Here is a 72,089-nt window from a genome sequence, read left to right as displayed (position 1 = left end):
GTTCCACGCGAATAAACAACGATGATCGACTCTCGACTAAAAGTATCGTACCTTGGGTCAAATAGTGATAATAAAAGTGAACAGAAAAGCACGAGAAAAAGAATTCTTTGTATAGAAATAGAATTGAGAAACTTTATTTTGATATCGTTAAATAAATGACGATTTTTGCTTCGAAAGGAAATAATTAAATATTAATTCGTGTAATGAAGATTCTGTTGCATGACTGTCTTTTTATAAAAATTCAATAATTATGCCTAATAATTTGTAAGCTAAAAAAAGTATAGAATTGAAATAGAATTGAGAAACTTTATTTTGATATCGTTAAATAAATGGAAATTTTTGCTTTGTATCGTAAATCCAAAGAAAATAATTAGATATTAATTCGTATAATGAAGATTCTGTTGCATGACTGTCTCTTTATGAAAATTCAATAATCATGCCTAATAATTTGTAAGCTAAAAAAAGTATTCGTTCAATAAAAGTCTCTAAACTTTCAATGCTAAATTAATATCGTATTAAAAGTATTCGTCAGTATATCTCTATATGAGAATTAGTAAACTGAGAAATCGATCATGGCTGTTTCAAGTCTCGCAAATTAATACTTTCTTCGCTGACCTTTAAATGTTTACTGATAACTTTAGATTGTAAAGAGTATCATTGGTACGATTTCAATGGCGAACCGATTGAAACAATTTGGGAACATGTAGAAACGAGATCAACGAATACAAATTTCGATTCTAAGGTAGCATCAGTGTCAATGCCCAACGATGGTAAGCATAACAAATTTATCATTATATCTCGCGGATTGAATGCTGTTAATTAAGGGTTGAATGGTGGTAAACGAACAATTTCACTTCAGATCTGTTCACGAAAAATGGAGAATTTTCATTTGTCACGATACTTCTCTTTGTAAATGTCTCATTTTTAATGTTAACATTCTCAGTTTCTTATTGTGAACACTTAAAAAAATTTGTTCTATAAACGTGAATATTATTACAGAAAAATTTTAATGTTTCTGAAAAAGAAGCAGAATCTTTTTATTTTTGAAGTGATGGTTCTTATAAATTTATTAAATTTAAAAGGATGAGCTTCCTTCAGTTGATCGAATGGACTTTAACAATACTAAGCGCAGTAGATGTAGTAAAAAAAAGAAACAAATAGGATTAGATATTAAATTTACAGTATATTTCCTACTATCTTCAATTTTTTCTATTTATTAATCTGATCAAGGAAAAATACTTTACCAAATTATCTTTCGAAATATCCATTGGATATAGAAATAGATGAACAAAAATGACAGTGAAGATCAGGATAACAATAAAATTTGTACTGAAAGTATAGTTCAAGATTTTTAAGGTTTACGCCATCTGATGACCAGAAAAAGCAAAATATGTCCAATCAACGTAGTGTCTGTAATTAATCCTTCGACGAAAAATTAAGTTTCGAACAGAAAAAGCATATCGCATGACACGAAATTCAAGAAGAAGATTTGAAGACACGTGGCGATCTGTGATACGTAGACGCGGGTTTCCGGTTACAATGGTAGAGAAACATATCGAATATTTACTTTAACGAAAAAGCTATTCACTTCGTTCGCGTCTATGTAATAATCTTTGATATTATCTAATAATAATTGTTTTACTTTGTTCGTACTCAACGAAGAGACTAATTTGCGATATCGAATGTCTGTAAACGACGAGGATTAATTGTACGTCGAAAGGGTTGGTTGCAGAAACCTTGTTGATTGAACAAAAAAACTTATTTATTTCACTTTGCGACTACTAAATGCTCTTAAACACTCAAACTCTTTACTTTAACACTTTGTACTAACTCTGACTGTTTTAATTCTTACTTTCGCCTTCTTTCTTAATTCTTACTGTCATTACTCGTGCCAAACTTTCATTTCTGCTGAGGAATTTTTCAAAATACTGTGCTGCCAGAATGAAAGAAAGAGAGAGAGAGAAGTATAAAAAGTAGTTTTCCACCTGAAAATGTTCCACAAACAATTGTTAAACGTAGCTAGAAAGAGGGAGACGAAGAAAACTGGACGCACAATTTACTGTCATCCGTTCCTCCGACACTTTCTCGAAATTCTCGATATAACTTAATGGAACTGAACTATACAGTTGATTTCCATGTATCCTCGAGGATATATACTAACGGATAAGATGTTACGAATGTTCACATTGCTCTCTTATAATCGTGTTTTTCACAAGCATCGTTTATTATATAATACATTATATAGGGTAACGGTTCAGTTAGACGATCAACTATCACATTAGCTACTGTAATCGTAACTGCGGGTGTATTCTGTAATTATTGACGATTTCGAGTTCTTTATATCAAAAATCGTGCAATCGATGGAACTCGAGCAATTAGATGCGGGTGTATCCTGTAATTATTGACGAGTTCGAGTTCTTTATATCGAAGATCGTGGAACGGATGGAACTCGATTAATTAGATGCGCGTATTTATCGACTGACGAGAAATATACATTATTAACACGTTGACGCAAATGACGTCCATAGTCGTCCATTATTTGGCGATACGCAGGCAAATGACGGCTATAGCCGTCAGATTCTTGGCGAAATATAGGCAAATGACGTCTATAGCCGTCAGATCCTTGGCAATACGTAGGCAAATGACGTCTATAGCCGTCAGATCCTTGGCAATACGTAGACAAATGACGTCTACAGCCGTCAGATTCTTGGCGATTTGTAGGCAAATGACGTCTATAGTCGTCCAATTCTTGGCCATATGGTGGCAAATGACGGCTATAGCCGTCGTGCATATTTTAATTAATAAAAAATAAACAGCGTTAGTACGAAGTGTACTAACATATACACTTGTTAATTATTGAGTAACAGATCTAGAAAAAAAGTGATAGCATGCCAGACAGCATTTGTTTCTTTTTTTTTTTTTGAGCAAATAACAAGACGAAATGCTTTAAATTTTCCTGGCAGTGAATGGGTTAATACAATCAAAGATTCCTCAATTACTTTACTTTCCCTTTAGAGGATAAGAAACTTAAAAAAATTTCTTCTTTTTTGAGCAGATGACGATTATAGCCGTCGTAAGTTTTTTGGGAAAATCTGTGGCCAAATGTGATAATTTTCACTTTCAAACATACAAATTGCACCTGATTTTTTATCTGGCAGTTATAAACAATCGCAAAAAAAGTGTTTCTGAGGGCGATCGTAAAGTCAAAAATGTGCGTCAACGTGTTAATAAGACATGCAGGATCACCAGCGATAAATAATAACAGTACGATGTATGCGCAAAATTATTTTGAGAACTACACAAGCACGCTTGGATAATCGAGTTTTATTTGTTGGTTTCTTTGTAGTCGTTCAAATTTTCTATTTGAAATTGGTAATTTTTTTTATCCAAGAACAGGTTGAATTTGAAAAACTTTCTCTTGAAAACTAAAAAATTGTCTATTCGCAAGATATTTCAGTCTAAATGGTTTCAAAAGTACGAAAACAAATTTTTAGTAACAAAATACTACAGAAGTAATGTTCTTATTCGAAGAAACGTTGTTAAATGAATATTTGTTCAACTCTGAGACTTCATTAAAAATATTTATTTGACTCGAAGTAGAATCGAGATATTTTGCAAATATTTATTTATTTATTTCAACGAATTCTGATGCATACTAGTGTAGCACGTATGTACAGTAACAAATGAATATTTTTAAATTGTTTCTTCCGCTTTTTTATTGTTTAATGAATTAGAATATTAATTATTAAGAAAATATTACATACTTCTGTGAATGATCTACACAAAATTGCAATAGTTTTACAGCAAACATTCGCATAAGCGTTAATTAATTTCCCAGATAACAACAGAAGTGATGTCATCTCCTTAGTCTCATCTCATTTCAAAGTACTGTAGCCAGAAATTATTATTTTTCAGTAAAACAATTACATATATCTCGCGTTAAGAACATTTACCATTTTTATTTTTTTTATTAGCATTGCAATTTTAGCAAATTTTTTGACGAACTGTATAAAAAACATTAAATTTCACTTTTTACTTAGAAACTTTCATTCGATCAGTTCTGTAAATAACACGCTGAGAAAAATATATTTACTCGAACCGAAGAAGTTCAAGTAAATGTTTTCATTCAATAATGCTCTCACGAATACTAAATATTTAATATTAAATAAACCAGATAATTTCATGATGATAATACACTTTTGTTCACGTTAATTTTACCAAATGGAACTAATTTGCATCGAGTGTGTCGAATTAAGATTTAAATTCAAATAAATAGACATTAAAATATCGTTTGAATTAATACAATGACGCTTGGTTTCGCTGCAAACCTGTCGCCTGTAAATGAATAATATCGTTGTTTTGTTCCATTTGGTAATTATTTGTAGAAAATATGAACAGTTGCGAAACGATGCTAAAAGAAATCAAGAGAACGCGTGTTCATGAAACGATTCTTTGGTAATACTTTGATTAATGTGTTCTGAAATAGAAACGTCTGAGCTGAAACTGCATAGTATCAAGTTACAAAGAAAAATGGAGGCATCTCGCCTGTTACGAGGCGATTTGTTTTTTATTCTAAACTGTTTGACCTCCAAAGTGTTGTAAACGTGCAGTAAATGATCCTAGTTCCCAGTCAGATTGAAAATCAGTGTTATTTTTCAAAATTATTTTGAAAACAATTATTTGTGCAGTGTTAATCAAATAATTACCTTAAAAATCGATCTCGACAGAAGAACAAAACGCGAAGGCACTGTTAAATTTTACGATGCGATAATATTAACACGAATTGTTCGCAAATGCACAAAAAAAGAACGCTGAAATATGAAAAAAACGATCGAAACTAAGAAAGCAGAATTTTATTTAAAAAACTAACATTTGCAGCGAGTAAGACGAAAATATTGTTCGCAAATACACCAAAAAAGAACGCTGAAATATTAAAAAAACGATCGAAAGCAATAAAGCAGAATTTTACTTAAAAAAATAACATTTGCAGGGAGTAAGACAAAAATATTGTTCGCAAATACACAAAAAAAGAACGCTGCAATATTAAAAAAACAATAGAAAGTAATGAATCACAAATTTCACTTTAAAAAATAGCATTTTCAGCGAGTAAGACAAAAATAAATTTAAATATTAAGCTACACAAAAAATGAGAGAGTTTCTAATGAAAAAAACATTGAAAAAATATACGAACACGTGTTATTTAATTCATTTTAAACGAACTTCTTCGGTTACATCGTTTTATCACACAAGTTTAAGTTCGTTTCTTCTCTCAAGCTCGCACGCGCCATTCTGCAGCACTTTGGAAACGATTTTTCTCCCAGAGCATCTCGAATACCTCGAAACTAAGTTCAAAATGTAAAGAAAACCGCTATCGACAGCCACGTTCGCTGACATTTCTCAACTTCGATCGTTAACCGTACAAAGGGTCTCAATGTAACAATTAAAACGCGTACAACGTAAGAATTCTGACCAAACTACTTTAGAGTATACTTCTGAACGATAACAATAAGATTACTATTATACCAGGGTCTCGATCTGACTGTGTTACACGACCCGTAGAGAACGAACGTAGAGAGTGACCTATAATTATCGTCAAAGAATTATGTATCGTTGAAACGTGGATTAAAAGTCTATTAAATAGGTGACGAACGCGAACGTTGAACTTCGTAGAAGTATACAAGCCTCTTAGTTATTCCAGTAATTAACACTTTGACGTGAATGACGTCTATAGCCGTCAGATTCTTGACGATTTGCAGGCAAATGACGTCTATGGCCGTCCATTCTTTGGCTATATGTAAGCAAATGACAGCTATAGCCGTCAGATTCTTGAAACGTAGGCAAATGACGTTTATAACCGTCAGACTGTTGGCGATTTGTGGGCAAATGACGTCTATAGCCGTCAGATTCTTGGCGATTTGTAGGCAAATGACGTCTATAGCCGTCAGATCCTTGACAATATGTAGGCAAATGACGGTTATAGCCGTCGTGCATATTTTAATTAATAAAAAAAGAACAGCATCAGTACGAAGTGTACTAACGCGTACACTTGTTAAATTATTGAGTAATACATCTAGAAAAAAAGTTATAGCATGCCAGACAGCGTATTAGTTGTTTTTTTTTCGCTTTGGAACATTTGAGTATCTTGAGACAAATGACTGCTATAACAGTCGTACCAAAAGTTTAGTCGATTTCAGTTGACGCAGTCGAAAGATGATTCTGTGAAGACGAACCATTTATTCTGTGAGTATTTTTTCATGAATTAAGTAAATACAATGAATTAGTGAAGCAAATGTCGTATAGTCGTGTCACGACGGTTGTAGCCGTCATTTGCTTTGGAAATAGAAAAATGACACGCTGAGCAAATGACGATTATAACCGTCGTAAGTTTTTTGAGAAAAACTGTGGCAAAATGTGATAATTTTCACTTCCAAAAATTTTATTACAACCTGCACTCGATTTTATCTGGCAGTCATAAACAATCGAAAAAAAAACATGTGTTTCTGAGAGCGATCGCATGGCCAGAAATGTGCGTCAAAGTGTTAAACACCTTTCTTATATACACGTCTGCTTACGTTTAGCTCTTTTAACCAGTTAACTGTGGAATTTAGTTTAAAAAGATCAGCACAGACTGCGGAATTAAAAACAAGCAGCGACGAATATACACGTCGAACGGAGGGAAAATGGTACTATTATACATTTTAAGAAAAACGAGGAAGGATTGCGTTTTTATTCGTCACAGAGAGTAACAATTCGTTTCTGAATACGTTATTTTTGCTGAAAGCTTGAAAATTGTCAAAAAATATTAAAATACATGAACAAGAAAAATTTAAGATGGCAAGAATAAACAAAAAAAATAAGAAAATAATTTACAAAATTGAAAAATAGTGGTCGTATTGGTAATATAAAGGTAACATACCAACAAAATAATATTCTTATTACATTTTATTGGGATTTCGAGTTTTTATAGTGAATGGCAATTTTTTATTTTACTACTATTATACATCTGACGAAAAACGAGGAAGAATTACGTTTTTATTCATCACAAAGACTAACAATTCGTTCCTGAATACGTTATTCTTGCTAGAAACTTGAAAATGTCAAAGTACTAAAATACCTAAACAAGAAAAATTGAAGATGGCAAGAATAAACAAGAAAAATAAGAAAATAATTTACAAAATTGAAAAATAGTGATCGTATTTGTAATATAAAGGTAACATACCACCAAAATAATATTCTTATTACATTTTGTTGACATTTCGAGTTTTTATAGTAAATGGCAATTTTTTATTTTACTACTATCATACATTTGACGAAAAACGAGGAAGAATTACGTTTTTATTCGCCACAAAGACTAACAATTCGTTCCTGAATACGTTATTCTTGCTAGAAACTTGAAAATTGTCAAAAAATACTAAAATACATACACAAGAAAAATTGAAGATGGCAAGAATAAACAAGAAAAATAATAAAATTTAAAAACAACAGTTATATTGGTAATATAAAGGTAACATACAGCCAAAATAATATTCTTATTACATTTTATTGAGATTTCGAGTTTTTATAGTGGATGGTAGTTTTTTATTTTACACGACGAGTATACACGTCAAACGCACTTAACTGGTTAAATAATTAGATTTGAAATAATAAAAGATATAAGTTTCCTTTCTAGAACACTTAACTCTATGTCTCGCAACTTGCCTTTCGACGACGATGGCCACAGAATAACTGCGAGGTTGGTCACGCATCGAAGCCATTCACGTTCTGTTTGTATTTGACACGGTCGATCTGCTACGTCTTTGTTGCGACTTATTTATGCTCGTCACTATAAACATACCACGTTCTCTGATACGACATTGTAAGCTGAGGAGTTAACCTATTCAGTGCCAGTTACGAGATATCTCGCAGTTTGTTCTGTAAGTTTCGATTAATTAGTTAGGGAATAAATTTATGGACGTTTGGATTTGGAATTATTGGAAAAGGTGGTCTGTGAATGTAATTTCAGTGTAAATTTCACGTTAAGTTAATGTTAATCGATTTTTTAAAATTACAATATAATTTATCTATTTATAATTAATGGATTTTGTGAAATTTCGTGTTTTCTTTAAAGTAAAACCTTAATAGATATTTAAGAATTATGATATAATTAATCTATTTAAATAGATTTTGTGAAATTTTATATTTTCTTTAAAGTAAAACCTTAATAGATATTTAAAAATTATGATATAATCAATCTATTTAAATAGATTTTGTGAAATTTTATATTTTCTTTAAAGTAAAACCTTAATAGATTTTTATAAAATTATGATATCTATTATAATCTATTTACAATTAATAGATTTTGTGAAATTTTGTGTTTTCTTTAAAGTAAAACCAGAATAGATTTTTAAAAATTATAATATAATTAATCTATTTATAATTAATAGATTTTGTGAAATTTCACATTATCTTTAAAGTAAAGCCTTAATAAATTTTTAAAAATTATAATATAATTAATCCGTTTATAATTAATAGATTTTAAGAAATTTTATATCTTTTTTAAAGTAAAGCCTTGTCACTCAAAACGAGATACTTTAAATTTGCCTGGCAGTGAATGGGTTAATACAATCAAACACTCTCCAATTACTTTACTTTCCCTTTAGAAGATAAGAAACAACAAAAAATTTCTTAGCAAAAAGTCAAATGTATCGCCAATAAATTTTTATTGGACCCAGAAAATATTCATCATATTCCTTATTACAGAATAGAACGAGTTTCCTAAAAAACTACCCTCGAAACATAAACATGCGTTGTGTGTGTGAGAGTATGCCAGTACATTTTACGAGTTACGTAACGCAAAGGTAATAAACGGCTAGAAATATTCCAAGGGAAGAGAGCAAAGTGGTTTAAACCTGGAGAGGATAACAAGGAGGCTTGTACTATAAAGGTGCATTCACACCAGCATTCGCAAACTGTCACAAATCGTTACGAATCGAGATTGAATTTTCCATCAAGAATCGTCAAATCATACAACATTTAATTAAAAATCAAGTCAATCGATTGTAAAAAGTTTGTGAATCCACGAACATTGTCGTTAATTTGCTGGTGTGAAGGTGCATTCACACCAGCATTCGCAAACTGTCACAAATTGTTACGAATCGAGATTGAATTTTCCGTCAAGAATCGTCAAATCGTACAACATTTAATTAAAAATCAAGTCAATCGATTGTAAAAAGTTTGTGAATCCACGAACATTGTCGTTAATTTGCTGGTGTAAAGGTGCACTCACACCAGCATTCGCAAACTGTCACGAATTGTTACGAATCGAGATTGAATTTTCCATCAAGAATCGTCAGATCGTACAACATTTAATTAAAAATCAAGTCAATCGATTGTAAAAAGTTTGTGAATCCACGAACATTGTCGTTAATTTGCTGGTGTAAACGCAGTTTAATCTGACGAAGTTCTAATGTCGTTCACGCGTGTATTCTGTACACGTGCGACATTTAAATATATTATAACAAGGAGGCTTGTATTCTAAAGGTGCATTCACACCAGCATTCGCAAACTGTCACAAATCGTTACGAATCGAGATTGAATTTTTCATCAACGATCGTCAGTTCGCGTAACATTTAATTAAGAATCGATTGGCGATCGTGAAAAGTTTGTGAATCCTCGAACACTGTTCGTTAATTTGCTGGTGTAAATGCAGTTTAATCTGACGAAGTTCTAATGTCACACGCGACATTTAGATATTTTTTACGCAGGGTCGCGAGTGGTCTCGTCGTAGACGCGACAGATTTTAGAGATTTTACGGATGTTACACACGACCTGATCGCGACGAAGGCCGCTTACTGAGAATGACTCGTGTTTCTATTGAAAGTAGTCGCTGTTTTATGTAAAGGAAGCGATTCGTTGTATTAAAAACGTCTATTGCAGAGACCAACTTAGGTAGATCGCTCCGTGTATTACGACACGCTATTTCTTCTGGTGCATTTGTAACAAATAAACGGTTAAACGAATATATTGAAACAGTGTCATTCTTACTTTAACTAATTCCTATGTCGTACGAAACGAAAAGCATTAATTAATGTGAAAAAATTGTTTCATATGGATATGACTTGATATCTACAAATTTCTATTACCTGAATTTCCTTAAGTTTGTCGTGTTTAATTATTTTTCTGTCATACTGGTTTTCTTGCACTAAAAGAATTTTGTAAATGTTTTCTTAGAAACTGACGCAACAACTTTTCATTTATTACAAATAAAACTTGTTTTTGTAAATTTGTCTCTTAATTTGCGCACATTGTTATTAATGGCTGACTGTGCCTAAAATCAACGAGAGTGATGTTCTAAAAAATTGTCAGCCTTTGTTTGAAAATTGCGAAAAAATTGTGAACAAAAGAAACAGCCATACACGAAAGAAACTATTTTTTTCGTAGACGTTTAGATTTTTAAGCACAACGCGCACAAACTTGAAGCAAAAACCAGCTTTCAAAGCATGGATCGACAGATCGACACTGTGGTAGCGACAGTGCTCTTTCTGCTCTTTCGTAGCGTCGCGTGCAGCTTCCTGTGCGAATGCGCGCAACAGTGAAACTCTACGTTGTTTGCACAGATTTTTCTATTTTTTTGATACACTGGGCAATAGTTTTTCAGACTGAACGCAAGTTGTGTTAAATGTTAATTAACAGAAGGTGCTGCGGTTATACAGTGCCTAGACACGAGTTATATATTTATGTATGTACATATTTAGTTCAACGTGCTCGTCACACGTATGCGAATAACATGGCATGCAGTGTGTTAAAATGTATGCAACATTTTAAAGATTCATGTTACATTATTGACAGTATTTAAAATATACCCAACAACACGAAAAATTCCGTAATACAAAAGGGTATCACCAGGATATTACACGTATCGAAATGCGCCAGAGAACAACACACGTTACAGTTCCAGTGCTGATACCGCCTGCCAATGCCGTTCATTCAGGAATTTCGTATATTTCAATAGGGGGATGTATATTTCAGAATAGTTCTATTTTAATTTATTGTATATTTTAGTAGTTTTAGTGTCATTTATTGTAATCTCTTGTATGTTTCACTAGTTTTATTGCAATTTACATTTCCTTTAGTTTTTTTGTAGTTTTCCTTAGTTTTATCGTAATTTATTGTATTTTAGCACTTTTATTGTAATCTCTTGTATATTTCACTAGTTTTATTGCAATTTACATTTCCTTTAGTTTTTTTGTAGTTTTCCTTAGTTTTATCGTAATTTATTGTATTTTAGCACTTTTATTGTAATCTCTTGTATATTTCACTAGTTTTATTGCAATTTACATTTCCTTTAGTTTTTTTTTGTAGTTTTCCTTAGTTTTATTGTAATTTATTGTATTTCAGCAGTTTTATTGTAATCTCTTGTATGTTTCACTAGTTTTATTGCAATTTACATTTCCTTCAGTTTTTTTGTAGTTTTCCTTAGTTTTAACCGTAATTTATTGTATTTCAGCAGTTTTATTGTAATTTATTGTATCTCATCACTTTTATTGCAATTTCTTGTATATTTCACTAGTTTTATTGCAATTTACATTTCCTTCAGTTTTTTTGTAGTTTTCCTTAGTTTTATCGTAATTTATTGTATTTCAGCAGTTTTACTGTAATTTATTGTATTTCAGCACTTTTATTGTAATTTCTTGTATATTTCACTAGTTTTATTGCAATTTACATTTCCTTCAGTTTTTTTGTAGTTTTCCTTAGTTTTAACCGTAATTTATTGTATTTCAGCAGTTTTATTGTAATTTCTTGTATATTTCAGTACTTTTATTTAAATTTCTTGTATGTTTCATTAGTTTTATTGCAATTTACATTTCCTTTAGTTTTTTTTTTAGTTTTCCTTAGTTTTATCGTAATTTATTGTATTTCAGCAGTTTTATTGTAATTTCTTGTATATTTCAGTACTTTTATTTAAATTTCTAGTATATGTCCCGTTTTAGTGGTAAGAGAGAGAAAGATGCTATGAAAAAGAGAGAGAGAGAGAGAGAGAGAGAGACAGATGATGAGGACCCTATTGTAGAACCCATGGCGCCATCTCTGTGAAAACTGCTCAAACTGATCGCACACAATTATCGACAGCGAAGTGAACTACTCAAGAACTACTGTCGCCATCTCTTGGAGAAACACTAAAACTAATGCTCGATTAGTTTCAGTGCTTTCCACAGAGATGGCGCTAGTAGTTCTTCAGTTGTAGCGGTCCTTGCTACTATAATTTCTTCTGATTAACTTTCACGTTGCTTGCTTTCATGTAACAATTTTTATTTAACAAATAACAGGTCTTTAACAAATTAGATAAACTGAAGTAGAAGCTTAGAAATATAAATCTAGATTTTATAAAGAAAAAATTATGATGCGTTGTCTTTGATGGCGCAGAAATAAGTAAATAATAAATTTGAAAAATGTAGCGAACGAGAGTCTCTGTTTTATAGATAAGTATTAATTTTGAAACAATTTCCTATCGAAAATGTACCTTCCAAGGAGTGGAAGTGGATGGTAGTAAATAAGTTTGCTGAAATGCTGAAGTCGATAACTCCACAACTCAAGAACTACTGGCGCCATCTCTTGGAGAAACGCTGAAACTAGTCGAGCATTAGTTTCAGAACTTTCCACAGAGATGGCGCTAGTAGTTCTTGAGTAGTTCACTTCGCTGTCGATAATTGTGTGCGACCAGTTTGAGCACTTTTCACAGAGATGGCGCCACGGGTTCCAAAATAGAGCCATCATCATCTATCTCACTCTTTCTTATAGCTTTCTTATATATCTTTCTCTCTCTCTCTCTCTCTCACAGTGCTTTTACTGTGACATTTTTTGTTTTAGGGGTAAATAAATGCAGCAAATTGCGTTAAAAAAAGTTATCATGAGTTTTTGACTACTGAGACTTTGACAACTGAGGTTTTGGCAACTGAGACTTTGACAACTGAGACTTTGACAACTGAAATTTTGACAACTGAAATTTTGACAACTGAGACTTTGACAACTGAAATTTTGGCAACTGAAATTTTGACAACTGAAATTTTGACAACTGAGACTTTGACAACTGAAATTTTGGCAACTGAGACTTTGACAATTGCGGTTTTGACAACTGAGATTTTGACAACTGAGGTTTTGACAACTGAGGTTTTGGCAACTGAGGTTTTGATTACTAATTAATTTATTTGAGGACTAATTATAATAATTGGCGCCAAGATTGAAAACCAGCAGCGTTCATTTAAGTATTTTATAAATTAGTTCTGATACGTACTGCTGCTCATTTCTATCAGTTACGTCCCTTAATTAAAACGCAGGAAATTGAAAATAAAATTGCTAACTTAAAAGAAAAAAATTAGCATATTAATAAGTTCGAAAAATATTGAAATATATATGTACAATAATGAATAGCGATCAAGTATAGTATACTTTTTTCTTTTTATATATTTAAAACCACCATTTTAAGATGGAAATAAACGGATCCAAGGGAACACAGTGTACAAACAGTGAGAATTTTCATACTTTTATTCTTCCAACTTTCCTAACATTCGTCTGAGCTAGAGTATCTTGTCGACGCTATGAAATATAAAAAATGAAAACACTGCGAAATATATGTACATGTATATATACAAGGTGCAGCACGCAGAACGGAACGTGTGATGCCCACTTCAGAAGCTGATTATACGTATAACTAATTATGCAGCTGAAAACGATGAGAAAAGGAATTATTCTTCACAGAAAAAGAGTCATTATCTCAATCATTATTGATCAGTATCAGAGTCTCAATCATTATGTAAATCTTCTTAAACTCTAAAAGGTTTCTAACTTTCTCAGAATAATTTCTAGCAAGCTTATTCTCGACTCTGACTCTTAACATTTCAACATTTTCAATTGGTCTTGCGTCTGCGATAGATTTTTAATTGTTCCCACTAATAAAAATCCAACTTTCGTATTCGATCCATTCATTTGGAGATTATTGATTTTCAGCAGGTATTTATAGCTACGCAACTATAATACGATGGAACTTCTTTATACACATGTGCCACGGATGAAGTTTAATATCATCTAAACCTTTGTCTAATATTTTGTGTAAATTCGCATTTAAGAAATTAACGTAGTTACTGAGAAAAAGAGAGAAGAAATTTGGTCTGTTTACAAAATTCATAATATCTAATAAACCAAGACAGATAGAGCAGACGTATGTAAAGACATTTTCCACTGTTTCAGACGGTACAATCATCGAAGTGGGTCCCCACATGTGGTGTTGCACCCTGCACACGTGTATGTGTGTATACAAATATACATGTCGCTCGTTGAATGCGTCTGATCGCGAAATTAGAAAGAAGAGAAGAAATTTAATAGTAATCACGATAATACTAAATAAGTGTACTTATAGATCTGTACATTTATTTCTGCATGCCATAATTGCGAGATGATAACTCTAAGTAGGTGGTGTTGATCGTAATAATAGATATATATATATCGATGATATGATTATATCCAAACGACAATTTATAATCTCCTATCTAATAATATTGTTAATACAGCTTTTAATGGTCTGTAGAAAACAACGTTGGGCACGTAGCGACTCGTAACGTATGTGTTCGAATTTTACAACAGGAACTCTTCGCGGGACTGGGAGAAAACAGGAGAAACGAGTCGCCTGATCGACTGTCTCTGGCATTCTTCTTCCCATCCACCCGCAATTCTCGCCTAATCCCATCATATACAGTCGCGAAATACAATTAAAAAAATCGAACAGCCTCACGTTCGCTCGCGTATCGAATACTTAGATGCTAAGCGTTTCGAATGCACAACCAACACGGTGCGATACACAAAGTTCCTGTCCAACGCGTCGTTTTCTCGCGCGAGAGAATTTTAACGGCAGAAAAAAAGAAGGAAAAACGTGAGAACTCGCATCGAAGACAGCAATTCGTTCGTTAAATTAATATATACGCGTGTCCTTCGTAGACGACACTGTATCGTTGCTTGTTGCAGGCTAATCTGATGTGCAACGCCAAATGTAATTAGGAAGACTACCGTATACGTTGCAGCTGGAATATCGTGCGAACTAAACGACGTAACTGATCAAGAATTTCATTCATCTGTCGCAGGCACGTCTACGAAATTCAGGCGCCAAAGAAACTCGCTACTCGCTGAGGAAACTTGAGAAGAATCTGCGAATTACAACGACCAGGAAGACTGCAAAAATGAACAGAACAGTTTCCCATTTATGAGTGAATATTGTTTCCTCTTTTCTGTTTCCTTCCTTCCTTTTCGTGAGCTCACATACGTTACACACTAATCTCTTAGTTCGTGAAGAACATTTATGCATGCAAGCATTCGTAACAACGAACACACATACGCGAACCGCCATACACATACGCACGCACACGTAAAAGCATTTACTCCGTTACGAGAAAAATAAATTGTTCTTGTGATGTCTCGCCGTGTGATGATAATTTAAAAAAAGGAACACGCGAAGAAAGTATCCACGAATACTGTACACTATGGGACGAGAGAACGATTTCTGTGCGCTACAACTCTACGAGGGATTATTATAGGACTCTGAACTAGAGGGACGATCGATTTGCAACGAGGAGGATACAATTAAAATGTAAATCTAAAATGTCATGCGGCTTTTAACGATAAGTAAAAGCGGACGAACTGTCGCTCGATTTCTCTGTATGTACACGCACGATCTTCATTGACAAAGCGAAGCGACCCTTCAACGTGGAACCACGTTCATTTTCAGAACGACAAATGAAACTCGACGACTTCGAATAATACTTGAAATAAGTACACCGTACGAGTTTGCGAACCTACGAGATAAACGCTGCTCGACCAGCTGGCGATTTGGTCGTTCGCCAAGTTCGAGTAGTCGTTGCGAGAAGTGAGTTTTGTTTAAAAAACGAAACTGACCGCGAAGGAGATGATGATCGACGATTTTCTACAGTCGCGTGTAGAAAATCACCTGCGTTTCGATCGCGTTCACTCATACCTTGACCTGTACGTAATCGTTCCCGCATACAACGACGATTATGTTACACAAGACTCCTCTGTCGGTTATATAAATGTTCGATTATACAATACTATAACGCCTCGCGAATCTGGAATACTCGTTTCGAAGCAAAGTTTGAATTGACCAACGAGATATCACCGAGCGAGCAAGAAATTCTTATGCATATATTAATAATTTTACATACACCAGACACAGTGTCGTTTAAATGGACACAGGTCCTTCGTTTTTCTTTTTAGTACTAAAAGGCCGACATCCTCCTTTCCGTTTAAGGGGAACAGAGAAAAATACGCGTTCGGAAATCTGAAGTAAGTTTCTTAATCTTTCGGATCTTGCCTCGTCGGAGCCACGCGAGATATTTCAATACCGACATGATTTTTTTCACCTATTGCACTTGTTACGAATCTCTTCTCATCACGAAGCGTACATTCTGTTGATCTCCTGCTGGTAACGTTCTTGCACCGCTTTCCTCTTCAGCTTGAACGCGGCTGTCACTAATCCCATATCCGGTGACCATTGCTCCGCCACCAATTTCACGGCACCAGGTATCTCGAACTTTTGAAGATTGGCTAAATTTTAAACAGAAATAGACTGTTCGATAAATGCGATAATAACTGCGTATACTGTGGAATGTACAGGAAGTTATAACTGCTGAGTCTTTTAGGTATACACTTTGAACATTTTGAAACAAGTGTTTAGTTAAACTGCTTTTCAGGACACCACTTTTTTAAATTCTAATCTATATTCTAATCTATATTTCTCGATAGAACTCTCTAAATAGGGACAAAAATATAACAGTTAACAATTAATTAAACTGCATTTCAGAACACCACTTTCTTACACTCTGCCCTTTTGGAACAAGTGTTTTGTTGAATTGCATTTCTGAACACCACTTTCTTACACTCTGCCCTTTTGGAACAAGTGTTTTGTTGAATTACCTTTCAGAACACCATTTTCTTAAACCCTAATCTATATTTTTCGATAGCACTCTCTAAATAGGGTCAAAAAATATAACAGTTAACAGTTTAGTTAAACTGCATTTCAGGACACCATTTTTTTACACTCTGCTCTTTTGGAACAAATGTTTTGTTGAGCAACATTTCAAGACACCACTTTCTTAAATTCTAATCTATATTTCTCGATAGTACCATCTAAATAGAAACACAAATATAACAGTTTGGAATCTATTAATATATTCATTAAAAAGTTACTGGTTCTTAAAGTTTGATATTCTCTTGGCACACTCCATACTTCATACAATAACGTAATACCTATTTGAATTGCAAATTTGATTATGTATTTAAATGCATATCGCTTTCATTAAAAATGTTATGAAATCGACATTACTTTAATAACAGATTATATTTAATTTTTATCTTCATAAAGTACTATCAGACAATATAAAACAAATTTATTAAAATGTGGTATTCCAAAATTAAGTTTAACCAATTGCTTTCACAATCTTTGCAAGTAGTTTCATTGAAGAGTGAATAATACATTAATACACAATGGTTTATCTCACGATGACTCATTAGCATTGATAAGTCCGTTTGTATTTAAATTCATGCTTGAAAATCAAAAAACTTGCTTCCGTTCTGGTTCATTGCTAATCATCATTACCATGAATACTAAGCAATGAATCTAAACATGTGATTAGTAGGAAGCAATTAAAATTCATTATAATGACAATTAATGAATATTAATTGCTTACTATGCAAAATGGTTTCATAACAACCTTTAGTAATATCGAGTCACCGCAAGATACACGTCGCTATCAACATGGCATTGAATTCTTAATCATTTAATGCTACAGTTACCATAAACGAGCGATACATCGTGAACTGCGATGTTCGCAAAACGTAATTGTTGGGATAATACTTTCAATAAACAGCAGCTCGCATTAAAAAAAAAGACTCAACAGTGATAACTACGATAACGAACTGTGAATGAATTTGAAATCTGCCATTAAAAAGTTCGATTTGAAGAAAATGCTTACATTTCGCGGCTTGTTCAACGAGCTCCTGCAATACTAATCTCTCAATTTGTTTATTGTTGCAAAGCTCCTCTAAGCTCTTCCCTGCGATACCCGCATTCTTTGCGATCTCTTCCAAATAATATTGATTTGGGACTACCAATGCTACCGTGTAAGCCTTATGCGCGTCACCATAAACGCAAATGTTCTCCACGACTGGGCAGGTTTTCAGTTCAGACTCGACTTTACCCAACGAAACGTATTCGCCAAGTTGTAACTTAACTAAATCCTTCTTGCGATCTGTAAAAATAAGTATTGATGCAATAAAATAGATTGTTGCAATATCTATTAAGAAGAAAAATGGACAACGATCAATCGATAATAGATAAATTGGATCCATCTTATAAAAAAAGTTAAGTTTAAGTTTTATTGCCAATGATAAATTATCGTCTGATTTTTCGTAACCAGTTATTTTTAATACGACACTTCTATATTTTTCTTTCAGCGACTCTAGTAAATTAAGACATTAATCTCACGACTGTTCTCAGATGTTTTGCATCACAGTCGTTGACTGATGACCCGCAATATGTACGGAATGTATAAATATTAATGCTAATTCCTTATGACAGCACTCTGGCCACAAGTTTCTAATTATAAAACTCGATTGATAGCATACTTATCGAACTTGAAGCAATTTCTGTACATAACGTTGCATAGTAATAATTTAGTATACATTTTTGCGTAACCAAGCAATGTTACGTCAACATAATTACATAGAGATAACTGCATATTCAATACAGAATGAAAGTTAGCAGAAGATAAGCTTATTTTTCAATTCACCTTCTAAATATCAGACTTAAATCATTACCTATAATTTTAATACAACCATCAGCATGGAACTCCCCAATATCGCCAGTCCTGAACCATCGTTTACCATCCTCCTCGAAGAAGTCTTCTTTCGTTTTGTCTGGCAATTTGTAGTAACCAGCTGAGACCACATCACTGCCAATTACAATTTCTCCTCTGGGATACGGAGTATCCGTGACCCTGTAACCAGCTTCCTCCCAATTTTCCAAACGTATGTCGCAAACGGTCGTTGGCGCCCCTACTCTTCCTGTACTCCTGTCGTTTTCTAAAGGAAAGGGAGTCAATCAGATTAATGAAATCGTGGTAGATGAAATAGAAGTGTCGCAGCAAGAAAAAGAGAGGAACAGAACGTACTATCCATAACAGTAGCGCAAGAGGTTGTCTCTGTCAGACCATATCCTTGGATCACAGTAACGCAGAGGCATATCTTCACTTGGGTATGCGTCTCTGGGGTGAGAGGTGCTCCTCCGCAAAGTATGATTCGAACTCTTCCACCAAGGACTTGTCTGGCGGCTCCAAAAATGTACTTGTTCAGGAAAGGCGTGTCGTAACCGCGCTTGTACCACTTCAGTTTGTAGTTGTAGGCGAGATTGAAGATCGCGTGCTTGAAGGCACCTGATCTTTTCACCTTCTCGTTGATACCTTTCGAGATACGGTCCAAAATCAGCTGCAAGGGGCAAAGGAGGAATTAAATTATTACATGGATGGAATTTGAAGCATTTAGAGTCGAGTAACGTTCTAATGCATTGGAATGTTGCTTGATATTTCTTCGTTACTATACAATAGTACTATCAGAGAGTATATACAAGTATTATACAATATAGAGTATTATACAGAATATTATAAATAGAGTGGAAACTGGAATTTGAACAATGTTTTTTTATACGTCTAACTGTTAAACTCGCTTCGTTTCTTAAGAATGCATTGGATCGTTGCTCGATATTTCTTCACTATTATACAATAGTACTATCAGAGAGTATATACAAGTATTATACAATATAGAGTATTATACAGAATATTATACAATAGAGTGGAAACTGGAATTTGAACAATGTTTTCTTGTACGTCTAACTGTTAAAATCGCTTCGTTTTTTAAGATATTTATAAAAAATTTTATCTTTTTATATTTTCTTAATAGATCGTTACGATTTTAACTCTCGCATTTTAACATGGACAGGATATTTATAATTGAACCAACGAAATGAGGCAGTAAACATAAATCAAATGTTCCTTACTCGTCCCCATTAAATAGACTATAAAATAAATTATTAAAAATTCAATTATCCTGCAATTTAATTAATCAGAATTTAATAAAGATCGATACAACTCGATTTCGTTTTCTATAATGATAAACTTTATAAATTTGTAGATATTCTGTTCAGAATAAAAACTTGAGGAGTAGACGTGTATTGTATCTCCATCACATAACTAATTAATATTTATAAACTAAGAGAGACAAGTGTACGTCAATTAATGGACATCGAATAATTAACCACGTCAATTTAATTCCAATACATACAAGAACGATACCATTGTAAATGAATCGTAAATGCGAGACAACGCAAATGCTGGTTTAACTCTTTGCATTCTGCATTCTGAATTATTTTTCAATTTTGTCACCAACAACCCTGTTTCATTTAAAACTTGCTTTAAATAACAGATTTTCTACTGTTACTGGTAAACAATTTTCTTCACTAATTACATTAACACGTTGACGCACATTTTTGACTTTACGATCGCTCTCAGAAATATATTTTTTTCAATTGTTTATGACTGTCAGATGAAATCTTTTATCCAGATGGAAATTATCACATTTGACCTCAGTTTTTCCCAAAAAACTTTTTTTATAATCGTCATTTGCTCAAAAAAACAACTAATATGCGATAGCATGCCAGATATGGCATGCTATCACTTTTTTTCTAGATGTGTTACTCAATAATTAACAAGTGTATGTTAATATAATATAATTAATTAACTTCGTACTAACGCAGTTCTTTTTTTTATTGATTAAAATATTCACGACGGCTATAGCCGTTATTTGCCTGCATATCGCCAAGGATCAGACGGCTGTAGACGTCATTTGCGTCAACGTGTTAAATACAGCTCTCAAACTTTGTTCCTTTCTTCCATTTACTTTGTTGAATCACACTCCAATACAGCTCTCAAACTTTGTTCCTTTTTTCCATTTACTTTGTTGAATCACCCTCGACAAAGAAGTGCAAAGAGTCGAGCGTGCATCGTCGTTACTTACTGGCACAGCGGTTAGACAAGTCGGATGCAGAACGGATGCGTCTCCTTTGGATCCCCTCTGAATCTTGCTACTCGAGTCGATCATGGTGAGAGGTGAACTGTAACCGATTGGCACGCCGGTCAAAAGGCAGACGCTCTCTGCGAGGAGTTCGTAGACGTGGGCCAAGGGCAGAAACCCAAGGAAAACGTCGTCAGATCTGATCTCGACGGTGTCGCAGTACGCCTTCAACGCTGTCACTATGTTATAATGGGACAACAGCACACCTTTTGGCACTCCCGTCGAGCCAGACGTGTACATTATGATCGCAGTGTCGTCGCCTTTCGGATGTTCCATGGGCGCGGTGGATGTGTTGCCCTTCTTGATCAGATCGGAGAACGGGATGAACTTAACGCCTTCCTAAAATAGAGGACGAAGCAATGAAAGATTGTTGAAGTGTTAGTTTTAATCACGAAGTTATAGTTTTCAATAATTAATTAAAACTTTAATATTGAAACGATAGTTTCATGAAAGTAACTACTCTAAACGTACGCCAACTGCTATCACTGTAAATGTGATAGGTAAAATCGAACGTTATTGTTTAACGTCTTCCTAAAATAGAAGACAAAGCAATGAAAGATTGTTGAAGTGTTAGTTTTAGTCACGAAGTTATAGTTTACAATAGTTAATTAAAACTTTAATGCTGAAACGATAGTTTTATGAAAATAACTACTCTAAACGTACGCCAACTGCTATCACTGTAAATGCGATAGATAAAATCGAACGTTATTGTTTAACGTCTTTCTAAAATAGAAGACAAAGCAATGAAAGATTGTTGAAGTGTTAGTTTTAGTCACGAAGTTATAGTTTACAATAGTTAATTAAAACTTTAATGCTGAAACGATAGTTTTATGAAAGTAACTACTCTAAACGCACGCCAACTGTTATCACTGTAAATGCGATAGATAAAATCGAACGTTATTGTTTGACGCAATAGAGATACACAAATTGCACTGCAGTAGATCGCAATGCACATGTTTTCTAATCTAAAGCATTTCGTTATTTCAGCATAATATTTACAGCTAACACGTTAATCCGTAACCTTAAGTATACAGTATTGGCGAATTAAATTCGCCCTTTAGCAACTCAAATTCATCTCTATGCGAACATCAACAAGAAAACACAAATGCATCGATCATTTGAAATTGAATTCTAATTGTCCCTCACTCTTTGAGTCACCAAACAATTGCTACAGAAAATTGTATTATAATAAATACTATTAATTGTATATTAACATATACGTCAATCATATACTGTACATATATAATATTATTAACATATACATCAATCATTTGAAGAATCTAATTGTCCCTCACTCTTTGAGTCATCAAGCAATTGCTACAGCAAATTGTATTATAATAAATTCTATTAATTGTATAATTATGAATTACATGATCTACATCAACCAAAATCTTATTCCAGGAGAATGAAAATATTGATCATCCGTATTGAGATCGAATTAATTTCCCTTTCCAATTTTTTGCTGCCATGATATGTAAAACTACAAGCAATAAGATTGATGTAATATTTAACTGCAGCGACAATACTTGCAAGACTTACGCAATCGAAAAAAAATTGTTATCGTCTATTGTACAAATGATTTGCAAGTTGTCATAATGCGTTTATAAAAAAAAGTAGACTCTGATCTCGATCACGCAATGCTGACACATATACCACACGTAACAAGTATAAACAAAATTCAATATGGTAGAGGCAACTAAAAGTTGGTCAGAATCACGTTCTTAAGCAAGCTATATAAAACTGAACAAACTCAAGTCCAACTTTCGTATACTAAATAATTATAGAAAATCCAATCCTCCTTTGTTTAAATCAGGTCATTTTCACGCGAAGTTGTTACAACAACCTTGAGTTCAACCCTTATCCTTATCTCTGCTGTGCGACTTGACGAAGAAAGCTTTGCAAAGCACGTGTTACGAGTGAAATACAATGGAACATGAATAAAGCGCCGTTCGTTTGATTAATATTTCTTTAACGTAGCGTACTATTGTATTTTTATCAACGATTAAAAAGCACTTGCTAAGTACTCGTAAAAAAATAATTAACATACATTCAGCATACGTCTACGTATCTGCAACGAGTGCTAGAACAAATAAAGTGTAGATGTTGCTGTATTAGCGAGATACACACCTTGTAGCCTGTGGTGTCGGTGGGCTGCAGCTGATCTTCCATGTAAATGATCGTTTTAACATTCTGCACCGTGTCCAAAAGCCGTTTGAACTTTGGCAACAACGCGTGGCTGGTGATCACAGTGTCAACTTCCGTTTCGTTGATGCCGTGAGCGATAGCTTCGTCGCCCAGGGTCGCGTAAATGGTGACGATAATTAGGTTCTGCTTGAAACAGCCATAGGCCGCGATCATCCACTCCGCCCTTGTCTCTGCGAAGATCACTATATTCTTGCGCGCTGTAAGACCATACTCTCTGAGGCCACGACTAAACGAAGTCGTGAGTCGATCGACGTCCGTGTACGATTTCCATTTGTACTCTCCCATTTTATACTGCAACAGACGGAATCAGCGTTTAATTCTCTGCTACCATTCAACATAATTATTAGTACACTGTTAGAAATGGGTTTTATAAATAATGAATGTTACTTTCTACTGTACTCTTTACTTCTATGCACTGGAAGTGACCCAAAGTCAACGTTCAATTTTGTGTCACTATTCAACATAATTATTAGTACACTGTTAGAAATGGGTTTTATAAATAATGAATGTTATTTTCTACTGTACTCTTTACTTTCATGCACTGGAAGTGACCCAAAGTCAGCGTTCAATTTTCTGCCAAGATTCAATAATTATTGGATCACATTGTTAGAAATGGGTTTTACAAATAACGAATAATAGTACAATTTTACTTTTTACTGTACTTTCTACTTGCACGCATTGAACTTTTTGTCTTGCACTTCTCTCTGGAGAATTGAACTAATTTGAAACATATAGAATAGATTTACTTAAAGCATTGGTTACTAATTATGCTTATAAGGCTCTATCGCTTTTTATACAAACAAAGATCTTAGAAATATATATATGAAAAGAAACGCCATCTCTTCTCACTTGAGGACAAAAGATTAATTTTTGTATTTGGTTTCTTAGAAATATATATATTAAAAGGCATGCCATCTCTTTTTACTCAAGGATAAGAGATTAAATTTTGTATTTGGTTTCTTAAAAATATATATATGAAAAGACATGTCATCTCTTCTCATTCGAGGATAAGAGTTCAATTTTTGTATTTGGTTTCTTAGAAATATATATATTAAAAGGCATGCCATAGTTTCTTGAAAATATATATATGAAAAAACTCTCTAAAAGTAAATAAATATATATACGAAGGTCTCTTCTCACTCGAGAATAAGAAATTAATTTTTGTATTTGGTTTCTTAAAAATATATAAATGAAAAGGCATGCCATCTCTTCTCACTCAAGAATAAGAAATTAATTTTTGTATTTTGTTTCTTAGAAATATATATATGAAAAGTCATGCCATCTCTTCTCACTCGAGGACAAGAGATTAATATTTGTATTTGGTTTCTTAGAAATATATACATGAAAAGACATGTCATCTCTTCTCACTTAAGGATAAGAAATTAATTTTTGTACTTGGTTTTCAATGAAAAGCAATATACATTCATTCAAATACGACTCATGGCGGAACGTTTAATCGTTTCCTTGTTGTTGGATGTTGATTGATCGCAAGTGTATTTCCATCGTATCAAGTAAAACCATGAATTATGGAGTTTGCTATAAATAAAGTAACAATATTGTTGACGGAAAATGTAAATTAGTAATTTTTTCTAACATTTGACGGCGTTACCGTGATTCTCGAGATAATCTCGTCGCATGATCGCACGAGAACGTGTCCGATTACTATAGACGCTATGCAGTTGATTTAATATTCACCACTCGTTATGACTGTAACCGGAGTTAAATCTTGTCGAATGATATGCAAAAGACCGTTCAGCTAGTCTGCGGTTCCAGAAGTTGATGGATTCTTGAAATCAGCGTCACAAAAGTCTCTGACTAATTTATTCACCAAGCGATGTACAAATTGCAAATCCGTCAATTTTTTTGTGCTATTTTTCTTACAATTCTTGTTGTGCAATATGTAAGAATTTATGGCTGATATTGCGAGGGTCTAAAAAAATAATTTTTGCTATCATTTTTGAACTTACGTATAAAACAATATGTAGCTGTATACTAACTTTGTTGTGCTTTATCGACTTTGGCTAAAAAGTAGACTCGAGAACGTCTTCTTTCTTGAATAACTCCAAGAGTTATCTTAGAATATCTTAGAACTGAAGAAGAACTTTAGATTCTGATCGAGAGAGCTAATAAACGTCTGCGAAAACATGATAGTTAAAATGTAAAAATGTAAAATAGTATACTTGAAAATATCCTAAATATTATTATATTTTATAGATTAAGTTTCGTGTAGATCATTTTTAACCAAGTTTCGCAAGGCGATCACCAACCATTGTTGTTGGAATCGTTCTTACCTCGAACAATTGCCTTACGCTAAAATGGAAAAACGTTATTCGTCAAATTTTAGCCGTTAAATTTCGAATTGTCAAATACAATATTGTTCTTCTACAAAGTGAAACTATTTTAGCGAAATAGAAAATGATTCTGATGTGAACGATTCATCGCAAAACGATCCTCCACCTGAAATGTAATTTGAGACTCAGAAAGAAGATGGAGCAGCGGTCTCTTTAATCCAGACAGATATTTTAAACCATTCACTGCCAAGGGCGAGTATACTCGTCTTTGGCAGGGTGTTAGGCGTTGCCAAGACGAGTATACTCGTCCTACTTTCAATATATTATAATACACTGGTTTTTGAATTAAAAAATATTTTGTGCCCACAAACATAAATATAGAAATGTAAAAAACTGCATTTTTATTATTTCATTAATCTGCGCGATTTACGTACGCAAATACGAAAAAGGATGTCGAGTTCTGTTGCTTTCCCATTGCCAAGGACGAGTATGCTCGTCTTTGATTTTATGCATGCAAATGATTATGTATGGTGATATATGTACTTTTACCAAGAAATGACAAAACATTGGTGAACAATACCACTCCAAATATAAATGGCAATCGAAATAGCTTCATACAATCTGGGCTTGGCAGCAAATGGGTTAACTGGTATCAGATTCAAGTTTCGATGACTAAATTGCCTGAGAATTGCGTGTCTGTATTTTTCAGCTTCTCGTGCAATTCAGTGATTTTATTTTTAATACTGCGCTTCTTTAGTGATGGATATACTCTGTTTAGCATTTCAATTGAGTCAGGTGTATCCCCTACACAATCTTCAGTAATTTCAACTGGGTATTTAGCATCGAAACTATTTTCAAGACAACTTCTCAAGTTTTTTCTCTTCAATTCAACTTACTTCTTGCTGTTTACAATTATATAAGAGTGTGAGTCTCTTTAGAGTCTTCAATTGGTGTTTTCAACTGGTTCGAGAATATCTATTTATGGGTGTAGGACTTGAAGACTGTAATTGAGACTGTTTTACTCTTCTTTTTTTTTAAGATTGATGTATTCTTAAATTTAGTAATTATGGGCTTTTTTAGTGTTCTAAATGAAACGTACTTCCTGCTGTTTATAGTCGAGGGTGTGATTCTCTTTGAAGTCATCAATTGTGTTTTCAACTGGTTCAAGAATATCTCTTTACAAGTGTAGGACTTGAAGACTGTAATTGAGACTGTTTTAGTCTCCTTTTTTTTAAGATTGGTGTATTCTTAGATTTAGTAATTATGGGCTTTTGTAGTTTTCTAAATGAAACGTAGTTTGTGTCTATTGGGTCTGATGCAATTTCTGATGTTGTTTGCAACATTGGTCGTTTGCTATTTGTATTACATCTTCTGTTACTTGCATTGTGTTGAAAATCTGTTTTAACAATTTATTGACATTTTCATAATTAGAAATGGTGTACGAGATGTTAGAGTTAGGATCTATCACAGTGATCATAAAAACCACTGTGTTGTTCTGATTGTATAGATCATTTTTTTGTTACATGTTCTTATTTACACATGAAACAGTTTAATTTGTCTGTGATCGTATAAAACGAAGCGAATCTACTTTAAAAAATATTTTCTCTTAATTGTTATAATATAAAAAGAAAATGACTTTTTTAACCAACTTAATATATTAATTTGTACAAGCTTTTTATTATTTTTTAAAGTTATTTGATTTATTAAGTCAGTTGCATAAAATACTTGTTTAAGAAAAATAGTAAAAAGATTTGCAAGTTATTTCGAACTAAAAAACGCTAGAAACTGAATCAGGGATTAAATCAACGCCACTTTATTGGAAAACCAATTAAAAACAGCAATACATTCTTATACAGTGCAATACGGTATACTAGAGAGAAGTATTTAAACAAAAACATTTCATATCGTCGACGCATCGACAAAAGCATTAAACTGATACTTAAACATTGTTCTTGCAATCTCTGAGAAAATTGAAATAATGTTTTTCTTCTTATCCGTAATGGAAACAGAGATAGAAAAACTATTTGACATAATACAAATTCTTTTTATCTCTTACGTTATCACTGCTAACTACACAGTATTTAAAAGCGTTAACTATTAATATGTAATAGTATATTTGCATTAAATATTCACCTTTTTTTTCTTTCTTTTTTTATGGCAAACAAAAAATCGAGGTATTTACTTTGCGATACAATGTTTATGCAATTTGTGCCGTAATTATAATGTAAAAGAATAAAAATCCCTAATTTACATGCTGTTAAACGTGCATATATGTATAATATACATAAATATGAAGCAAATGGAAGTGAACTTCAGTCTGTACTAATTTATCGACTATAATTTCTTCCACTAATTTTTTTTTACAAATGAAAGTATGCTCTTTATAATAAAAACAATCTCAATTTTCTATAATAGTTTCACTGTTTGGCTGTTTTAAATTAGTTTCACTTTGTATAAGAAGAATGTTGTCTTTGACAATTCGAAATTTAAAGGCTAAAATTTGACGAATAACGTTTTACCTTTTAGTTTAAGGCAATTGTTCGAGGTAAGAACGATTCTAACAACAATGGTTGGTGATCGCCTTGCGAAAGTTGGTTAAAAATGATCCACACAAAACTTAATCTATAAAATACAATATTTTATTATTAAATTATTAATATTAAATTATTAATTTACTAATATTATTATTAAATTTATATCTAGGATATTTTTAAGTATGCCTTAATCGATTCTATTTTAACTACTATTGTGTTTTATTTTACACTGTATTGATTACACAGAAAGCGACATTACAGTAATAAAATGTTTTTTTAAATAATCTTGGATCTTAACTTTTGACCTGCCAAAAACCTTTGCTGCAAACATTGGTTTTACATGAGATAAATCTAGTTCAGAATTTTAGCGAAATCGAAGCATAAAAGTATTTGAAACTTACCAAAATGGCAAATGGTAATTATTTTTTACAAACGTTTGGCGTTATCGTTTCACTGGTCGAAAAATTGCCTTGCAATCGTTGTGTTTATGTAAAACGAAATTGTTTGCAAACTTTTAGCCCGATTGAGCATGAGATGTCTCATAAATGCAGTCTTACCTATTTCATAACACTTGTTACAGTCGTGCATTGTTGCGACGTATGTTTCGTAAGTCAACCTCTTTTTACTAGAGTATGTCATATATTACGTTGGCTGTTAAACGCAGAAGAGTATTCAATTTGCATACTTGTACATTATGAACATAGCTGCAGCAATGTTATTTATTGAAGACTTTGAAGACGTTCAAATTGCTTTTTTCCATTTTAAAACATTTCTTTCTATCTATTGAATTTTGATTTGAAATTTTTTATCTATTGAAAATTTGAAGACGTTCAAATCGACTTTTTCCATCTTAAACATTTCCTCATTTTAATCATTTTATCCTCTGAAAGGACAGAACACTTTGAAATATGTTCAAAACAATTCGAGCACTCAGATTCGATACGGAATTTGAAGATCGAATATTCGAATTTTGAACTGTTTGAATATTCGAACATAACTGAACCTAACTTAATTAAAAAATTTTGTGAAATTATATTATATCAAGTGTCAATTTCTTAAATGTAAATTATATTAAATGTCATTTCAATTTATTATTTCGAAACGAAGACATAGAAAATGGCATCCCTTTTTTATCGATAGATCGAAATTTTAAATAAATGTTTCACTTGAAATAACGAAATATTTCTATTTCTCATATTTTAGTCTTCTGTTCATTAATGATCTATTACTTAAATCCCTTTTCTTCGATACTTAAAATACCAGCTATAATTTATAAATATTTTTTGATAATAACCTTTTATTGAACAATGAGAGACAGTTAAAACCTTTTTTGAAATTACTTAGCAGAATATCCTTAGCAATATTAAGGTGATTAGTGGATGATTATTCTCTGCTCTGAATGTCAGTTTTACTCATTTCGCACGTTAAATAATTTCAGACATTATCAAAGATATAAGAAGACTTGAGAATGCCAAGCATAGATCAATATGGCATATTCAAGTGGCACAAACTTTTGTGCCATACCTCATTAAAAATTCTTAGTTTTAATCCTGTCGATTTGTTTCTAACGAATCCAACACGACACGTGTTAACAAAATTCAATAAATGTGTAAGTATTTATCAAGATTGCAATAAACACTTCTCGAATAAAGTTCCAAGAGGCTCTATTCTACTACTCTATCGAATTTTGTATCAATAGGGGCGATTTGAACCTCTTAAAACTATAGTTTAATTTTTTTTATAGTCCTATTAAGTTGATGTAAAAGGAATGTCGGTTTTTATATGGTTCAACTTTGTCTTTAAAATTTTAATAAATTTTCAAATAAATATTGTCAATATATACGTCATTTTAAAGTTTAGAATCTGCTCTTTATTTTGATCACAAATATTATATGATTGATCTTAATTATAGCTATATTTTGATCACTTTATCAATGCTGGACAAAAAGCAATTAAGAGCAAGGACAACGCTCGAGCACATGTTGCAATGATGACGCGACAAAGTTGCAGAAGTTGGACTATGGAACTCTGGACCATCCAACATACTCACTCGACCTCTTGTCCACTGACTATCACTTTTTCAAACATCTCGACAACTTCTCACGCGAGAAATGCTTTAAAAACTAAGACGATGCCAAAAACCGCCTTAAACGGTTTTGTCGCCTTCAGAACCCCGGAATTTTACGCTAGCGGCATAAATAAACTTGTATCTCGTTGGCAACGTTCTACAGATTCTAATGGCTTTCATTTTGGTTAATACAATTTATTAGAAAAAAAATTATGATCGTTTAAATGTGAAAGTTAAAAACTGACATTTCTTTTGCGTCAATCTATATATATACTGGGTGATCGATAACTGATGGTACAACCGAAAGGAAAGTGATTCTACATGAAAAAATAAGTCGCAAATATAAAATAACAATTTTTCATTTGAGACTTTGTTTTCAAGAAAATCGATTTTGAATTGTCGATTCAAACCCTCACTGTAAATCATTGTCTCGATGGGACATGCAAATTACAAAAAGATAATGAAATAGAATGTTTGAATCAAAGTTTAAAATTTGCAACAAATTTTATTCTTAAAGAAATTGCTGAAAATATTGGTTATCCTGTAGAAAACATAATTCTGCTCTTCTAATTAAATTTCTATAAACACTTTCTAAGATATTCAGTTGTTTTAATGTACAAAAGGCTACAATAATCTTTTCTTTTAATTGCTCGCAACTTTTAATTTCTTCAGAATAAACAATTGATTTAATATAACTCCATAAGTAAAAGTCAAGCAAGATTAAACTCAGAAGAGCGTGGTGGCCAAGCTATAGTTCCACCATGACCAATCCAACCTTGGTAATATTGGTTTAAAAAATCTCTCATAGCTAGAAAAATATTTCCGTGATATTGGAAGTATTTATCAACAAAACTTCAAACTCGATTTTCTCAAAAGCAAAGCCTCAAATGAATAATTATTATTCTATATTTTCGACTTATTTTTTTATGTAGAATCACTCCCCTTTCTGTTGTACCAGCAGCTATCGATCACCCTGTATAAGAATGTATTGGTTTTTCTTGGAAACCAAATCCAAAAATTAATTTCTTGTCCTCCAGTGAGAAGAGATGGCATTTCTTTTCAGATATATATTTCTAAGAAACCAAATACAAAAATTAATCTCTTATCCTTGAGTAAAAAGAGATGACATGTCTTTTCATATATATATATTTCTAAGAAACCAAATACAAAAATTAAACTCTTATCCTTGAGTAAAAAAAGATGGCATACCTTTTCATATATATATTTCTAAGAAACCAAATACAAAAATTAATCTCTTATCCTTGAGTAAAAAGAGATGGCATGTCTTTTCATATATATATTTCTAAGAAATCAAATACAAAAATTAATCTCTTATCCTCGAATGAGAAGAGTTGGAGCATGTCTTTTCATATATATATATTTCTAAGAAACCAAATACAAAAATTAATTTCTTATTCTCGAGTGAGAAGAGATTTTCATATATATATTTATTTACTTTTAGGGTCTTTTCATATATATATTTCTAAAAAACCAAATACAAAAATTAAGCTCTTATCCTTGAGTAAAAAGAGATGGCATACCTTTTCATATATATATTTCTAAGAAACCAAATACAAAAATTAATCTCTTATCCTTGAGTAAAAAGAGATGGCATGCCTTTTAATATATATATTTCATATATATATATATAGGAGGGCTGTCGCAATTTCAGCTCCGCGTTATATGGAAACCGCGTTCCACGAGTACCGCGTTATACGAGGAGGAGTCAACTGTATAAAACCCATTTCCACCAGGATGAAAGCAATTAGCATCGTCGTACCTTTTTAAATATTCTGCCGTTCGGTTGAAGTTCGTCCTCCTCAGCGAGTATCTCCCTCGTACCAAGGCACTTCTTGTCGCTGTGCACAGTGGCGACCCAGGACAGCATCTTCTCGAGCGTGTCGATATTTTCACGCTCGAGCATGATGTGCATCGGCTCTGGGGGGTCAACGCTCCTGTAGGTGACGGTCTGCTCGTCCTTCGCGATAGGTCGCGCCTTGATCCTGCGCGAGGCCTTCCGCTTCTCCCACGGCCGCTGCAGCACGAGGAACACTGGGAACGTCAGCAGGTCGTACACGTACGAAAGCGCCTTGATCGCGTTGATCGCGCTCGTGATCCAGAAACCTTCCATCTCCCTGAAAAAGTAGCGACGAACGTGAACGAGAAATCCCGCGCCTGTTGCCAGCACACGATTGGGATCTTCGCGCGGCTCTTGTCCGACTAAAGATTCGAGCGATACCCAACCGTGCTTCTTCTTGGAGAATTGCGATTCTGTACGTATGTGTGTACGTGTTCGTACGTGTGTTTTGAAATTTATGTAACACCGTGGTTGTTTGTAATATAATTGATCGCATAATTACGAGTTATTATAATTCATGCGACGTTCGCGGGACATTTTAATCTGATGAGATTGCAGTATCAGTTATTAATGCCACTCAAGTGTCAGGGTTGTGTGTCTTCTGTGAGTTACATCAAGTGCAATTGCATAAGCGTGTCAATGAAATATGTAACTGTTAGTATAAAGAAATGTGCGAGTATATGGGAAGCTGATGAAACTGTAGCGGATAATAGCGGTTTATTGGCGGAAGTAGGTGCTGCGAGCTTATTTAACGCGATCTTCGAAACGATTTTTCTCAAACAACAAAGTTCTAAATGTAAACTCGTTACTACTGATTTTTATTTCATTCGAACGGAGGAAACCGTTTTGTACGCGTAGAGGATAGCAATTGTCGTTTGTAGAACTTCTTGTATAAACAGTTGTCTCCTTCGAGATTAAATATCGTAGCGTTCGCGTTGCAACGCGTAGGATCAATGTTAGCTTTAAGTCCAGCGTGCGCGATAAGCGTTCCACGAGTAACTTGATGCGTTTAAAAAGTCGTTTGAATAGGCCACGGGCCCGTAACAATTGATCTTTCTAAGGATCTCAAATTATTCGCGTCCCGCTTATTGCACATGCTCGTATTATTAATCGACACGATGCAAAACAGATAATTCGAACAACTTTCTCTTACAGATACATTTACACGAAAAAAAGAGGTTGCTACTACAGCAATTAATTCTATTAACATCTACTCATAGGTATTACAACAAATACCAATGCAACCACTACATATACAAGGCTAGATAAAGTGTCTGTTACTACAAATACAAACGCAGTAGTGTAAGCAAATGAAATTAGTAAAGACAACTCAATCCTAATTCAATACTGACCCAATAAGTTACTTCGACTGGTAACTCGTGTACATTGGATTAAAGTTAAGTCACTATTTTAAGTTCCAGCCGGTTACATTTCAAGTATGTAATAAATATCTACAGCCTCGCATACGCAATGGTGCACGCAGCCTTAGACACGCCTAAACTTCTCCGTTTAAGTACGAGATAAGCTCTGAAGTGACGAGACAACAAATATTGACGACATCACTCGTATGGACAAACCACTTGTGAACGTACCACTTAACCACTAATTCGTAGCAAGAGTAGTGATTGCTATCCGTTTTCCAAATATCTCGAAAATGCAACGAGTTCGAAAGTGTGCTCAAAATGTTTACAACGTATTCAATTACCATCTAAATGGCGCCTTTTTTTTTTTTTGAACAGTTACCATTGATAATAAAGTAGGTAATGTATGCAGTAACGGTACACTAATGTTTCTGTAGTTCTTATCTTTGTCAGTAGAATGCTAAAGAGAATTGTTATCAACGTAACATTTATTTTCTATAATGTTCTACCTACATGTACACCTAAAGGAATTGCATTTCTGATAAAATACTGAGAATCTTTTTAAAAAAAAAGGCTCACGTTAACATTTTTGACGTTCAAGGTTCTAAATATTATTATTTGAAATGATACAAGCTGATGCATCGAAAAAAAGTATAAACAAAATTGAAATACTTCCTCGAGCTTCGTAAACGTAATAAATATTTATTCCTCGCACTCGTATATTAAACTCGACATGCAAAAAAGTTTAAAATAAAAAGGAAGGAACAGAACTGATCATTTTGAGCCAAAGAAGACCGAGCAGAATATTGTACTCTAATAAGATGTTATATAATATTATATGTAATAAGACGCATATCTCATTTTCTGTGAATTCATGCGGTTCTATATACCTAATCTACCAATCTCTATTAATTACATAACATGTCTTTCGTTTTATCAATTGATTATCAGTATTAACAACAGTGATCGTTGACACAGCGAATGATTCGTCGGTAGTACTTCTTTCTAGATTAGATCTAGAACCGCGTGAATCCGTCTTGATTCATCTTTAAAGCTCATGTCGTACATGCATGCTCGAATAAATAATTGTGCACGTCTACAAACATATAAGTCAGTTACACATGTCTAAAGCTGCACAGATCATCCATGCATGGAACATTACAGCCATAATAAAAAAAAGTGGCCAACAAATGGACGTAGATGAAAAGAATAATTTGAGAAACCAAAATAAGACGAAAATGAAGGAGAACACAATTATTTGCAAAACTTGGCAGTCGAGAAAAAAAGAGTAAAAATCTTGTCAAATGTTAATTGGTTGTTTTTAGATTTACTTCGCGCATTTACAAGTATATAAGTCAGTTACACATGTCTAAAGTTGAGCAGATTATCCTTGCATGGAACATTACAGCCATAATGAAAAAAAAGTGGCCAACAAATAGACGTAAATGAAAGGAATAACTTGAAAAAAATGAAATAAGAAACGCAGAAATGAAAGAAGAATAAAAATGAAGAAGAAGGAATAAAATGAAGATGAACACGATCATCTGCAAAACTTGGCAGTCGAGAATGAACAGTAAAAAATTTGTCAAATATTAATTGATTGTTTTTAGATTTACAGCGCGCATTTACAAATATATAAGTCAGTTACATATGTCTAAAGTTGCACAGATCATCCTTGCATGGAACATTACAGCCATAATAAGAAAAAAGTAGCTAACAAATGGACATAGAAGAAAGAAATAATTTGAGAAACCGAAATAAGACGAAAATGAAGGAGAACACAATTATCTGCGAAACTTGGCAGTCGAGAATAAACAGTAAAAATCTTGTCAGATGTTAATTGGTTGCTTTTAGATCTACAGCGCGTGCTACTGAGTAAGAAGGCATGACTGTGAAGGTTTCAGTGTGAAGAAAAAGAGAAGGAAAATAGAGGGAAGAAAATTTCATTCAAGGAGCTTGCTAAGGACTCATCGACTAAGGCTGTCCAGCAGACCCATACGTTAGACATTGAAATGTTGGATGCAAGTCAGAATTTCTATTATACAGAAACGAAGGTGGAAACGAGGTTATCCATTTTGTATGGTTGCGGTCCCTCTGGTGGTGGATGACGGAAGATCGCTTCCAATAACCTAACCAGCAACCCTTATTTCAAATAATTGTTTTACACTAAAATGGTAAAACGTTTTCCACAAAATTTTTAAGTTAATCCTTCCAGTTGTAAACTGGATTACTTTAGAAATTTCAGCTTAAACCAATCGTGACTGGTTTTCGAAAATTTTGTGCACAATACAATGAGTATTTTGTCTACAATCATTTAAACATGCGCGTACTAATGATAAAAGTCCACAAGACAGCATAACGTGAATAGCACGACTACCATAAGGATCTCATTCTATTTTATGGATATTTATCATTAGTAAACGCGTAATTTGTTCAATTTTTTTCCTATCAAGGATAAAACCTTACGCAATATTGCTGTTTGTGAGATACATGCTACTATAATACCAATCTCCATGACATAAGTTTTAGACAAACTTGACGAGAAACTATTTCTGAAACTTCCATCGTTTTTAAATATGTCGCGCAGCTCAATAATTTGAGCAACTTTTTCTTATACAAATACCCATTTCTCTCTTTTCATTTCCCACATACTCACAAAAAAGAAACTTACTACTGTGTACAATAAATTCTGTCCACAAAATGTGCATCCGTGAGAGTCTGATGCATCAGCATTGCTTGTCGGCCACTTATTTATAAGATGGGTTTGGGCGAGCTTCAAACCCAGTACACAGCTACATACACAAGCCTGTACAAACCTTTTGTTACACATAGCATTGTATTAGAACCGTAATTCAATACTGACAAATCACGTTAATTTATGCAGTGCATTGTTTAACGTTGTATTAAAATTTGGATACATTCCACGACGTAAGATGATCGTTTGCAGTTTATCGCGTATGCAGTTGTGCACGTGGCTTTCGTACACGAACCACAACTCACTCGTAAACTTTGCGATAAACAAGAGATAAGCTCTGATGTGGTAGATTGTAAGTAATGACGCATAAGCCTTCGAGAACGTGCATACTTGTATAGACAGAGTTTATTGTGGTGGTAGCCATCTTTTTGTACGAATAACTTGTAAAGTAAAATAGATACACAGATAGAATAAAGTAGAAAATATTTAAAGTAGACATATTTCTAAATCATCTCAAGTAGAAATAAGAGAGTAAGTAAGATATTCTACGTTTTCACCATGCATTTGTAAAATTAACGTGGTAAACGTTTACTTTAGCGGCTTTTACCACTAATTCATGCCACTTCACTCAAACTGTTTTTCTTAGAAAGCTTCACTTTATCATTGAAACGAAGAATTAATGGAACTCGATAAAGTCTAACATTTTTGTTATTCTATTCGAGAGGAAGAAAATGTTTCTTACTTTGTAAATGTAATTGCCATTAGTCTTGTTAACGATAGCTCGCGCAACTTATTTAAAATTCAAGGTAAGTAATTATTCTACGAACCGTAAATTAAAGTCGAAACCTGCGAATCCTGATTCACTAGTTATCATTAGTTAGAGCCTTGTTTCAACAGCGTCAAACGGTTAATTAATTAATTAATTTCTACGACAATTCAAACAATGAAACAATTGATATTTGTTAACACATATTTACACGAATTTGGATAAGTTTGCAGGAAGAAAACACTCAACTACTTACTTAGACCAAACTTGACCAATTTAAATAATTTTGAATTTTATCTCGCGTGGCTAAATTACTATTCTTAGTATAACTTACGCTAATCCATCGATTAGATGGAATCGAAACATGTGAATGATAAGACCGAGTTGTACAGAAATTGACTGCAAAGAAAAGTAGAACGAAAGCGAGCAAACAAGTGAGTTAAGTTCAGAGAATGTGGTATATTTATTCCTTTCATGCTTTTCTTAAATTCCAAGAAGCACAACAATTTTTCAGTTTCTATCAGCTGACTTCGCGAGTCACTGATAAATTGAAGCCAGTCGAACAAAAAAAGTGCAGTGAAATAGTCAAGATTAAGAAAAGCTGGCAAAGTAAACATTTATCCAGAATGAAAAATAAAAAGTAAATGTTTTTTGGTGCATGTTACAATTTCGTTCAAAAAAGCTTGCTCTATACTACTTACACTAAAACGTGTCTACATATATATATGTAATGCATTCAAAATTATTCATGCAACAGTGAATGCAACACAAATGTGTGAAATAATAAGATATATAGTATAAGACTATCTAACATTTTCTTTTCTAAATAATAAACACTTCATAAATTTCAGGCAAAACAAGTCATAAAATGTAACTTGACCAATTATCGTCTACATTTACGAGCAAATCAATTACAATAATTATTTAAGTGTTTGGTAATTATTTAACGACATTATTTAAATATTTTCACGAATGCATAAACCTTATGAACATTGGTCATCGTTATTAGGAATTATACTGACCTTAATCTTATAATAATTTTTAATAATTTTTAATAATTTTCAATAATTTCTAATAATTTTTTTTTATATTATGATGTTGTATAATGACATAATCTAATCTCATTACAGATAATCAATGTATTTTCCATTTTCTTGCAATTAGATTTCAACAAAAATAGGTATATATGAAATTGCTAAAATTGAAGAGGAATCTTTTATTTTCTAATACTTTACTCTCTAATTATTTCGAACATTCTTGTTAAATTTTTAACAATAATTTTGTACGAATAATTTTGAGATTATCCGCGTCTACAAAAAGAAATTCGAATAGACACAAGAATCGTAGAAATGTGCACTAGCGCGAGCACATGCTTGGCTGAATATATCTAGAATAGCGTAGAATGTAGAGGAAAGCAAGCTATTGATTTTATATCAATTGTTGCTACGACTCACTGTTTGTCCTCCACGATCATGATGAATCGCTATCCGGTCACGTTTATTTCCAAGAGATACCGTACCTCCAGTACTTTAACAGTAGTCGGATTAATGACACTGCAAGAAAAACCATTGGCAAAAAAAAAAGAAAAGAAAAGAAAAAAAAGGTCGACGTGGTTAACAACGTTTGTAGGAATGCATGCGTCTTATCTCTTTATCTATTTATCGTATATCGCGCTCTCGTGCAATAGCGAAATCGTTCTCAACGTTGGACGCGGACTTCACTCGAGGCAGGCGCGCAAAACAACCTGGTTCATCTTTGGACCGTTAAACGACCCCTCGATATCGATGTCTAAATATCGAAAACAACACAAATCGCCGTGTTAAACCAGTCGAGGAATAAATTACACTGCAAAAAATGTGAAGTGGTCACTGGAGTAGGAATGCTGATAACTGTTATCAGTATCTTCCCTTAAAATCATAATTGGTGTAGCAATTAAATTGCTGTTTGATCCCAAGAGCTATCAAACTAAATGCCTAACACTTGTAATCGTAATAAGGTGAATTCTACAGAAAATGTGGAAGATAATCGCAAATGCAGTTGACCAATATAAGAAATGACACTATTAATTGTAGACTAAAGTTTACACTGGAATGCTTATCACCTACTGAATAGTTGCTGACGGAATATCAGAATTCAAAAGATAGTGATTTGTCTTTTTTTATTTCGATTATTAGAATAACTACAAGTTTGCTTCGTCTATGCATAGTTCCCTTCTCAAAGAGTTTTACTAACGATAAAACTGAATCTTGTTGCTTTTACAATCTATTCGATAAGGTAGTTGAGGCAAGGAATAATTTTACTTTGTTATATCATTTTCTATTTCTTCTACGCTTTGCAAAGTGCCAAAATATTACAACGTAGCATGTTTCTTGTTAAATATGGATAAACGAAAATGAAAGTTGACTAATATACTAAAAAGTAATAATTACTAATAGTAAAAACTATGTGCTTTATTAGAAGGCTTGGAAGAACGTTTGCGTGCCATGAAAGCTAAACGAAAAGACAAAACACTCGACAGAAAATCTTGAATCCTCACGCTTAAAAAGAAATGACGACGCAAAGTCTGCGCGTGTCTTTTCTTCTCTTCAGTATGGACAGTTGAAGGTCCGCTGAAATCGATAGATTTCTTTCACAAGTTATATCCAAGATTCCGTTTCTTAACGCAAGATTCATTTTTGCTTCTACATTGACGCGTTGGAATAATCCAGAAGAAGTAACATTTCTTACAACTACATTAAGTTAAACTTATCGTTTAAAGTTGAAAGCATTCCCAATTTCAATAATTTTCAGATATGCTGTAGAAATGGACAGTTTTAAAATGGTTGTTTTCAGGTGTTCTTCCGCATAAGAATGTAAATTTGAAAGATCAATTTCAATAGTTTTCAGATATAGTAGAAATGGACAGTTCTAAAATAGCTGTTTTCAGATGTTCTTCCATTTAAGAATGTAAATTTGAAAGATAAATTTGGAATGGAAATGGAATAAAATCCAAATTCCAAATAGTAATTTCTACCTTCTAATATTTCATCAGATAATAAATATATGATATTGATAATATTTTCATCAGATGATAAATATATGATAAATAAAGAACTTTTCAGTACTATACATAACACTCTATACAATCTTATACAAGCGTAACAAATAACTGATTGAATGTAGCCTACACAGGTGGCATTTAAGTAGCACTTAAGCCATCGTCGACTGTAGAAAGTAAACCTTTTTAAAATGGATGACGAATTGTAAATTGTAAAATTAATCTCAGTATCTACGAAATGTATTCAAAATGAAAAGGCGTCCCATAACTTTTATCTGGCATTATTGAATAAATTGATTTGTACATTGATAACAGAGCCATCTTTAGCAACTTTGAGCATACATTCTACTTTAATAGGTAATAAAATACAATTAATGTGACGTGGAACACTGTAGAGATACTGAACTGACTGAGATGACTGAACTGATTACTACTGAAAGCGGTTGATTAATGTCTGTATAGACAATTTTGTATGCACTGTACTGACAGCTTTTTATTCATATATTAAAAACTATTAAACCAAAAATAAAATGGAAATTAAATAAAATAAAAAATAAATAGTTAAATAAAGTAATAAATAGGCAAAAATAAAATTTGAATTTGGATTCTATCCCTCTCTCGCCAAAAATATCTTGAATATCTCGATAACTAAATTCGAGTTCCAGTTAAATGTATGACACAGAGTTCTTCAAAATGTAGATTTCCATCTAACGTATAAAAAAGTAATCGAAACTGGAAGCAGATAGTCGTTCTAGAGTATCACCTAATTGTTTTACTGAGAATTTCATTTTAAAAGCAGTATCGAGTTTCAAGGAAACGTCAGAATCGTTTACGTTTACGGCAAACGATTCGACGACTGTCTGAATTGTGTTGTCCAACTGGCGAATTTGGAGAACTTCTGGAAAGACTTCTGATTGACCTTGGGTGCAAGGCTGTTTGGCAAGGACCCACTCAGAAGTCCCTGAACACCAATCCTTGGCCCGCAATCGCGTGGATATCACGTTTTGTTCGCATTTCTCGACTCGTTTCGTTAGATGAACTGGAGGATCAAGTCTCTTATCAGCTCTGATAAGAGAAATTGTGAAAAGGTCGAAGATCATGAGAATAATCTGGAAAAGATGAGTGCAATAAATGCAGAGATTGTAACGGTATGAAATTTGCCTGATAATTAAGTATTTATAAACAATTAAGCAGTTTATTTGTAATAATGATTAGAGAGAAGTGTGGCAATTAAACATAGTAATGGTTCGATGGCAGTTCTTCCTCCAGCAAACGCAAAACTGTCTGGAATCGATCGACTACGTTCTTTTTATACTCTTGTGAATTTGTCATTTCTCACAGTATTTATAAGTTTACTCTTCTTTATTGATTTTGATGATTTTTTATATTATAAAAATAAATAAATATATATGGAATAATCTTCTACACATGCTACTACCATTGTCGACGACGTCCTTTTTATACTCTTGTGAATTTGTCATTTTTCACAGTATTTATAAGTTTACTCTTCTCTATTGATTTTGATGATTTTTTATATTATAAAAATAAATATACAGTGCTGGACAAAAGTATTGGCACAGCATGATTGTTATGATAAAAATGCTTATAACTATGAAACAAATTGTTAAAAAGGAAAAATTTGTTTACACGTTTATTTATTTATTATTCTAGATTATTATTTAACAGAAACAGTAATATAAATAAAGTGATATGCGAAATAATAACAAAAACATATTTATTGAGCGTTTTAAGCATGGACAAAAGTATTGGCACAAATGATTGAAAGTACTTAGAAATTAAAAATTAATATTTGGTTGGCCCTCCATTCCTCATGATAACTTCCTTCAATCGTTTTGGCATTGAAGTTACCAATTTTTTTGTAAAATCCGGCTCTATATTGTTCCATTCTTGTAAAATAATAGCTTTTAATTGGTTTTTGTTTGTTATATTATATTTTCTAATTTTTTTTTCTAATTCATTCCAAACATGTTCGATGGGATTCATGTCTGGACTCTGGGGTGGGGTATTTAATGTATGTGCGGTATTGTAAACGATCCATTGTCGTACAATATAGGCAGTATGTTTTGGATCATGGTCTTGTTGAAAATAAAAATCACGCGGGAGATTTAATTTATTAGCACTTTTAAATAAATTTTCCTTTAATATATTTAAATATACATATTTGTCCATAATCTCATCTATGAATACTAATTCGCCAACCCCAGACGCTGCAATGGAACCCCATACCATGACTCCACCTCCTCCATGTTTCACAGTGGCTTGTAAATGTTGTGGATCCATTTCCGTATTTGGCTTTCTCCAAACTAATACTCTGCCATCTGATTTAAATATATTAAATTTAGTTTCATCTGAAAATAATACGTTATTCCAGAATGTGGGATCCTTTTTTATAAATTCTTTTGCAAATTCTTTTCTCATCTTCCGATTCTTCTTGGATATGTATGGTTTCCTTCTTGCGACACACGCAGAATATCCCGCATCTTTTAACACTCTCCGTATAGTTTTCGAACTTACTTCTTTTTTATTTTCTTCATTTAACTTTGCTCTAAGTTGTGATGAGTTTAATTTACAATTTATTTTCACTTCCTTTACAATTTTCCGTTTTTCTCTAACTGTTAACTTTGAGGGACGTCCACTTCGATTCCTACTTTTGAAATCTGATTGATTCTCAAATCGTTTTACGACACTTCTAATAGTGAATCGACTTCTATTAACACTTTTTGCTATTTCACTATAAGATTTTCGCATTTTGTGCAAATTTAATATTATTTTTCTCTCTTCACTTGTAGTTTCTTTCCCTCTTCTTGACATTGTTGCTTGTTATATTTCCTATGTTGCTAATCGACTGAACTTAAGGATGACTGTTAGAAAAAATGACTATCAGGGAATCCCCTACCTATACCATCAAGTGACAATCGGATTTTTTTCGGAGAGATACAACTACACTAAATTTTGTATAATGTGCCAATACTTTTGTCCATGCTTAAAACGCTCAATAAATATGTTTTTGTTATTATTTCGCATATCACTTTATTTATATTACTGTTTCTGTTAAATAATAATCTAGAATAATAAATAAATAAACGTGTAAACAAATTTTTCCTTTTTAACAATTTGTTTCATAGTTATAAGCATTTTTATCATAACAATCATGCTGTGCCAATACTTTTGTCCAGCACTGTATATATGAAATAATCTTCTACACATGTTACTACCGTCATTCGACTTTCGTTTCTGAGTCATTTGTAAATGTAGATTGTTATCATTCCACTGAACTTTGTGTACAAGTGTGGTTTCTTAAGAACTTATGCGTTAATCTTGATTTAACGATCACTTCGCGGTTTATCTCTTGTTTATAATGAAGTTTAGGCGAACTCAGCTCCCAAACCCAAGTCCAATTGATATACTAATTAATTTTACTTGTGAATATGCAATTAGAGTTGGATTATAAAGTCAAATTACGCTATAATCGCCTAAACCTCGTTGTAAACAAAAGATAAACTGTGAAATGATGGACAATATCGATATACATATATATATTTTCGCCAATTTGTAAGCAGAATTCCTTGTAATGATAACGATCCTTTTTTGCAAGTGTACAAATGTCTTACAAATTAGCAGATACGTTAATTACACGTATATGAACAAGTTATTTAATATCTTGCTCCTGTTTGCATATTCTAAAATCATTGAAACCAATAGGGACAAATTAAACTTCTAAATAATTGTCAAAGAAATAAATTTGTTACCTTTGTTATTATCAATTTCATTAGATGGATCTTCTAAATGGATTTCATATAAAATTTAGAATAAAGAGCAAAGGAAATTTTAATGCGAATTTTTAGAATTTTTAGTGCAGTTTCTGCTTCCTACACTAGCGTTACAAATTTATTATTTTCTTATCGATGTACAAATCACTAGATTAAACTTCTAAATAATTCTCAAAGAAATGAATTTGTTATTTTTGTTATTATCAATTTTATTAGATGGACCTTCTGAATAAGTCCAACATAAAATTTAGAATGAAGAGCAAAGGGAATTTTAATGCGAATTTTTGTAGTTTTCGTTTCCTACACTAGCATTACAAATCTATTATTTTCTTATCAATGTACAAATCACTAGAGTAAACTTCTAAATAATTCTCAAAGAAATGAATTTGTTATTTTTGTTATTATCAATTTTATTAGATGGATCTTCTGAATAAGTCTAACATAAAATTTAGAATGAAGAACAGAGGAAATTTGAATGCGATTTTTTTGTAGTTTCCACTTTCTACACTAACGTTACAAATCTATTATTTTCTTATCGATGTAAAAATCAATAGATTAAGCTTCTAAATAATTCTCAAAGAAATAAATTTGTTATTATCAACTTTATTAGATGGATCTTCTGAATAAATCACACACAAAATTTAGGACGAAGAGCATAGAAAATTTTAACGCGAATTCTTTGTAGTTTCCGTTTCCTATACTAGCGTTACAAATCTATCATTTTCTTATCCATGTACAAATCACTTTATTCGAGAATTTCGAAGCAGGTCAACCATCTAAATTCCCTATTGATTGGCGACGGTTCTCGTTTTGAAGAATACTCCACTTTTCCTTCACGCATAAAGCGTTTTCTCAAAATAAACTGCAAATAAATGTTTCGTTTTACAAAATTGTGGCCTGTGAACATGTTGAAGTGACCGTAGTTGGTGTACGAAAGACGACTGATACGATTAGGGTGTTTAATAAAAACGACAAAGTAAGAGGACCCATGAGCACAGTGAAATCTCGTCTTTGAAAATAGATAACGAGGTCACTGAGCGTGATATATACAGTACACCACGGCATGCATCGTGTTATTCTAGCAGACCAGCTTCGACCTTGGGCAAGACTGTACAGTCATGAATAAGACGTTCAATCTCTTCATGTGCATTATTTCGCAACGATGATGCACACAATTCTGTCGTTTCTATCAGTGTCTTTGGAAAATAAATTAGTTGCAGCTACAAAAGAGGCAAGTCGACACAATGTTATTAATTGTGAACCTTACGTTGGATCAAGAAGAAAATGTTCCTTTAGAATTTCCTTTCGATAAGATTCTTAGAGCGATTGTGAAACAATTAATTGCACTCTTTGATGTTTGTCACCTATTAATTGACTTGAATAACAGTAAATCGATCTGGACTTTGAGAATGAACTATCAGTACCAATATCGTTCGATCATTGGACTTATTATTGGATCTATGATATTTGTTGCACACAAAGTACGATATTTCACAAGAAACTTCAAAGGCTTTTCTTATTTTCTTATTGTATTCCGTTAAAACATCTGACTCAGATTTTGTTAATCAACGTTTTTATCTCCAAGTTGAATCATACGCAATTTAATAATATCACATTTTAAAGCAACAAAAGTAGGAATTTAATTAAAACAACTCTTTTTTTCCCTGTTTTTTAGTAAAATCGCTGCACAGCTTGGAATACTGATTGTGCACTCAGCATTATTCTGAACATGTAAAATACCAATGCCACCTGCATTCAGTAAGCAATAAAAAGTATGTAAAATTATTATTGCTCTTTCCAAACGATAAGTTACAAGAGACCAATCGCAGAGCAGCCTTGGAAAACCTTTAACCTCGTACAGTCAACTTGTCGCGAATGCGGCGACTAAACAGTTTGGAATCTTAACTGGAAACGAGTATATTTTAAGAACTACATCTATATCGAGTGACTTTACAGAAATCGACTAATTGTTTCGCAATCAGCTTTCAGAATTTCTCATAAATAATACGTAACCAAATATATCGTCCAACAACTGGTAACAATTTCAAACGAGAAACCTTTGCAAAATAATTTCCTTGTACACAACAGTGAACTTAATTTCATCAATGAAGAGTCTTTATTTCTAGTTCGAACGAAATACCATAAAAAAATTTGCGAGACGATCTTCTCGTCCAAGATGGCGGTAGCAACGACCAATTTAATTCGCGTCCAGAGCGAGCCAAAGGAATGCACGATTCTATCTGCGTAATTAAAACTTCACGCATAAATTTCAATGCTCCAGTTGTTGCCCCCCTCGAATCGTTCGATCTGCAAGAAGTTTTTCCGATAGAGAGGTAAACGCGATAGGAAAATTAACTGGCGAAACGCACGACTCGTTTAATTCAGGGTGCAGAATTTTCACCAAGGAAGACGAGAAAACCTGGCATCCACGGATCACGCACGTGCAGATTCTAAACGGAACGTTCCTATTGGTCAACTTCCTGTCTGGACACGCGTTCGTGTCCCTTGATCGCTTATTGCGAAGCGCTAATGGCCAGCATCCTCTGATATTAAGTCGAATTATGTAAACGAGCAAGAAACGGATTTCTGTCGAATGTCGTCAGAACGATGTTATCAGTCAGATACGGGAAACGTCACGTTATCGCCTTGTACCGTTGATTGCCAGCTTTATTGCAACGTTTAATCTTTAATTTAACAATTCTCGGTCAACTAATTCCCTGTACGAGTTTGTTTCCCTGTACATTTATGAATGATAACGAGTCCCGCGCGGAGAATTCAGATTCGAGGTGAGAATAAGGAAAACGATTCCAGGAAATAATGTTCTGCTGAGTAATTCGATATGCGTAATTCCTGATCACGTATCAAATGAAAGTTACAGCTTTTCTGTGTCACCCATTTTAACGATTAAAATATAACGACACGTGTATTTTCGAGCAGTTTGTGTCTCGTGATTAACACAGCATACTTCTGATTTCTACTACTTTTCTATTTTAGTCGATATTGGCAGGTTTCTGAGCCGTTTATGTCAAGGCTGTCATCTGACCATCGAACCACCTAAATAGGTATATATCACCTTAAAACTCCGTTTACTGCGAAATCATTCTAGAATCGGCAATTAAACGGTTGGCTGTTCAATGGAGAATATTAATAGCCTTAGAAAAGCGGAAGAAAACAATGCAAGAAGGATGAGACAATTGTATTAATGGGGGTAGATATATAAGAAAATAAAATTCTATCCATACAGGAAAATTAGAAAATTAAATAAATTAAAATTCCCTGAAAGCATACAATTTTGCTTTGAGGCGACAGGATGGAAGCATGACACACTTGTTAAAAGATTTTGCTTCAAGGATTACAATGATAGTAACCTGATACTGCCAGAAATCTATAGTTTCCCAACTTTTTGCGAAGATCGCTACTGCTACAGTGAATTCTGACCATAAATGTGCATCTCTAAAAGTCTGCGCGTCAGTAATAAGATTGCTAACTACATTATAGGTTAGCTTTTGTTCAGAACGATGTTTAGAACTTTTACTCGAATAAAGGTTGGGTTATTTCTTAAGTTTCAGACGCTGTTCGCGCTGCAGACTCGTATGTGCAGGTGTGCATTAGACATTCATCTGAAATCAAGCATGAATTTCATCTGAAATTCTGTTGATATAAATGTAGATTATGAACAGAATATAAACCCAAGCAAATTAACTATTATATATATTACTACTATTATAAACCAAGCACATCATCTAAGCACAATATTGTAACTAGAATAGACTGTAGCGGTAACGATTTCTTTTGCCAATATATTGGAAACTATAAATTTCTCAATTAAGACAAACACCATTGTAACGTTAAAAAAAATAAGTTTCCAACTTTCATACCATATATCCTCCCATGCATTGTCCCAAATAGTAAAACAAATTTAACGTAATTTAACGATTGATCGGTTGGTGGAGAAGAGAAACGCATTGGACAAAATAAAAAAAAATAGTTGTAATCTTTAAGATTGTACGATACTATTCCATTAAGATTAATAGTAAAAATAAAATTTCACTATTTAAAATTTTAAAAAATAGAATAAAACATGAAAAGTTTGCTAAGTATTTATACACGTAGACAGAAATGTTACTATTAAAAAAAATTCCAATGTGTGACTTAAATTATTATATTTAACACAGCAACGTGCGTTTCAAACGTCATTAAGTAATTAATTGTCTAAGCAAATTAATAACGCTACTAAAATAACTGAACCGATCATATTTTGATCATGTAAAGTATAGAGAATGATCTATTAATATCTTAGAAACTAGCAATAATCCAAAACTAAAATTTTAGATTTAGGATGATCCTTTCCATTATCTCTCCCCTCTGTTCCAAGCTTTACATTGATCAATTCCTTTGGGAAGAACACATTAAATTGCGTGACTCTCTTGACAGACATATGAATCACTGTATATAATGATAAATTATATGGATTTTTATCTTTCATTTTCTTCCGAGTGTTCACGTTTATTGTGTATAAACACTTTTAATGCCTCGCAAACTATATTGTACTATGCATACATAATATATTTATTGCGTCTTTAGCAAAGCTATGCGTGGCATCAAAGATTGTGCGTAATGTACTTATAGATTGTTTATTCTATCAATAAGAATTAAAGTAGCTAATTTAGCACTATTACCGACATAAACACTACCAGATTGATTTCATGTTTTCAGGTTTACGCATAGAAAAACTGTAGTTACCGCAGGCGGTCATTACTTCTTTTTCTTCGCGCGAACTACATACCGCGTAGCAAGTTTCTTGAATGAAAACATGAGAAAAAAACTGGAACATTGCATCGACCCAATTATACGTTACAAAACATCGAACTACTATAGAAATTGCTCTTCGTAAAACAGATAGAAGATGCTTCGAACAGTAAAATTATCGTTACTATAAAAAATATTCAGAAATAAATAAAATATTTCGAGTGATTCCAAGAGGTAAATTTGTTTTCTTGTTCAAAAATAACTTTGAATGTATTTGCAAAAAGCGTACGCTCTCGATCGACGTGAAATGCAGAGAGGAGAAGAGGAAATATCGTTAAATCTTAAATTCAAAATTTTTATCTTGGATTTCTAACCACTTCCGTCAATGGCAATAGTCAATTCAGTATCAATAGAGTATCCCACGATAAATCTAGGTAATTATTTACTAAGCCACAATGTTGACATCTTCATTAAAAAGTCATGGAAATCAATAAAGAAGTATCTGCAATTACCAAAATTTCTGTTACTAAAACAACAAGGTTTCATACTTCTCCTATTTACAAAGTAGCAATAGTATATATTTCAGAATTTCATCACTAAACAGAATATAATTAACAAAGCAAGAAATGAAAAGTAATAATCGAAACCAATGTAGAAGAAAATTTAAACGAGCGTAATATCCGAAAATTTCATTAAAAATCATCGAAATCAATAAAGAAGTATCTGCAATTACCAAAATTTCTTTTACTAAAACAACAAGGTTTCATACTTCTCCTATTTACAAAGTAACAGTAGTATATATTTCAGAATTTCATCACTAATCAGAATATAATTAACAAAGCAAGAAATGAAGAGTAATAATCGAAACCAATCTAGAAGAAAAGTTAAACGAGCGTAATATCCGAAAATTTCATTAAAAATCATCGAAATCAATAAAGAAGTATCTGCAATTACCAAAATTTCTTTTACTAAAACAACAAGGTTTCATACTTCTCCTATTTACAAAGTAGCAATAGTATATATTTCAGAATTTCATCACTAAACAGAATATAATTAACAAAGCAAGAAATGAAGAGTAATAATCGAAACCAATCTAGAAGAAAAGTTAAACGAGCGTAATGTCCGAAAATTTCTACGATTTCATGCGAACAGTTACCGACAGAGAGAGCAAACGTTCGACCATTGGTTCTCAATCATCCTACCGCGAGGTAAAAGTAAAATTCATCAGGCACGATGCATAGATACGGGCATAGAAAAAAATGTGGGAGCAAATAACTGCTCTGCGGAGCCCAGAGATAACGAGTTTTACGACATTGAGTGTCGGGACCCTGCGTAACTCGTGTTACGCTTAAGTTGTACCAAGGTGAACGCCAGCTACGCGTGCACGTAGGGTCTGCAAGCACGACCCGTGGCCCTCTGTGTGTTCTGTTTATTGTGACACGCTATCGAAACTATTTAATCGCCGCGAAGTATTACTTGAACTCGCGTCGATCAGCCATGCACGAGTGCGATTTAAATCGTCGCGTAAATATAGTTGCGTGTCTACACGCGTTCTGGGTCGTGCAGCAACGGGCGTAACTGCCATCAATGTAAATGGTCGATAAGCCCAATTGCAAATGACCGCGATAAAAATGACGTGCACGTTACGCGTGCACGGGGTGTAACTTACAATAAACAATCACCCACTAGCTCTCAGTCTCTAAGTAAATGTTATGTAATTCGATGTCGCGTTAAGCGAACCGTATCTAAAATTAAGAGCACGCGATTGTTTTTATGTTGCAGATATGTAACAGCAGAAACTTTCAATAAACCGTTAGATTTTTCTAATTGTTTATGCTATGGAAAAAATAAATATGATAGTAGCTGTGCCCAATGATGTTATATAATCGTTGACATCGATCGAAAAGTGGATCAAACGTTCAAGAACATGAAAAATTATATATAAAATTAGCATTACACGTGTTGCATGGAAAAATTGTGCATAAATCACCAAATAAGAATTTTTACGAAGAAAGAATCATGGTATATAACCTACAGTATATATCATTATGTACATAAACTAACTGATGTAAACTTGTCTATCCAAGAACAGCCCAACGCTAAGAAGATGGTAGGATCGACGTAATGAGAGTAATTTCGTATTGTATTTTAATTATTTCAATTTACGAAGTAGATGAGTCAACTTGAAAACCACCTGCACTGTCTTACCATTTTAATATTCATACCTTCGCATTTTAATATTCATTGCTATTAAAAAATTGTACAAACGGTCACGTTACATTACTGTTCTTCCAATTAACGAAATATCACGTGATACTAGACAGCATTTCACATTACGATACACAGTGCCAAAACGAGGATAACGACTTTTTTAGAATTTCTTCATCGTAAGTAAAAACTTGAATGGTAATATTAGAAATTCCATTCTATTAGGACATTCCATACCGTCAGATTATTATCTAATCAAACTATAAAAAAATATAATGATATATTTTTTTATATTTCGCTACGTAAAATAAGGCAAATGCTTGCACTGTCTTTCTCTAAGTATAACAAAGAACACCCTTCAAAAGTACATCGTACACAAGGTAATCCAAATTTAACTGGAGAACATCATCTACGAAAATGGTACGTTTGATGTTCTTGCAAAAACGAATGAAAAATAAACGTTCCTCGATACGACATTATATGTGACGATTATCTGAAGAAAAGTAAGTTTTGTTGGAATTAAAAGACATTTAAGTATTTACTCGCACGCAAAATACAACCCAACCGTTTGTACAGTTTGTTCATTCATCGATAGCACCACTTGATCGGTAACCGCGCGTAATTCGACCATGAATTTGATACCCGTCGAAAGGATCGATGACTTCTCGCGGAAAGCCACAAGCGCAATATTCCCAGGATAAGGTAAATGCAGAAGAATGTTACCGACCAACGTCGAATCTGTACCAACAGCGAAGCAGCACCGTCCCGGAAGTTTGAATCGAGAGTAATTCAAAGTCACTTTAACCAAAACCATCGCCATCCCATCGGAAACCAGAATATCTCGCAACCCAACTGTAAAACTTTTCAATAACCAGAACAAACTGCATTCGCCTCATAGAACAAAAAACTGGTATCTCTGAATAAAATTCTCGAACATCTTCGCAGACAAGCTTCGATCGAGACGTGGTCAACGAAAAATGAAACGTGTTCGTGGCTTACCTTTCTCTACAGACTACACACCAAGGTATCCTAACTATTCGATCTCGTGGATTCCTCTTAACGAGTTCGACGATTCCTGCCGACTAACAGTAGGTTTTCCCACCGCGATCAGAGGAGGAAATTATCACTATACGCGATCCAAGGGTCGAGAACAGTGTGAGTGTTTGGATATCTGTATTAACCGTGTCTCTATGTGTGCGCCTGTACACGTACAACTGTGCATGTGTGGAAAGAAGAGGGACGAGAAAAAGACACGAGGGCCGACCTACAGCCGTGACGTGCTCAGTTAGCGGTCGACGAACCACTAGATTCGTATTACGCGATTAACATAAGACGCTACATACGCCAGTTACGATCTTGCGACCATTTTTCAGCTACGATCCTCTACTCGCACGGGTCCAAAGTTGGCCAACGTTCTCGTCGAGGGTAGGTCGGCGACGGACATGTGGCGATCGGACAGCTGCTCGAAGAATAGTTTCATCGCATGACACTATCAATGCGTTACGTTGAGAACGAAATCGCTGTTTCCTCGAGCGGACTCTCGTCGAGTTAGAGACTGGCGTCTACGGTTTATTTCTCGAGCATGCATCGCTGAAACTTACGAACTGGTAAATTGTTGTTCTTACGTCCTTAACGATAATCGATCGCGAAGATCGAACCTCCTCGAGTCCTCGCGTACGTTGGGGACGCTATTCCGGATTACTCGTCGCCAGTTGATAAGATAAACCTAGGAAAGTGTTAAAACCACGTGCTTCTGTACTACGAAACTGATACGACTCCACCACTGGCTCGATTCCTATACTCGCGACGGTTCGCACGTAACGCGCACACGGGACGACTGCTCGACTTCTACGCGCGACTAATATCTGGCTATCAGCATTTTTCTTTTCTTTCTATATTAAGACACACTTCTCCTCGACACACATGTCAAACTTTTTAACCTATCGCACGTTGTGGTTTCGCGGATACTGCGTATATTTCGGCGAAACTGAACATAGGTGCCCTACTCTCGCACGCACTAACGCCAGCGCAGAACACCGACCACTCTATAGATACTCGATTCAGTGGCGGCCATCTTACTATCTGCGAGCTTAAAACCGAATGAATCGATTAAGAGACTGTACTCGTTGTTTGGCCAAATAAACGCGCGATACCTTCTGCTGAATTTTGCCGTTATAAACTGCAGGGAATTAACTGCACCTCCGATACAATTACTCGATGGACATCGTTGGAATTTGAATAGAATTTTCGTTCGAATTCTCCCGCCAATTTCACGGCTGCTGGTAACGCATAGTTGAATGGTTTCTTAACGACATATTGGGTATAAGAATTGTCATAAATTGGCTGGAGAATCGTAAATAACAGCGAACAACAGAGGATAAATTAATTTATGCGCATGTGAGGACTCAAGGATTTGATCTGCAAACCGCGACGGTCATGCTTTTAGGCATAGATAGCCTGCTCGCGCGTGAACCAATCGCAGCGCTGCTTTCAATGGGCGGGGATGTGGCGTGATCCACGATGACGTCATGCCAGTCTGCAATCGATAACTGCTGAACGTTTAGCAAACCCCTTCTAACCCCGTTACTGTAGTACTACGCGATCAATGTTTATATAGCTTCGATGCGGCATACGTTTTCCACGATGCACTCGCGTATTCGTCGCTTTAATCGAATCGAGTGGCCCCAGAAACACGGTCGAATGTTATTTTTAATTACACTCGCGACTGTGAAAATAAAACAACGTTTTTCGCGAGAAACACGGGACTGTTACTATCAAAGGGCACTACTTTATCGACCATAAGCATCGTTTCCTGCGGTAGCTAACATCGACTACATTTTTTTGGTAAATAAAGAATCCAATTCTGTGATTAATTTGCGAATAATATCGTTCGCAGTTTATATGGCTATTGTAAGAAATATAGAGAGTAATTTTACTCGAATACACGGTAGTCAAATTTGTTCAAGGAAAGAAAATGTTACTTTACTTCGTACGTGTCAGTTTGTGTATTTGCATTTCCTATTCTCTCGACAATGCGATCGATAAAAATTCAAGTCGATCATATATTGGTATTTATAAGCATCATTTCCTGCGGTAGCTAAAATCGACTACATTTTTTGGTAAATAAAGAATCCAATTCTGTGATTAATTTGCGAATAATATCGTTCGCAGTTTATATGGCTATTGTAAGAAATATGGAGAGTAATTTTATTCGAATACACGGTAATCAAATTTGTTCAAGGAAAAAAAATGTTACTTTACTTCGTACGTGTCAGTTTGTGTATTTGCATTTCCTATTCTCTCGACAATGCGATCGATAAAAATTCAAGTCGATCATATATTGGTATTTTCTGAGGTGCAGTAAGTTTAATGTCGTACTTTTGATAATGAAATAAATTAATGTATGCATGGTATATACATTTAATCCCAATAGAACGTACTGTACACCTTCCTTTTTACGTAGCGAGACATGTGCGTGTGAGATACCCTAGACAATAAAGTTAACAAAGCGTAGTTAACCTTTAAACTTTATTAAAACCAACAATATTTAACAAGAACAACAAGAACAAATCATTCCCTCGGAAACAGTCCACAGAAACTCGATCTTACACAAAATGCAATCGTCCTGCCGCATGTCGCTCAACGACGTTGTTTATCAGTTAGTTATGCACTCGTATAGAATAGTTTCACGCATCATGAATGATCAAGTGCCGGGATACCTACGACATTAGTAATATGATTCAAGTAACAGATAGCCTCAAAAGAAGTGATGGAGCAACGTTTCGAATCAAACCTTCTAATCACAAATATGCAATTAAGACACACGTGTCATTTTAAGAGGCCAGACATGATGCTGCTACGGTCACTAAAAGCAGTGCAAGAAAACAAGCCAACAAAACCATCGAATATGCGGTTACCAGTACGGTTATGAGGTTAGTAACGTACGAAATACACAATTCAATCGAACGAGGGATGTCAAACAGTTTACAAGTATCCTTGCGTTCTTTATTCTCACCTTCGCAATTTGGGTCACGTTCATCGGTCAGTGACTTAACAGCAGTCGGTACTACAGTTTTTTCTTCACCGTGCTCTACCCTCTCACCGTTCGACAGCACTAAATCGTGTTCAGCGTTTAACGAGGGTACGTCTTCTTCTCTAATCGCAGCGTCGCCGTCGCAAGAAACATCATTGCCAGGTTCTTTCCTGAGCAACGCCTCTATTTCTTCGATTTCCGTCCCGCGCTCGCATAAACTCGCCGCTGCTACTTGTAAATCGTGCACAGCTTTGGACAGATCGAGTTCAGGGTCGTTACGCGGTTCGTTTTTCCACGGTTTTTTCGTCTCCGCTAGATCGTGGTCCTCGTTTAAGATTATCGTTGTCTCTTCTTTAGGAACTATGTTTAATGCGTCAGTGGTTCTCGATGTAGCGGACGTGTCGTCGTTCGTGTCGTCTTGACTGTAAGTGACGGAGCTACGGCTGCTTGTGTTGGGCGCAGTGCTGTCTGTTTCTATTTCAGAGCGTTGCGACGTCAGCGAATTCTTCTGGTTTAAACGACTATCGCGTAAGTGATCCGCCACGCTGCTGAACGCCTCCGCAATTAGTTTAACATTCTCGTCCGCGACACGAAGATAGAAGTCGAACGTGTTGTCTCCAGGCCTCTCAGAGGTTTCGTTCCCAACATTGACGAACGCCTCTGACAATTTCCCTGCGTCCACCTGATCTATGCTCTCTTTACGTTTCTCGTGGTTTTTCTCAGGATAATGGCTACCTAAAGACTGGATGCGCAACGTGGACGATTTCTCCTCCATTTTATTGCTATCACTCGAAGCGTCTACTTTCGCAACAACTTCAGAGCAACTGTTCGCCACCTCGATCGGTTTTACCTCTACATCATTTTGCTCCTCGATCAAGTTAACTAAATCTTGGCACAAACGGCTGTACGCCGTGAAATCTGTTTCCATGTCTTGAGCAGAGAGCGCGTGGGACTCGTTGTCCGCAGGTTTCGACGATGCGGCGCTCGATGCAGCGCAATCTTGCGTTTCCATAGTCTCGTTCTTACTCTCGAAGTTCTGCATTTGAGCTGACGGCGAGATGTACACGCGTAGCTTCTTCCTGTGCGCGTTTGGAACCGGATGATTCCCGTTTATATCGATTTTGCTGCCTTTCGAGAAGCTGTTCGTACGCCATCGCGTGTCGTAGTCGGAGAGTTCGCCATCGCTCACGACGCGTCTCTCGGTTCGCGCAGAGAGCGACTTAATGTCCATTACCCTGTTGCCCATGCTGTCCTTCATCTCTTGCAGGCTAGGCTCTCGTCGAAGGTGGATCCTATCGTGGTTAATCAATCCATACAGATTCGCAGACAGTGATCTGACCGCCCGTTTCTTCTTCGTACCGAAAATGGCTTTCTGATCTCCGACAACGCCGCTTTTACTCTCAACAGTGCTGCTCTTCGACGTGTTGGCATCCTTCCTGAGAGTGCGATAGGCCAAGTCGTCCGTGACGATGTCAGGCTCGCACCGTGGTATGTACGAAGAACGAGGTTGGTCTTGTTTAGACGGTGTCGTGTGCAAGTAGTCGCTTTCCGTTGCTGTCGTTACTGGCCCTAAGGGTATCCCAAACGGTGGCTGAGGATCGATCACCTTCAACGTGTTATTCGCATGATGAATATTTCGATAGACGACATCGTCCCGTGTCACGTCTGGCTCGTTACGACGCGTCTGATAATTCGCGTACAGATAATCATCAGTTGCATTTCGCCGCGATAACACGGGCGAGGCTATCAGGTAACTGATATCAGAAAGTGCAGACTGGCCTACCGCATCCGATAACGATGCAGGCCTCTCTTTTGGGTTCATTCTTCTGTAAGCCATATCGTCTTTCGTTCTGTCCTTTGAATCTTCTAAAATAAATGGAACAGTGTCAATCGTCGCACGACGTAGACTGAATTCCTCCATGCTACGTCGTTCAGCTCGATCGAGGAGATCCTCGTCGCCAAGGCGGAGGCTGTTGTAAATTGCTTCCAGCTCGGATAGTGCCTCCTCGAGATTCTTCGAACTCCTTTTCCTTTCTAACGCTTCCTGCTCGCTGATTGTCTGCTTCTCTTCTCCGCCTTCCATTCCTGCGCTCATTACAGATGCATCGCTTGGTAAATTGTAAACGTCCTCCCGTTTAATTTGTCCGATGGGTAATTTCGCTTGGGGAGAATCCACAGACTTGTCGAAGTTAGACGACACAGAATTGTTACGCATGTTTTTAATGTAAGTAGCGGACAAGTTACTCTCACGTGTTCTGGTATCGTAATTCTTAAAGCTTGAAGTAAGCTGATCGTTGCGGTCGTTTCTTCGTCGACACTTCATGGCTTCAGTTTCCTTAATTATTGGCTCGTCTACGTGTCTGCCAGTTGAATTGTGCCTGTTGTTCGTACACTCTGACAAATTACAAACCTGCGTTGGGCTCATGGTCAGGGACAGTGGACGCCGTGGGCATTGCTCGATCGAGTCGCACCAGCTGTTCTCGTTGTTCGACTCGTACGACCTTAAACTTTTCAAGTGATCCTTCGTTATTTCGTGAATATCGTTAATTTTCGTGCGCAAAATGTCGTCGTACTTCCTTAGGCGATACTTTCCATTAAACGGAAAGGAATTGCAATTGTAGGCAAAAACTCGACACCGTGGATCTCTTGGTGGTGGTTCTGGCGGAGATGAACTTCGACTTGCAAGCTCACGATTAATCGTGTAATCGTATGACTCTGTGTAACTCGTTCCACTCGTGGGCGAATTAAACAAATAATTGTTTTCTTCCTGATTCGCGTAATTTTTACTTTTGTGCAAAACATTCGGCTTCGCGTAAGTATTATTTTGATTTAAATCAGTGATATATTGGTTGTTCGACTGTTTCGTGAGATCTGTTGAGGATCTGGCTTGAAAATTAGACGTGGCTGTCTCAGATTGTCGTGAATTTTCAGATCTTTTAACAGGAAAAGTATTGCTGCTGGAGTAACCGATGAAATGCGAAGATTGTGGTAATGGTTGAAACAGTTCATTCGCATTCGTAGCTACGGATGATTGTTCTTCGTTTATGAAATCGATGTTACTACGTTTGTTTGTTATGTTGTTCAAGTTCTCTGAGAACCTATGACCCTCGTCCCTAGATATGCGTTTTATGTAACGTTCTGTACGGGCAGCACGACTTTTCCTATTGCAAGAACCATTTTTCTGCACGCTCTGTGCAACAGCCTCGCCCTGGTATCTTGTCAACGAGTTACACGACTTACGGGAGTCTTCATCTGAACTACTGTCTGCACAAATGCGGTCTCGTTTCGCTTCTATTTGAGCCTTCAGTTTACTTTTACGAGCTTTCTTGCTTAGCCCGTCTAGAGAGCCATCACTGCTACGGGAGTTCAAAGAGTCTCGTTGCAAATTGGTCGAGTCCAGCAGTTTCTCAGCAGCATTATTTACATCACTTGTGCCGAGCTGCTGACTCGAACTCTTTTCAACTGGATGAAGTACGACGCTGTGCGACTTTCGATTAAACACTGTACGTGGTCTTGGCTGTCTCGTACAATACACTATCTCATCGTTCGAAGAACTATCGTAATCCCTAATCGAAGATATTCTCTTCAAGATTCCTCCGAACGACCACTTCTTCTCTTTCTTTTTATCTGCCGAAGTCACAGCGTTACAAACAGGCAAACGTCTGGTCGGAGGCAGAAGGCCATCCATCCTGAGGATGTCCTTGCCGCTGATGCTTTTCTTTTCCATCACGACTACCAAACTTCTCTATTTAAATACTCTTACAGCCTATATTTATACGTAGAGTAATATTTACAGCGTTTACCTAAAAACATTACAAATTTTAAGTCTCATCGAGAGCTCACGTCAAGAACTCGAATAAAAATGCTTAACGCACATCTTGGTTACATTGTTTATCAATTTAAACGAATCCAGATTTACTTACGAATCCCTGTATCTGTGCATAATAAATATAGTGTACATATGTAGTATGTAAATGCAGGAAATGCGTGTGAGAACAGTGCGCGCGAACGGGTTTACATTTCATCCGGATCAGCGAGCCTCTCGATCCCAGTGCCGATCTGTTTGCACCTCGAACACCTTGAAACAGGTCTCCGATAATAAACAATTACATATCATTACGTGCACGCGTATAAATAGACCCAATATTGTCTGCTAACCTCCACGCGGGTGTACGTGCGAGCGATTCGGAGATCAGCGCCAGGCGAAGGGCGAATGTTCTGTAAGTTTGCCAGAAAGGAAGAAAAAGGTGTCCTGCATGCGATCACAAGTGTACGTCGACGGCGATTACTCGCTGAAAGTCGCTGGGCATAAAAATCGCGAGATTACGACCGGGACCAGCGCGTCCATGGTGGTGCACTGATAACGCTGATAAGATCTCCGCACCTCTACAAAAGGCCCTCGCAGCGGTTATCTTGACAGATGAACCAATGCAGGGACGGCGTTTCGACTGCACTCGTCGCACGATTCGCAGCCAGCGTTCGTGGCTCAGGATGCGGCTGGTGGCGCGTTTTGGGCTCGACTATCACAGCAAAAGCCGTCCTACAGTCCGTCTCTGGTCTGCGCCTTGCGCCTTGTATCCAGCGCTGCCATTACGTGGACATCGACGACCACCGCGTAATACGCGTCCAACGCAAACTACACCGTGGAACTATATAAACGAAACTGACTCGAGTCAGATCGAATCAGATAGCAGAAGGGAAGGGATTCGTCGTTTAGACCCCACCCATTACGGCTATCCCCCCTCTCTAGCCTGCTGGAATCATCGCGCAGAATCACTGCAGACGTATCTTGCGGATCTTGTAAGTAAATCGTATGAATGCATTTAAGTAAGATTGCATCGTTGTGGAATTTAATATATGTTTTGTAAACATTTTATTATCGTTATATTAAGGCAGTATTTATGTTGCATAGGATTGGTAGGTGTCGAGAGGAGTTTGTTTTGGTGAGAATGCGTTGGTTTCTTTAACAGCACTGCTTTACGTCCACGCGTTACATGGAAACACTCTCTGAGAAGACTCGGATGGTATGGCAGAGTTGGCATTCCTTTAGCTGGGATTCGATGCAGCGAGATTTATGAAAGCTTCATTTTCTAATGTTACGCATCGTTTTGGTAATTAGAAAGCCAGGCATGAAACCTTGCGGTGATTTATTACGTAATCTTCGAGTGACGCCAGTGACATCTGAGAGATTGTAATGTTTGTTATTATTCCGTTTTTGTTGTATGTACTTTGCATCGATGAATGGAAACAGACGGTTCTGTAATTGAATGAAATTATTGCGAACCTTGAACTCGTGACACAGTCGCTCTTGAGATTCAGTTTCAAATTGTGCAGCATTCTAGACCTGAATTACGTTGGACTTAAGATACATGATAAGTAACAAATCTGAGGAACAGTGCTCTAAACAGGGATTCCCTTTGTGTTGGTGGTCAGCTGATTTATTTCTTGGTAGATTGAATTTATACTTTTATCTCTTCTGCTACTTCTCAATATAATTATTTAACTTTCTGCTTGTTGTAAAAAATAAAAAATATCTTTATTAGCAAATTATCATTGTATATTCGAATGTATGTTCCTTACGTATATTTTTTTGCTTTTCTCATCAAAGAATAGATCAAAAACTTTGAAAGGAGCAATACTTTTTGTATGTTCCTTATACGTATATTTTTTTCTTCTTCTCATCAGATTTTAAAGAATAGATCAAAAACGTTTGGAAGGAACAATAGTTTTTGTATGTTCCTTATATTTTTTTGCTCTTCTCATCAGATTTCAAAGAATAGATCAAAAATATATGAAAGGAACAATAGTTTTTTTTTTATTGTATCTCAGAAAGGTCTGTGAATGATTAGAAATTTTTAAGGGGATGATAAGAAGATTGAAGATACGGTTTTTGAACGAAAATTTTATCTTGGAGTATTTAATAACTTCCAATGTATTAATGAGAAGTTTGTGGTATCAAACATAGATGAATGGTTGCTTATACATTCGTTAATAAATAATTAATCGAATTCTACTGTCGACAGTGTCGAGTGGCTGACGACCCAACAGCGATGTGTATCTATAGGGTGTCCCATTTAAATAAAAATACAAGTAGTATTGGTTGCGCTATATATATTCCTGATCGCCGTAAGGCTCCCTCATTTGGAATTATCCGACAAATTGATTTCCACGTTGATAATAAAGCAAAATTTCACATCTTTGAGGATACCATCTGCTCTGTAATAAATAATAAATTATGATTAATTTCGCTTGGAACACGCTATTACCAACTATCGACTACTACACCAGAAAATGCGATTGATTATGTAGAAACATCTGTGTATAAGCATTCTAAAACTATTGTACCAAAATACTTTTATCGTCGACTCGAGGATTCTGAAATATGCGAAGATGAAATTTTGTTATTTAGAGTGTCACGATTCCATTTCCTTCCTACCAGTAATTCAGGTCAATCGTTGACATAGACCTTCTAGGAATACAGCCTTTATTTCTCTATTTTTCTGTCATACGCGTGCGTTAGCGCTGTGGTGTGCGTAAAGTCCAATAACGTTCGCGGATATTTTAAGAACGGATTCGGGAGAAAAAGAGAAGCGCGAGTCAAGTTTCGTGAAAGTTATAATTCCGCTGGGGATTTTTCATGCCCGTGGCTACCAGTTATTGTGCATTACGCGAGGTGTTAAAGGTCCAGAACGCCGTCGAGACCGTGTTATTCTTTCGAAATTAGGTATTCGTGCTGCATCACTCGGGTCCAGAAAGCCATATACGGCTGGCCAAAGATACGAGGCACGATGTACACGCGTGTGTGCACGTCTCATCGGCGCAGAGAGGAGAAAGCCGATTTTAACGTTAATTCAGGGCAAGTAGCTTTATCTTCCACGAGCGCAAGAAACACTGGATAGGCGAGAAATCAACGAAATCCCAATTAAAGCTCAAAATACCGGGCGGGATCTTTTTATAGATCGATTAGTGGCTATTTATACCTGGTAGTATGCTTTATTCGATGCACGAACGGATGTATGCGTGAGTAACCGATACGCACAGCGTAAATTTGTAATCTCCAAGGGGACAGAATATTTTTACTTAACGAAATATCTCTTTCCAGCAAATAAGTTGGCATTGAAATATCGGATAATGTTTCAGGAAGAATTTCAGTCGATGGACGGTAGACAATTTAAAAGGATAGCAGGATTTTCGAGTCATTAATACTTTTATGAACCTAAACATTCCAGATCCAAGGTCCACCCATTCTCTGACACTGTTCATATGTTCCTATATGTGGTATATAAATATTTATTCGTCGATAGTTTAAATAAATATACTTTTATAAAATGTATAGAACGTTTGAAAAGAATTTGAGAAGCCAGAATGTGAGTAGTTTCTTAACATTGCAGATAAGTATGAAATTAATAGAAAGTTGGAAACGTCCTGCAGTTAATACTGTTGAAAATTTGTAAGTCAGGTGTGGCGATTATGCCAGGTGTTTGGAGATAAAATGACACACCGCGATACGAACGTCGACGCCATATAAATTGCAGTCCAACCGTCAATATTAGTATTATATGATAATCATTATCAAAATTAGCACTGCACTGTGGTAAACAGTCGCGTCGACGCCAGTGCCATTACGCGCTGCTGTAAATCACTGAATATCGATATATCGTAACGCTGTGCGTTATTTTGCAGAAAGTTCGAATAAAAAAAAAGGATGTTGAACAGTGTAAATCGTAAGAATCGGAGTCGTGAAAGTCTGAAGGATCTCGATTGAGGCAACCTGCGTAAATGTCGGACGCTCCATGATCGCACAGGGTCAAGTGATGACAAGGACAACAACCGTATGAGTGTTAAGCTTTTTCGTTTATTGAAAATATCTCTGTAAAACGTGTGTATATTGTGGCCGGGCGAGGTAAGCCGACAAAACCGAATCTTTTATTTTTTTTTTTTCTTTTTTTCTCTCTTTTTTCGACAACGAAACGAAATCGGGTAGCAAACGAAGGAATACGGTGAAGACATTGAAAACAATAATAGAGTCGAATCGTTATTTAGTTATCTACATAAGTAAAGGACGAATCAACGATGCATTCGCTTACTTTTCTTTTTTTTTTTTCTCTTTTTTTTTTTAATCTTAATATATTAATTATATTATGTATAACAAAGCGGTAACAACTTGTTAATTGTAACTATTATGGTAATAATCGTTTACTTTATATAATTACAATAATGTAATGTAAGGATGATCGTTAACTAATCGATAACAAACGAATCGTTTCCTCCTCCATCCTCCCTTCGTCTAGATCGTTATATTATTCTCGTCGCTTCGTCTCTTTTCTGTTTCACCTACGTTTTCTCTTCCCCTCTTTTTTTTAAATCCCCTCTCTCTCTCTCTCTCTCTCTCTCTCTCCTTCTCTCAACCTTCGCTAAAACCGTCTCGTTCTTTATTTAGCCCATTCGTTTCCTCTTTTGTATTAATTATTTAACAACAGTTTTTTTATCCCTTTTATTATTTGCTCCTTAATTTAATAATCGTAATAAACATAGTAATTATTTATAATATTGTGCAAATAATCCATATTGTTATTCTGTTTAATAGTAATGAATGTCATTCAATGGAGGAGCTCTTCTACGTTCTCTCTTTCTCTCCCTCTCTCTCTCTCTCTCTCTCTCTCTCTCGCTCTCTCTCTCTCTCTCTTGCTCCCTTGCGCACACTCGTTCACTCTCTCCCTCATTCTCCCCATCGTTTTTTGTGTGTTTTCTTTTGTTTTTTCTCTTTTTGTTTTGCTTTTGCCTTTTTTCTCCGTTTCGTCTCTCACGCACTCATACACGCTCTCTCGCACGCATTCTGTCTCGATGGCTCTCTTCGCTTGCCCGCGCGAATCCACGTAACGCGTCTGCGCATGCGCGCTGCCAGCCGCACGCACCTACGCATGCGCGCACAGGCGCGAGCATATTTCACGGAGCACGCTTTTTAAATGGACGATCCTTCGCGCGTTAATGTTTGTTTGTTTTATTTTTTTATATTTTTTTTTTCTTCGACAGCTAGCTCATTAAAATTGGAATTCTTTTTTTTGTTTGTTTGTTTGTTTCTTAGCACATTTCGTCTATCTAGCTTGTTGACCCATGGCAGTTGCTTGTTCATTTTACTGGCCGACAGGCTCCGCAGCTTGACACTTTTACTCGATTATTCTCGTTTTTTGTATCCTCTTTTTTATCCTCATTTTGTGTCTAACCCAGCTCTACATATAGGATTCTCGTATTCTTCGTATGTTTTTTTTTCGTTTTCTTTTTTTTAAATAGCTCTTGTCTTGTGTGTGTGTGTGTGTGTGTGTGTGTGTGTGTGTGTGTGTGTGTGTGTGTGTGTGTGTGTGTGTGTGTGTGTATGTGTGTTCGTTAATTATCGTTAGGTGTTTATTATCTGACGATGTTTAGGATAATGAGTTTTCGAGAGTTTTCGAGACACTACAAAGCCCTTTTGTTTTTTTTTCTTTTTTGTTCGCTATCCATTTAAGAAAATTTCGCGTGCATTTACGATTAGTTAACTTAGTTTCATTTCTCTTTATACAATGCGTAACGGCAGTATCGTCCACGGAGAAAGTACGTTTAAATCTCGTCTTACCTCGCTTAACGAAGGAAAGCCCTATATGTGTGTATATATATATATATATATGTATGTATATATATATATATTTTTTTTTTGTTCTTTTAAATATCTTACAGCCGTCGTCGCGCAAAAGCTCGTACTTAATGTACGTTTTTTTTTCCTTTTTTTTTCTCGGTAAAACAAACGGAAATCAATGAAGCACACCACGCATACTCGTCCACCCCCCTCCCCCTCGTTTCATTTCGTAGTCGTAGCAAATTTTTGGCCTACCGAGCAAACGTGTTTCCTCATCGTTCCCGAGCTTCTTGTCCTGAGCGTTCTTTTTTTACGCCCAAAATACGAATTTCCAGGTTGTAAACCCTTCGAGACGCGTGCTCCCGATCCCCTCGCGCTCCCACTTCCGTTTCGACCGTGGATCAAGCGGGTCGAATGTCGCCAGGCTTACCAGCGATCGGTAAGGCGCGACTGAAAACCGGGGAAGTTACGATTCAATCGGACATTCGACCGCGAGAGACCCGATCCGGCCTGCACGTTCGTGATGAAAAGCACTGCGGACAAAAAAGGAAGAAAAAAAGAAGAAAAAGAAGAAGAAACGATGCGCATTCTGGCGCTGCTCGCATAAAAGAGCGACGATCCGATTCGCGAGATTCGATCGCCCCCACCAAAGATGGCGGCGCGCTTTCTCGAAACGCTACCACTTTAAATGTCTCCACACCCCGTTTTCATTCGTCTCACGCTATTTGCTCACATTATTTGCTTTCTCTTTCTCTCTTTCTCTCCTTCGAACGTTTTTGTCGTGTGTCTCGAGAGTTTGCTCGTCTTTTTTTTCTTTCCCTTTTATTGCTTCTAGAAGTTCGCGGTTACCCATTCGACAAAGTAGTATCGAAAATATATATGTATATTATATGCATACAAACCATTTGATTATTATCGAATTATTTGCACATATTACAGCACGGGAGAAGTTTCGAAACATAAAAAGGGGTGAGAGGGGGTATCGGAGTAATTAGAAAGTGAGCCGGACGGACCATCAGATACGTCGTACTTCGATAAAAGAAGGATCGACGAGTTGAATAATGTCGTCGTCGATCGATCTCGTGCCTCGATTCGTTTCGTTTCGTCGTCGTCGTCGTCCGTCGTGCTTCGTACATCGCGAAATATCAAGTTACGCGCCATTGGTACAACGAGTTATACCGACCGCGCGCCATTGTACCGTTCGAGTGTCCTCGTTTAATCCTGCGAAAGGACAACAACGTTCGAACGACGTGCGTCCGCGAACAAAAAGAAAAAGGTAAAAAGAAGAAAAGAAACTGCAAGTTTGAGAAACTGCGCGAGCACAGCAACGACATCCACGATTGTGTCTCAAGTCCAGATTCTTTTTGGAGTAACCCTTTTTAGCCCTGCTTTCCGTTGCAGGGCACTATTGTGATTATTAATAGAAATTGTGACACGATGAGCTCGATTGTAATCGATGATCGTGCGCATTTAATGTTACAGACTGTTGGGATCCCAGAATCGCCGTGGAAAGGGAGTAATCGCGTAAGAAAAAGCCGAGCCTCGGAAGTAACGAGGAACGACGACCTCCTCCGAACGAACGAGTCGCGAGGACGCAGCCACGCGCATGCGTAATACGTTGAGAAGCGTACTCGCGAAATGATCATCGAATGGCCCGCGACGAGAATCGTGAAATGCAATTTATAATATACGTAGAAAAGGTACGAGGACATTAATATCGGACAGGCTTCTCTAAAATACTTTGACAAAGCGGACTCGACACCGATAGTGTGTAAATTATTTGTACGAGTAATTTACAATGATCCTCACCCTCTTGAGCCTTCGTAGCTTAAAATAATGAACATTTGTTATTTTTTTCTCTTATTTTCTCGTTTTCTGTTTCTCCATTCTCGTTATCTCTTTACCTCTCGCGTTTCCCCGCCGTCGAATCTCTTCGTCCTGTGCCTCCCCTTGGATCCTCTTACGATCACTTCGTAACGAAATTCGCATTGTTCCTGGCTCACGTAACGTCCGTAATCGTGATCTCTGTTTTTCTGTGTCTTTTCTCTTTCTTTTTTTCTCCTGTCGTCAATGTTCCTTAGACACACGTCCCAGACACGATCCTTCGAGCGAGCTGCGAGCTTCGTGCCACCGTCACGTCCGTTTTCGACCAGCGAGAACGATCCCACGTTCGTTTGAACCGCGTGCCCGACACCGCCCAGCGTCGCACCGCGTCCCCCCAAAAAAAACGAGACACACGTTGGATCGCGCGTCGTTTCCCGCCAGCTTCCGCCTCTGAAACCCGTCGTCCTCTCTGCTCGCCTCCTCTTCGTCCACCCCTCGGATCGCGGATGCAAAACGTAGAAAAATAACGATCGCGCAATCCGCGTTAGACACACACACGCATACGCACACATGTACACCGGATTTTTTCGTCTATGTCGATTGCCACGCTGCTGTCACGAGCGCGGGATAAACACGTTCATCCGAGTGAGTATATACTTACATGTACAACAAACAAACACGTTGACCAATACCTCCGCGAGGCGAACTAAAAACCGCCTGGCATCGCCGTTTCCTAAGCAGACGCGTTCCAACGACTCTCAGTTTGTCGTTTCGTGTGCATTGTACCGTTTTGCTTTCTTGCAACGCGCCCCTCGACTTACTTGCTGTGACCTATGCGTAGTAACAAGTACATTGCGCGAGAACGATGTGATTCAGGTTATTCAGCCGTGGCTGGATCGAGTGCCGTGATTCGCAGCTCGTGGAGAGCTGTATTTTGAAATTAGTGTTGGGATTGCTCGCTTTTAGAGTGGCGAAAACGATCCTTGTCGCGCGGCCTCTCGCGAGCAGCATTGCATTATCGATGGAATTAGGCACGCGATCCTCCACGTGGTTATCAACCACGTAAACCCGTTCAGAACTCGAGACAAGAATTCAAACGATTCCGTTTCTGCCACGAAACCATCGATTTTAATGAATTTTAGTTCGTTTTCTTTGGTTTTCTTTTTTTTTGTACCTTGCAATTGCTTCGAATTTTTGTAAGACGCTCGAGAGAGAGTATCTGAAAGTATTGAAAGAAAGTGTGTGGTCGCTTCGTTGGTTGTTAATCGATATTGTCCTTGAATTCCCGTGCGATATCTCGAATCGTGGAACGGAAATTGTACGAGATACGCTCCCTTCCGGCGTTTCTGCGCTACCTTTTTTGCTTCTCGTTGAGGTAATTCGTATCTGATCGACAGAAACTATACGTTAAACATTTTGAACAACAATCAACAAAGTGATAATCATCTGAGGTGTTAACAATTTCTGGCGAGAAAACTTAACGTTCTGTTTTGGCGTTTTGTTTCAGCTAAGCTAACGGATCGACGCAACCTCTGCCTTCAAAGTAATTCGCAACAGAAATTGAAACGTGTTAACGAACCTGACGCGTTCGTCGAAACAGTCTAATTAATTTTAATCGCTAAACAAATGAGAAACGAGACGCGATTCTTACTCGAAACGTATCCAATTCTATATCAAAGCTTAAAGCGATGCAAACACGAGTAAACCAACAGCGAAGAGTAAATTTTCCAGTCGTAACAATTCACCGTCATGACAGAATCATAGTCAGCGATAGAATTTAATAAAATATACACAACTTTTACCAACACGAATATCTTTTGCCCAGTTCTCGAAGAGATCTGCACAAGGCAGTTACTCAATAAATGTCGTTATAATCGTTTCGCGATCGACAAGATAAATTTCTGTTACAAATACAAGCCACGAAGATCAGCTGAAAAAACAGTTGTGTCGAATTTCCGCGTAATCAACCGAGTTAACCGTTATTTCTTTCAGCGTATTTGAAAACCTGCGACATTACAATTCGCTTCACACACTTGAAAATTACTACGCGTTCGCTGCGAGACGGGTTTACGGGCGCACGGTTGTCGATTACAGTTACTCGAATAATGTTACACTATTATGTATATTCATTTATTCCAAAGCGCATCACTACGTCGTGTAAGATTGTATGTGTAAATCTTTTTTTTTTTTTTCTTTGCAAATGTGTAAGTATCTAGCTGATGATGATTTCGAAATTTTTATTCGTTATCCCCCCCTCTCCGTTCCTTTTGGCAAGATAACTTGTTCGCGGTTGAAAAAGAACCGAACGACTTTCGTCAACGACCATCGACAAGGAATGGAATCGAACGTAAAAGAAGAAACCGTTCAGAGGGAAACAAATATCGTCAGAGATCGGAAGTAGAATTTGAACAAACAATTGTTTTCGTCGACAGTGTTGCTAGAAATATTCCACCGCCCTATAGTCCCTCTATGCAAGCGAGTTTTTAACAATTACACGATTTGCAAGAATGTCGTATATCGTTCTAATTACATAGATCCAATGAATCGTAAAGCGTTTAATAATCCGTGTCGAAAAACGTCGAAATAGAAAGGGAGGAACAGAGAAGCTGAGGGCCAGATAAAAGAAAGCTGCGCGATTTCATAGTCGCGCATTTCACGTTGCGCGAGAATTTGTTCAAGCCGAGCGAATGTCGTAAACTACGCGTACAATTCACGTTATTTAAACATTCTTATCCACCAATATCCATCATCATAATCATCACCACCATCGTCGTCATCGCCATGACCGTTTTTTTTCTCTCATAATCGTCATCATAAATCGTTCTATGATCATCCCCACTGTTATCGTTAGTTGTGATCAGCGTCTTCATCAATGTCTTCGTTTCCTCCGTTGTTCCGTCGTTTTTCTCTCTTTTTTCTTCTCAGTTTCAAGTTCGAAGAAGGAAAAAAAACTCTCGTCCTTTTTATACACCACAGTACGATGACTGAGATAACCGATCGAAATGAACAAATGCATCACCCGCGAACCTTCACCGCGGGTGATCAGCGTGGATCGTTGCTTCTCCTCTGCTTGTACGTCCCTCGAGACTCTCGCTGCGTTTCGAGACCATGTAAAAAATCCAATATACCTGGTTAGAATTTTACGAAATCGGCCCTACGTCGTTGAAATCCATCCCCTCATAGCGGCAGACGAGAAACGATCCAGCTGACATCTCTTCTCTTCCGGATCCAACGATATTACCATCTTGCTATGGGAACGTAGGTCTTCGTTTCGTCGTCATCGACCACGCGAGAGAACACGATCCCGTTTAATCGCGTCTCGAGTGACGATGCACGTGCAGCTAACGCGGCAGCCGGCGCTGGTCGTTATCGTCATCGTACGATCTCTAAGAAAATAGAGTGACGAAGTCCATCGAAGGCAGGAATCCTGAGCGCGTCGCAACGACAACCTTCGAGCTTTGATTAGTTTTCTGAAAGGAAGGGGAAGTCGACTCGGAGGTTGCATTGTGTACAAGTCGAGTAATACATCTTCTATACACCAACTACCGTTATACTCTTTTTTTTTCTTTCTCTCACCCTCTCTCCCTCTGTGTGCGCTTTTCTATCGTCAGTCCTTGCCCTTCGATTCCTCTTCGCACGCCCATCTTCGATCTGGTAGCGTATCCCAGCTTCGAAACCGCTCCAACGATCCACGAACGGTTCCCTTCGCGAACCACTGCTCTTGCACCGCGAAACGAGAGAGCCTGTGTCCTGTGTTGACGAGCACGAACGACGGGATGGACGCGGTGTTCACCAGTCTACGTTCCTCTCTGTGTCACTAGTTCGCGTCCAGTTCTCGAGCGACTCGTCCTGGAACGAGAACAGCCGTTCCTCACCCATTTCCAGCGTCCCGTCCTCGTTTGTGTGTCCTCTATTCATCAGCTAGCAACGTGTCTCCCAACGATCGTAGCGTTTACAGTGGATTAAAGGCAACTCGTTGGAGGAATGTATTTTGTTCGTTTGTTTTTTTGTGTTTTTTTTTGTTTTCTTTTGTTTCTTTTATACAACTATAAGGCTGTCGATGGAGAGCGCGCGCGCGAGGTCCGTGTGGCCGCTGCTCGCGAGTAAATCAACGGCCTCAGACGTTACGTGAGATCGACGCGTCTGGTTGGTAATTAATCTATAGCTGGTCGTTAACGATGCCGCGGATTAAAGCGGTGGATCGCACGGGCGTCGCCACTACTTGGTGGCTACGGTGGCGCGTTGGCTAACGACTGTGGCGGTATCGAGGTGATCGCGGACGCCGATCAGACGTCCGCTGTTCTCGAGGTGACGCTTGGCGATCGGCTGTGGATGACGACCCTGTGGCCGTTCTTCGTCACGAAACCGTCGCTCTCGACCAGCACCGCTGTCTGCCTGACACGCGGATCCGTGTCAGCGTCGTCGCTCTCCTCGCTTGGCCCGCCAAGGCGCTGCTGTTTGTGCTTCCTCCAGGCGTTCTGGATCAGCCGCGCGCAGTACTCCTCGCGTTGACGCCACAGCGTCGACGAGACTGGCTCGTAGTCGGACACCTCTGGACGCTTCTGGCCCTCCAGCTCGGTGGTCTCCTCGATTGGGTTACCCTTGCGCGCGAAGAAGTCCTTCGTCAGAGCGTCCAGGATGTCCACGCAGAACATCATGTCCCCTTTGCATATCGGTATATCCATCGACACGATCTTGTACTTGTTCGGTTTGTGGATCTGTAACGGCGGCTCGAGCACGTCCAGGAAGTCGGACAGTTGGTCGTATCTGATGTACTGGGTACCGTCCGGGTCGAACTGCTGCCAGATCTCGTAGTACATGTCGTAGTCGTCGTCCGTCAGCCCCTCCTGCACATCCTCGGTCGCTTGCGAGTAGTTCTCCAAGATCACGGCGATGTACATGTTTATCACGATCAGGAAACTGATCACCAGATACGAGAGCAGATAGGCGATGCCGATCGTGGACGAGCCACAGTTGCCTGGGTACCCTATCTCGTTGTTCGGCTCCTGGCAGTCCTCCTCGTTTATTATGCCGTCGAGGACACCGTCCCAACCAGCGGACGTTGACATCTGCAAGCATATCAGTTGGATGTTACTCAAATACGCTTCTACATTGTAATTTCAATGTCAATACAAGGAACTTACTAATGTAAGTACTAAACTAGTGGCTATGAGTGTGCAATGGGAAGTGATATTTATCTTGGTTGAGTTATTAATTGTATGTAATGTGGATGTTATTCAAATGCGCTTTGACATTGTGATTTCAGTGCGAATACAAGGAACTTACTAATGTAAGTACTGAACTAGTGGCTATGGCTGTGCAATGGAAAGTGATGTTATTCAAATGCGCTTCGACATTGTGATTTCAGTACAAATACAAGGCACTTACTAATGTAAGTATTAAACTAGTGGCTATGACAGTGCAATGGGAAGTGATATTTATCTTGGTTGAGTTATTAATTCTATGTAATGTGGATGTTATTCAAATACACTTCGACATTGTGATTTCAGTGTGGATACAAAGCACTTACTAATGTAAGTACTAAATTAGTGACTATGACTGTGCAATGGAAAGTGATATATATCTTGTTTGAGTTATTAATTGTATGTAATGTGGATGTTATTCAAATGCGCTTCGACATTGTAATTTCAATGCCAATACAAGGAACTTACTAATGTAAATACTAAACTAGTGGCTATTTATCTTGGTTGAGTTATTAATTATATGTAACGTGGATGTTATTCAAATGCGCTTCGACATTGTGATTTCAGTGTGGATACAAGGAACTTACTAATGTAAGTACTGAACTAGTAGATATGACTGTGCAATGGAAAGTGATATATATCTTGGTTGAGTTATTAATTCTATGTAATGTGGATGTTATTCAAATACACTTC

The 72,089-nt window shown here is 36.0% G+C and overlaps 3 protein-coding genes across 35 annotated transcripts in view; all 3 read right to left on the bottom strand.

Annotated features, from left to right (window-relative positions):
* Positions 1-16,337: 16,337 nt before the first annotated feature.
* Positions 16,338-38,493, bottom strand: Acsl (Acyl-CoA synthetase long-chain). Its single transcript, XM_076907337.1, has 8 exons — positions 38,395-38,493; positions 32,041-32,395; positions 23,290-23,658; positions 21,106-21,501; positions 19,209-19,521; positions 18,856-19,119; positions 18,012-18,287; positions 16,338-16,584 (listed from the first exon to the last, which is right to left on the bottom strand). Exons 1-8 carry the CDS (start codon positions 38,412-38,414, stop codon positions 16,430-16,432), a joined length of 2,148 nt encoding a protein of 715 aa, XP_076763452.1. The 5' UTR covers positions 38,415-38,493; the 3' UTR covers positions 16,338-16,429.
* Positions 38,494-53,106: 14,613 nt separating this feature from the next.
* Positions 53,107-58,529, bottom strand: LOC143430866 (uncharacterized). Of its 2 annotated transcripts, none has more exons than XM_076907335.1 (2): positions 54,741-58,529; positions 53,107-53,261 (listed from the first exon to the last, which is right to left on the bottom strand). In XM_076907335.1, the coding sequence occupies exons 1-2, from the start codon at positions 58,483-58,485 to the stop codon at positions 53,131-53,133; spliced, it is 3,876 nt and encodes a 1,291-aa protein (XP_076763450.1). In that variant the 5' UTR covers positions 58,486-58,529; the 3' UTR covers positions 53,107-53,130. The 2 variants fall into 2 exon arrangements, with proteins under 2 accessions (XP_076763450.1, XP_076763451.1); XM_076907336.1 differs by lacking the exon at positions 53,107-53,261 and adding an exon at positions 54,240-54,444.
* Positions 58,530-70,447: 11,918 nt separating this feature from the next.
* Positions 70,448-72,089, bottom strand: part of Para (sodium voltage-gated channel paralytic) — a 79,205-nt gene continuing 77,563 nt past the window's right edge. For all 32 annotated transcript variants that reach the window (XM_076907306.1, XM_076907300.1, XM_076907301.1 and 29 more), the window contains one exon: positions 70,448-71,261. In XM_076907306.1, the coding sequence (XP_076763421.1) occupies positions 70,479-71,261 (783 nt within the window). In that variant the 3' untranslated portion in view covers positions 70,448-70,478. The remainder of the gene's footprint in view (positions 71,262-72,089) is intronic.

This window comes from Xylocopa sonorina, chromosome 15 (genome assembly GCF_050948175.1).
Source record: "Xylocopa sonorina isolate GNS202 chromosome 15, iyXylSono1_principal, whole genome shotgun sequence".
NCBI classification, from domain to species: domain Eukaryota; kingdom Metazoa; phylum Arthropoda; class Insecta; order Hymenoptera; family Apidae; genus Xylocopa; species Xylocopa sonorina.
Note: the sequence above shows the minus strand (reverse complement) of the source record. Positions and strands in the feature narration are given on the sequence as shown.

Coding starts and splice junctions, on each gene's coding strand:
- Acsl (XM_076907337.1), bottom strand. CDS start 38,414: ATGATCGTGGAGGACAAACA. Junction 23,659..32,040: donor ACGGCAGAATATTTAAAAAG/GTACGACGATGC, acceptor CGTCTGTTGCAG/TATAAAATGGGAGAGTACAA. Junction 16,585..18,011: donor CGTTGAACAAGCCGCGAAAT/GTAAGCATTTTC, acceptor TTTAAAATTTAG/CCAATCTTCAAAAGTTCGAG.
- LOC143430866 (XM_076907335.1), bottom strand. CDS start 58,485: ATGGAAAAGAAAAGCATCAGCGGCAAGGACATCCTCAGGATGGATGGC. Junction 53,262..54,740: donor ACGTGACCCAAATTGCGAAG/GTGAGAATAAAG, acceptor TATCGATTGCAG/ACTGGCATGACGTCATCGTG.